The sequence below is a fragment of the Hibiscus syriacus genome, unplaced genomic scaffold (genome assembly GCF_006381635.1).
Source record: "Hibiscus syriacus cultivar Baekdansim isolate YM2019G1 unplaced genomic scaffold, ASM638163v2 tig00003103_pilon, whole genome shotgun sequence".
Taxonomy (NCBI): Eukaryota; Viridiplantae; Streptophyta; class Magnoliopsida; order Malvales; family Malvaceae; genus Hibiscus; species Hibiscus syriacus.
The window spans coordinates 124,888-183,225 of NW_024061962.1; the positions used below are offsets into that span (position 1 = coordinate 124,888).

Below are 58,338 nucleotides of genomic sequence, written 5' to 3' on the forward strand. Positions count from 1 at the left end.
GGGAATTGCAGGTTTGGGTTGGGTGCCCTAAATCGCTTGTTAACAGTAACAACTTTCAAGTCCTCCCCTCTTACTCACCCCAAACCACTTTTTTTTTTATAGTTATACGGGTCTCAACTATATTGAGAACTAATTCAGAGTAGACTATATACTCTGGCATTATCAGTATTTCCCAAGTAAATGAGTGGTTATATTCAAATTTTCTTCGACTTGTTTGTGCATATACCACAAATTACTTGTAATAATTTACCTCACGAGAACATGCAAATTTCAAAGCGTGTCATGTTCCTACGTTCATTGGAGGAAGCAAAATACTAAAAGCTTCAATAACATTGGTAATTCAGAAAAATACTACGTAGAGCAGAATGTATGTGCATGTATAAGCTACAAGTGAGTTGACAACATACGAAATCCAGATTTAGCATAGTGTTGATTTGTATTCATTACCAGATATGTTCTTGTAAACTTAAACTTAAACCTATTTTCTTCTTCAGGTGAACAAGTTCATGTTCTAGCATGCTCAGTATGTTATCAGGAAACAGAAATTATCACCCCACAGAAGAAGAAAAAATTACTTGTATTTCGGTTGAACTATTATGCTTAGTAATATTATACGACGCGCAGAAAGCAAAAGGGATATAATGTGAGGAGATGCCCTGCTGGACTTTTTATCTTTTTGGTTTTACTTTAAAGCTTACGTGAAGTTAAACTCAGTATTATGTTTTAGTAGTAAACTGAATTGGTTTTACCATTCCGCAAAGCTATTAATGTAAAGCAAGGCCTTGTGTAAATGAATAAATGTGATTCTTATAGTTTACAAAGGTACTTTACAACTAGGAAATGCTCGGAGTACAAGAAAGAAGACGGATTGCATTTCCTTGTCACCATTCTCAAACATGTCAATGTCACGTTTTTCGCAGAAAGAGAAACACAAGTGAAAAGTGTTTAGCACGGATTCCCGGGTTTACATTCAAGTGCACCAGAAAAAACAGAGAGTTTAGGCGCCTTACGACCAGGCTCGTAAGGCAGAATCTTATCGCCTCCGAATTTCTTGTTGGCATTTGGATTTCCAGACGGAGTGAAAAAGGCACCATTCACAAATTTATCACCCTCTGATACCCAATCCCAACTCTTCCACACTTCCTGTGGTGCGTTATTCCTCCAAGTCACCTCCTTTGTTATCTTGTCTGATGAAGCTCTATATCGGTTGCCCAGGCTGATAATTGTAGGGTGACTGCAGCCGCTTATGGCAGACATGATCCAATGAGTGTAGTGATTGTTGATAACATGGGCAAAACCAAATCGGCATCTAGGCATCCTCTGTGCCAATCCTTTACCAAAGTGATTTAAAGCAACAGTCACTTGCATCTTCTCATCTTCCACATATTTGTCACTTGCTACTAACACCGTCGCCTACATGCGCACCAAAATATCAATTAATTTGTCACTCGACCATGTTGAAATTCTTTTACCTAACAACAGTAGGAAAAAATTCTAATTACATCATTGTGGTCAGTAAAATGGCAGTTGGAAATAGTAATTGCAGTGGAACCCTGAATAACATCAATGAGACCGTCGAAACATTGGTACATTGAAAGGTGGTCAATCAAAACGTTGGTTGCTCCGAAAAGAGAAATCCCATCACCATCACTTGCTTTTTTTACTCCACAGTGGGATTCAGCATCCCTGATCATGCCACCGTCGCCGGATACAATGTCATGAATACAGAGGTTATGGATGATGATGTTCCTTGCAAAATGAATACTAATACCAGCACCATAAGCAATATGGACCCTGGCTCCCCTACCATCGATGGTTTTGTCATCAGTTGAAATAACGAGCTCCTGTTCTAAAGTGGTATGCTTCGGATCACAGCATGACGTAGAGTTCGAGGTGTGGGATTAAGAACATTATCTGAAGGATCAGTGACCACATAAAACTCTCTGTCCTTTCCACCTGTAGTATCACGGCCAAATCCAAGGACCTCTTCCTATTTCTTTCCCAGTATGGATCGAAGCGCCAGCATTGGTCGATGAGGTTGGTTGCGCGACAGGAAACCCTCTTCTTCTTTCCCTTCAAACCCCAACCCCATCAAGGTCCTCCATGGAATACAATAATTAACACTTCAAAAACAAAGATACAAGATTATTTGAGATACTAAACATCAGCTTTACATTCTTACCTTGAAGCACGCTCGTTGTAATGGTGGGGGACTTCCTCTGGCAGGGGATTATAAGCCTTTTCAAGATTTTCTTTAGCTTTCAACTCGTGTTCCCCCCAGTAATCGTCATATTCTGCGATGTGAGCTTGTGGCTTGGCATTATTGCAACAAAGAACAATAAAAACCCAAGTAAGCTAAAACTATTATTTCTGGGAACAACCATCGTCTTGTTCCCCGGTAATGAAAATGGTTTTCAAGGTCCAATCCACAGGACCTTGATCAGAAACAAGCCGAGCCAACAAATTTAGCTCAAACTTGGTCTGCGTAGAGGAGCAGATCACGATGATATATATGGTAGAATGATTGATCAAAAATTAACTCAGTTGGTAGAGCACAAGGCTTTTAATCTTGTGGTCGTGGGATCGAGTCTCATGGAAGGCATTTCATAATTCGGAGGTCCACCACGGAAGCTTCTCTCAACCTGGTGTTGGGGTTGCCTACTATCATACCTCCCCTTATCCCATTACATATGGAAAAATGGTAAGCTAATTTAATTTTTGATTGATCAAAAATAGCAAGAGACCTTTTCTTAAACTTGGCTACGACTCTACGAGTGTTTCTAGCGGCAAGAAAGTAGGTGTTATGTATGGCTCATAAAAAGTCTCGTTGTGGGATTACAAATTATGTGGGTTGGGGGTGTGGGGGCGCAGCCCCCGCGGTACGGTACAGGGTTGATTTTGTAATTATGTACCAGGGTTTTCTATTATAAATAGAGATGTAACCTAGACCTAAAAGATCATTGAATAAAACTTCTAGCGCCGCCTAGGCACCGAGGACGTAAGCACATTGCCGAACCTCGTAAAATTCTCGTGTTCTTTCGTTTTCTTTACCCGTTTTCGTCAATAATTGGTATCAGATGTCAGGAGCAAAATTCGAAGTCGCGAAATTCGATGGTCAGGGTAACTTCGGATTATGGCAAACGAGGGTGAAGGATCTATTGGCGCAGCAAGGGATCTTGAAGGCTTTGCGACCTACAAAGCCGGCGTCAATGGATGAGGAAGATTGGGAAGAATTGCAGCAGCGAGCGGCAGGAACCATACGATTATGCTTGGCGGACGAGGTCATGTATCACGTCATGCATCTATCGTCTCCAGACGAAATTTGGAGGAAGTTGGAAAGTCAGTTTATGTCCAAATCCTTAACGACAAAACTGTATCTGAAGCAGCGGCTGTATGGGCTGAAGATGCAGGACGATCACGATTTGGCGCAACACGTGAATGTCTTCAATCAAATCGTTTCTGATCTGGCTCGGCTTGATGTGAAAATTGAGGATGAAGACAGAGCGATGATTCTGTTGTGTTCGTTGCCTTCCTCTTACGAACACATGGTGACTACTCTTACATATGGGAAAGAGACTATCAACGTTGAGGAGATTACTGCAGCCTTGTTGGCTCACAACCAGCGGAAACAGAATGCAGGGGAAAGCTCTCAAGCCGATAGCTTATATGTCAAGGGTAATCGAGATCGTGGACGGAAGCCAGAGAAGGCAGGGTCCGGGAAGCGGAATTCCAGATCCAAATCCAGGGATAAGAAGACGATTCACTGTTACAAGTGCAAGGAGGCGGGACATATGAAGCGAGACTGTCCGAAGTTGAAAAAGCAGACCGATGAGAAGCGTGATGGCTCATCCAAGTCTGTGAACGTGGTCGAGGATGATACTTCTGATTGCAGTGAGGGTGATATGCTTTCTATTTCAACGACACAATTGACGGATGCTTGGATTCTTGATTCTGGATGTTCTTATCACATCACGCCAAATAGGGAATGGTTTTCGACATACAGGCCGGTTAATTCTGGTTCGGTTTATTTGGGTGATGATCGATGTTGCAATATTGTTGGTATTGGTGATGTCAGAATTAAGATGCACGATGGCTCCGTTCGGACGTTGAGTGGTGTTCGACATATCCCAGACTTGAAGAAGAATTTGATTTCCTTGGGCACTTTGCACAAGAATGGTTTTATCCCTAAGGCTGACGAGGATAGGGAAACCATTCGGATTGTTAAAGGAGCATTGACTGTGATGAAAGGCAAGATGACTGCAGGGAATATCTACAGATTGTTAGGGAGTACCGTTGCAGGTGGAGTTCACTCTGTTGAGTCCTGTGATGATACGAAAAAATTGTGGCATATGCGTCTTGCTCATCTTAGTGAACGTGGTATGGCAGAATTACACAAGAGAAACTTGTTGCATGGTGTCAAAAGCTGTAAGCTCGATTTTTGCAAGTATTGTGTTCTTGGTAAACAGACTAAAGTCCGTTTCAAGACTGCGAAGCACACAACTCAAGGGATTCTTGATTATGTGCATTCTGATGTATGGGGGCCTTCCACGACATCGTCTTTGGGTGGATCTAGGTACTATGTTACTTTTATTGATGATTTTTCACGGAAAGTTTGGGTGTATTTTTTGAAACAGAAATCTGAAGTTTTTGAGAAGTTCAAGCTGTGGAAAGCTGAGGTAGAAAACCAAACAGGACGAAAAATCAAGTGTTTGCGGTCTGATAATGGTATGGAGTACACAGATTCACGGTTCCTACAATTCTGTAAGGAGCATGGGATTCAGAGGCATTTTACAGTGCGCAAGACACCACAACAGAATGGTGTTGCAGAACGAATGAACAGGTCGTTGAATGAAAGAGCCAGATGTTTGCGGTTGAATGCGGGGCTTCCCAAACACTTCTGGGCTGAGGCTGTTAACATGGCGTGTTACCTTATCAACAGATCGCCAAGGGCATCGCTGGCTGGGAAAGTTGCAGAAGAGGTATGGACTGGTCATGATGTTAGTTTTGATAACTTACGGATTTTTAGTTGTCCTGCTTATGTGCATGTACCTGCTGATGAGAGATCCAAACTTGATGCAAAATCGAAGGAGTGCATTTTTCTGGGTTACAAGAAAGGTGTCAAAGGATTCAAGTTCTGGGATCCAGTTGCGAAGAAAGTTGTGATTAGTAGAGATGTCGTTTTTGATGAACAGTCTATGTTGCAGCAGAAGCAAGACACGACAGTGGTAGATTTCGAGCAGTTTCCAGTTGAGAAACCAGAAACTTCTCAACCGACTTCTGGTGGTTCCACTACGGATGATTTGCAGGATTATAGTCTCGCCAGAGACAGGGTGAGACGGACGAATATAAAGCCTCCGAACAGATTGGGTTTTGAAGACTTGGTATCTTTTGCACTTACTGTTAGCAGTGATGATCCAGTTACTTTTCATGATGCCGTTACTAGTCAGGAAAACGACAAGTGGATGGCAGCCATGGTTGAGGAGATGGAGTCTTTGAATCACAATCGCACATGGGAGTTAGTTCCCCTTCCTGAGGGTAAGAAGCCGATTGGTTGCAAATGGGTGTATAAGAAGAAACCAGCAGTAACAGAAAAAGAGGGGGAGAAGTTCAAGGCTCGTTTGGTAGCGAAGGGTTTTTCACAGTAGAAAGGAGTTGATTATGATGAAATCTTTTCTCCTGTGGTCAGGCACACTTCAATCCGAGCAGTACTTGCATTGGTGGCTAGTTGGGATTTGCATTTAGAGCAGATGGATGTTAAAACTGCTTTTTTGCATGGTGATTTAGAGGAGCAGATCTACATGCGGCAACCTGAAGGTTTCACTCAACCTGGAAACGAGCATTTAGTTTGCAGATTGAAGAAATCTTTGTACGGGTTAAAACAGTCTCCGAGACAGTGGTATAAACGGTTTGACTCTTATATGATCAAGATTGGCTACAACCGATGTGAGTATGATTGTTGTGTCTATGTTAAGAGCCTTGATGATGGTTCTTTTATTTTTCTATTACTGTATGTTGATGATATGTTGATTGCTGCGAAGAACATGGATGATGTTATCGGTTTGAAAACTTTATTGAGTCAGGAATTTGATATGAAAGATTTAGGTGCTGCAAAGAAAATTCTTGGAATGGAAATTTGCAGGGACAGAGACTCAAGGAAACTGCGGCTATCTCAACGGGGTTATGTTGAGAAAATGCTAGAAAGGTTTGCGATGAGCAGCGCGAAACCAGTGAGCACTCCATTGGCGAATCACTTTAAGCTCTCATCAGAACAGTGCCCTAAGACAGATAAGGAAGCTGAAAATATGGCAAAGGTTCCGTATTCTAATGCTGTTGGCTGCTTGATGTATGCGATGGTATGTACTCGTCCTGATTTAGCTCATGCTGTTAGTCAAGTTTGTAAGTACATGTCTAAACCTGGTAAGCAACATTGGGATGCAGTCAAGTGGATCTTTCGGTACTTAAAGGGTACTGTGGGACATGGAATTGTTTTTGGGAGTCAGCGGGATAATCCTTTGGTTGTAGGATATGTGGATTCAGATTATGCAGGTGACTTGGATAATAGAAGATCTACGACAGGGTATGTGTTTACTCTTGGTGGAGGGCCTATTTGCTGGAAGTCTACTGTTCAATCTGTCGTGGCACTATCTACAACTGAAGCTGAATACATGGCAGCGGCTGAAGCTGCAAAAGAAGCTTTATGGCTTACTGGTTTAGTGAAGGAGTTGGGTGTTCAACAAGGTGGAGTTCAGTTGCTTTGTGATAATCAAAGTGCTATTCACTTGGCTAAGAATCAGGTGTATCGTGCTAGAACTAAACATATTGATGTAAGGTTCCACAAGATCAGAGAGTTGGTTGCATCTGGAGAGGTTTTGTTTCAAAAGGTACATACTGATGAGAATGCCGCTGATATGTTCACCAAGCCAGTTACGACAGACAAGTTCAAGCATTGCTTGGACTTGTTGAATGTTTCGAGTTGTTAAAGAAGCAAGGTAACCCAACCCACATTGAAGTTTCCAAGGGGCAGGATATTCGCCAAGGTGGAGATTTGTTATGTATGGCTCATAAAAAGTCTCGTTGTGGGGTTACGAATTATGTGGGTTGGGGGTGTGGGGGCGCAGCCCCCGCGATACGGTACAGGGTTGATTTTGTAATTATGTACCAGGGTTTTCTATTATAAATAGAGATGTAACCTAGACCTAAAAGATCATTGAATAAAACTTCTAGCGCCGCCTAGGCACCGAGGACGTAAGCACATTGCCGAACCTCGTAAAATTCTTGTGTTCTTTTGTTTTCTTTACCCGTTTTCGTCAACAGTAGGGAAACCTCTGGCCTCTGGGATTATTTTTTTAATTTTCTAGAGTTTCCATGAATTTCTTCCTTCTTATTCATTTTCAACTTACCTGCCACTGCCAATGCTAGATTCTATGAAGCTCCCCACAACTGACATCTCCAATAATTTTTCTGAATTTGCTTTTAGTTTACATGAAATGTTTCTTTGATTTGCTTGTCACTTTTGATGCTTAGAGAACCTTGATTTCGTATGTTGTCAACTCAATTGTAGCTTTTACATGCACATACATTCTTCTCTACGTGGCATTTTTCTGAATTACCAATGTTGTTGAAGCTTTTCGTATTTTGCTTCCTCCAATAAACGTAGGAACATGTCATGCTTTGAATAAATTTGCATGTTCTCGTGACGTAAATTATTACAAATAATTTGTGGTATATGCACAAACAAGTAGAAGAAAATTCCTATACATATCATGCAAGAATCTGATGTTGGTGCATATTATCATAAACCATTTTCCTTTTACACATTTTCATGCAAGAATAATGAAAATGTGTAAAAGGAAAATGGTTTATGATAATATGTGATGGCTACATGACTTTCACGCAAAACCTAACACTTGTTTCCAAGCTGAAGCTACAATGAATCAAGTCTAATAAAAAAATTTAAGTTATTTAAATTTACGAGCATTATTTTTTTTCATTCAATTATTATTTAAATTATTTTTTAGTCGAATTAAATTTAATCAAACATATTTGTTTGAATTTTTATTCAATTTTAAATATAATTATTTGTGATATCAATTTACAATTTAAACGATTTTTCAACTATATATATATATATATATATATATATATATATATATATATATATATATATTATTTTTCTCATGTGTACCTGAAACTTATAATGTTATTTAATAAATTAAATAGTATCTAAAGTATACAATATATTTATAACATTATTTTTTTAAAACCAATTTTAAAGATAAAGTATTGATGTGAGTATTGGAGGAGTCAAAAAATTAATAATAATAATAATAAATAATATATAAAGAGTTAAATATTAAAGAATCAAATTAAATAAAAAACAAAATTAAATATTAAATTAAAAAGAGAAAAAATATTGTCAAATAAAAATTAAAATTACGCATATTTTCTACATTAGTAGAAGAACATGTGGTTTGAATTTAATCAATAAAACTTAAAACAAGGAAGAAATTAGAAAAAAAAATAAAGAGAGACAAAATCACAAAACAATCAAATTATTTAGTTAAAAAATTTATAATTTTAATATTAAGTTTTTTAATTATTCAAAATTTATAAATTTAAATTTAAATTAAGAAATTTTTTGAATAAATTTAAATAATTCAAACAGTTAAAATTAAAAAGAAATTTTTTTAAAATAAGTCAATTTTTGTTCACCTTCATTAAGTTTAGATAGATATATCAATTTACTAAACACGAACAAGATTACTTTACTAAAAGGACCAAAATATAATCTTCCACTTAGTGCAGGACTTCTGTAGTACTTTTACCCGCTTTCTTGTGAGATGTTGAGAAGAGAAATCTTTAAGCTTAAGTAGTCATAACATAGCTGGGGATGTCTAGGGAAAGAGAGAAATTGAAGGGGGAAAAAATCCAAGAAAGTAAAGAATGCTGCAACTTCAATTCTTATATTCTCCTCCAGTCTCTGCCCAAACTTTAAATTTCAATACCATCTCCAACCCCAAGCTTTCCTCTTCTTTCTCTTCTCCCAAGTCCCTTCAAAATCACGCCTTTAAATTTAATACCCTGTCTTTTACCTCCAAACCCTCCAAGTTTTCTCTAAAATGCCGTCAATCTGAATACTTCGACCAGAAACAGAAGTTGAATAACTCTTCGTCTACTTCACCTCCTCCATCCTCAGGTTTTAAGAAAACAATGTGTTTAAAGCGCTTTTTAGTGGTTTCCCCCCCAAGTGTTTAAAGTGTTTTATTTCACAGCAGGGTCCCCGCCTAGGTATTACGTGGGTCATTCGATTTACAAAGGGAAAGCTGCTCTTACTGTGGAACCTAGGGCCCCTGAGTTTGTGCCTTTAGATGTATGCTTCATTCGAAGTTCCTCTTTTTTAGGTTATTTTAAAATTTTTGTAACTGTAGTTATAGTTGGAAATGGTGATCCTTTGTTTTGTACAGTCAGGGGCATTTAAAATATCCAGGGAAGGGTTTGTACTGCTACAGTTTGCACCTGCAGCTGGTGTTAGACAATATGATTGGGGCAGGAAGCAGGTGATCTTTCGCTAAATTAGCTTTCAGTTTAATTGTTTTTGATAAATTAACTTGGACATTTTAGATAACGGTGTTTCCAATCTTTGGAGAAATGCATGGTTCACATGCTAGGATGGAGCAAATGGTTTTTTTTTGTCCCAAATCTTGTTTATAACACTTTAAAGATTTGAATGTCTGGAAATTCATGATTTGGTTCTCCACATTCAGATGAATACTGTAAATCAAATGCCAAATCCTTGTGGTAAATACATACAAGAGAAATGATATGCAACCATTGATGATTTGCTTCTCTCCAGGTGTTCTCGTTATCGGTTACAGAAATTGGAACTTTGATTAGCCTCGGCACGAAGGAATCATGTGAATTTTTCCATGACCCTTTTAAAGGGAAAAGGTACAATCCTCCCCCTCCCCTCCCCCCACCTGCAAACACCCCTCTCTATATCGAATGCTAAAATTGGTAATTGAACTATTCCTGGCAACTGCTTAAATATTTTGTATCCCCAGTCCCATATCAGCTTTGCGGTTTCTCATATGTTCATGTGCTACATGAAAAGTAGATGCTTATCGAGGATCAATGATTCCATAAGACAAGCCATGGATATTATTTTTCCAATAGAAAAATTTTCTGCAATAGGGGGAGCAATGTTTCTATATGAAGGATACCATATTTGTCTGTGGACCATTGCCTAAAGTAAGTTGAAGCCTAGAAATTCTTCTAATTCATTATTTCTATTAATCGTGGAAAGGCATAAACTTTTTGGTGGAAGAAGCTACAACCATAGTTGTTGCTAACTGTTAATAATATGCCTGTAAAGATTGAGTTACTTCCTGTACTTATCGACATCAAATTCAGTTTAGATTATTTTTGTAGTGAAATATATTTTGCAGTGGGCTGTCATGTGTAAATGTTGCAGAAAATGCACGTTTGCTCTTAATTGAGATGAATTCTAATGACATTGTATTAACTTTCAGTGATGAGGGGAAGGTTAGGAAGGTCTTGAAGGTGGAGCCACTCCCTGATGGGTCTGGTCACTTTTTTAACCTTGGTAATGCTCACTTCACTTGAATCCTTTCCAGGAATTAAAGTTCTTTAATACATCACATGTAGATCCTTTCCAGTTTTAGGTTTGATGCATTTATCACTCTAGCCTTGGGATATGTCTCATTGTACTGTAATGTCAATGATGTGCTAGAGGAATTTCTGCCCATGCTGTTGTTGGTGGATCAAACCCACTTTGATATATCTTCTAACCAGAACTCACTGAATGGGAAAGATTAACATATATTTATGCACCCCAACACCCTTTTTTCCTCTTTTTCCATTTCATGCTCTTTGTGATTATAATCAATCTGTGACAGATTGAGGCCTAACATTTTAATGGCTTTTGTTGAAGGTGTTCAAAAAAAACTTCTAAACATGGACGAAAGCATTTATATTCCTGTCACGCGAGCAGAGTTCACTGTCCTCAAATCAGCATTCAGCGTATGATACACTGCTCTCTATTTTTCTTCTTTCTAAACATTTTATCTATGGTGTTAGGATGTATGATGTCATACTTTTAAGTCATAAGATGTATAGCTGCGAGTAAATGCTATCTTGGATCGAATCTTCTTCTTTTTTCTCGGGCAAATTTTGTTCAACAAATACTACTTGCACAGCAGCATACATAAATTCCTAAGGGTTGACATGTTTGAATGAGAACTGTTTGGAAATGGTATCCCACACCCCAAACTTGGCTTTCCCCTTAATATTTCTTTTACAAGTGAATAGGGATGATCAACCCTTTGGACATGAGTCCATAAGTTGTTAGTGTCATGACTGTTTTCTAACTTGCTTTGAACAACATATTTTTTTTCTCTGCAGTATATTTTGCCATATCTTTTAGGATGGCATGCCTTCGCGAATTCAACGAAACTGGATGAAGCAAGTCGTGTGAATAATGCCAATCCTAGATACGGAGGAGACTACGAATGGAGCAGATAGTTGGAAATTTTGTCATAGGATGACCTTTCTAGTTTACCTAGTGTTTTCCCAAAATGTTCTAAACTGTATCTAGCTTCGAGATAATTGCTGTTGGATTGTGCTTTAAACTGTTGCTAGCGATTCAACTTAGTTTCGAGTGATTGTTAATTTATTTCTTAAATTTTGTTGCCTTCCGATGGTGCCAAGTTAAAGTTCATGGTGAAGGTTGGATATGCCCCCCACCTCACATCATAATCAATGGAATCAATGTCGGACGTGTTCATTGCAAACTAGTATTACGATGCTGACGAACAATTTGAAGAAATACATGCTGCAAATTACATTTTATACTCTACGATAATCAAACTAGCTACAGAAATGTCGCAAACTGAAATGTAGGCTTTACCCCCACAAAATTTATATTCTCAGATAAGTTCTTTTGCCCATAGCAGAAAGAAGTTGATTATATTGTTCATAGGCATATGTAATCTCTCTTAATTGCCACACAGCAAAATGTTGACTGTGAACAGGATGCCATCAGCTCCTAGCTGAAATGCTTCTGCAAAATATCAAAATCCCAGTAATCAGAACGCATCAAATGTCCATAGGTTCTTAAGTTCTCATGCATCACTTTCCTTATTGAAGCTTATACCTAAAAAACAAAGTAAAAATGACAATCGGATTTACATAAAAACATTGTCCCACAAACAAGTTCTGGACTTGGCACGCTAAGTTAAACTTTAGATGAGCTGATTATGCAAAACTTAACACTATGTTAGAATAAACAATTATAACAAAGAGAGATCAGGTAAGTGATTCATTTTTATTTTGTTTGGATAATTGAAATTTGTTAGGAAAAGAGGACTTTTCCCAATTATATTTACTTTTTTATAAAATAATTATATTAAAAGATTTAAATGATTAAAATATATATTTTACATCTTAAATTTCCTTTTTTCTTTTCCTAGCTTTCCTCCAAATTGGGGTAAATAAGAAAGTCTGTTTCAAGGGAAACCAAGGGATATTCAACTCCTTTTACTTTCCCTTGCTTAAATAATAAAAATGTTACTCAAACAAGGGGTAGATGCTCACTTCTCCTTTCCCTTATTTATTCGAGCATAGGGTAAAGGTTTCAAAAAAATATGAATCAAACTTCTGCAGGCTTCTCGGCTCTTCATCCAAATTATCAATACCGTCTCTTCCTGAATACTTCTTACTTACGGATAAAATATCTGCAACGTTTTTCAGACCCTGAAATAAACAAGTCAAGATTAATATTAGGCATTACAATCAATTAAATAAATGAAAATTTATAGCTCAATGAACACATGATTTGTGGACCCATTGAACTTTAGGCTACCAAACACAAATAATATTGATACCTCGGTCGATGCACACTTTATTTTACCAAACCAGATCTTTCTTTATGTCTTTTACCACAACAGATTGAAGTATAACACATTGATGCATGTGTATTGGCCTAGAGAAAACACAGTTTTGAACTCCATAAACACAGAAAGATACCTTTGGAGTTGGTGTTCCTGATGTAAGCAAAGCACGAGATTTACCGGAAAGTTTAAGTTGCTCCTACAAGAAAATGTAAAGTCAGACTAAAATATTACACTCATAAAATAATCGTTCCCTTTTAGTGCAGCAACACAGATCACATAATCATTTTTAGAGACTAGCAGGGATTTAAGACCAGATTTTGAAAGAAATGATCCACTACGGAAAACCAAACGGATATGACAATGAAAAACTTCACCCCCTCCCTTGTTTTTTCCCCTTCCCCTTTTAGATATGATCTAGTATTTGAACTGAAGATTGTAAACTCAAAGGTTACCAACCTGCAGAGCTTCAGGCATGTTCACTTTCTTGCCACCAACCATATTACAAAGGTACCACACGCCAGCATTGGCAAGATCCTACCACAAAAAGACTGTATAGGTAAATCAGTTTGAATAAACCAATAAAGATGCAAGCAAAGACGAGAAAAAGGAAACACACTGAGATGTAAAGAAAAACTAAAGACCATATTCCTTCTCAGGGCAAAGCAGAAATCCGAATCCAAATATTCAAAAAATATCATTAACAGTTACAACCACATTTTCCTACCATAATTACATATTTGACTTCGTATTCTAAAGTGCAAGAAATTGTAAAAATCTATATACCTGTTTATATTCCAATGAACCAATTTTGCCATCCTGCAAGTGAGCAAATTTGAAGAGAAAAAAAATGAAGCAGAACAGTTCAGATACATGTATATGAATAGATAGAAATTGAAGTCTCATCAATGCTTGTATGAGATTTTAACTCTCGCTAAGAAGAGGAGAATAGAGACATGAAAAGGAGGATGCTCCTCTTCTGTCTTACTAGAAGAACCACTTGACTTCATTAACAAGTTTAACATTGTCAGAAGTGGGTGGGGGTAGAAACTGAAAAAGAGAAATTGCAGCACCATTTAGAAACTGCAACACGTACTAGAAGGAATTAAAAATAATTATCACCAAACCAGAAATCATTCTCTGTAGAGCATCCAAGTCATATTCAATGTTAGAAAGATTCATTCGAGCATCTTCTATCTGTTCCAAAAATATGAGCAGCATCAGGGAATGTAACACATTAATTCACTTGATCTATTGGTGGTATATAACCCCAGAAACCAAGTAGATTAATCCGAAATCAGAACCAAAGAGCAATAAAAAGCATCATAAACCTTATATTCTAACAATCAGTTCAAATGTTTCAAATAAAATTTTGGGACCTACTGATTATCTTTGACACCGTAGCAAATTAATCTCCACATTTAGAAGTATTTGGAACAATCACATTTAATTTTTAACCAGCTGCACTCTTTTAACTCCTTTCTTAGAACTAAAAGCAACTAAAACAACATAAGAATGCAAGAAGAGACAAGGGGGACGGACGATGGGGAAGTGGGCCTTATTGAATAACGTAAGGTAGCCAATGCTATTCTGACTTCAAAGATGGGAAAGCATGTGCACTTACGCTTGCTTGAATGTTCTTCGAGATTTTCTTCAGTCATAACCATTTTTTGGTGGAACAATTATTTATTGTTTAAAAAAACGGTTAAGACTTTTAATTTGGAAAATTTAGTGATCTTGGATTAATTTGAATTAAATTAAAATGAGTCGCCATCGGTCTTTAGATTAGGTAGGTCGAATACCTAAAAACGTCTTTTAAAAATAATTTTAAGAAAAATCATTTTTAAGACAAAAAATTGTCTGCGTTTACCAAAGATTCGATTAAAATGGGTTCGGAAGTCGGTTACAGTCAAGGAATGATTAGCACCCTTGAACTGCCCTGTCGGTACCATTTTAATTTATCGATTGTCTTAATTGAGAAAATTAAAATTAAAATTTAGAGACTTGATTTGAATTACTCGTTTAAAAGAAAATCCTTTTACTCGAAATGAGATCTTGAAAACATTAACTTAAAGGACTAAAATAGCAGAAACATAAACTTAAGTGTCAAAATCAGAAATAAATAAAACAAGAGATATGACATCAATGATTAAATTAAAAATAATTATTCCTAAGTGCAAAAAATGAAATAAATAAAAAATACATAGATTCAGGTACTGGAATGAAAAACATGCCTAAAAGTACAAGGACTAAACAAAAATTAAATAAAAAAATACATAACATACATCAAAAATGGGTAAACTATGAAAACGGTCCCTACAAGCTATTATTTTAAAACATGCCAAACTTAGGGGATTTAAAGTGCAATTTTCCCCTAAAGTTTTCTAAATAACAAACTTTTTTTATTTTCATTTCATTTGTTTTTAAATTATTTTTAGAGAGAAGGTCTCAATTCTCTCTAGAAAACCAGTCAATTGCCAATGAGTTACCTCCGTCGTCGCCGGCCACCGCCGCCGGTAGCTGATGGTCACCAAATTTCACCAGACAGTCCGTCTTGACCTCCCCTTATTGGATATAGGGTTGGTTTTGTATGAATCGGTTTCGTTCGTTGTAAAAAGGCAAAAACCATTCAACTTTCTTTTCTCCGATCCACTGTCGTCTGCCGTCCAATCATCCTGGTTTTTTAGTATGTTGATCGTGTCGGATCGTCGCAGAGATCTCTATTGCCGGTAAAAATCCGACAGGAAGTAAGAAACCTTTTTCTCTTGTATTTTTTTCTATTTCGAACATATAGGATAGAAAAGAAGAAAATAATAATAATAATTATATGCTGCTGGAACGAATGAAATAAAAAAATATGTTGATATATCAATTTTCATTGGAATAATTTTTAGGAGAAAAATACCTTTTTACATTGCTTGGTTCGAATGAACCTAAAAAACAATAGCCTCATTTTTTTATTCAAACTATCCCTTTACATTTTTTCATTCGAATTCCTTTTTTTTCTTCTCCCTCCTTTTTGTTATGTTCGAGAACCCCTTAAATAATTCTTTTCCTTTTGTTTTCAATCATCACCGAATGTCATTGTCCATTTTTTCTGTCTTCTTGCTTGCCTTTCTTTTTTTTCCTTTTGCTTGATTTTATTTTCCACCGAATCCCCTTGATTTATGGTTGATATCAAATGGGGTGTGGGCTCATATTTATGTTTCTTTTTTACTTTTGGGTATTTGATTGCTTTTGGTGGATTTGTGTGGTTTGGGGTAGGTGGCCTGCAAAAGTAAACACTTATTATAAGTAAAAACAAATAATAATAATAATAATAATAATAATAACATAATATATTTAATATTATTTTTTTTGACTCAGACAAAAACGGGTGTCTACAGCTGCCCCTTTTTGCACACTCTTGTGTTAACAAGAATAAGGCAAAGACGAAAAAGACAACCAGTTTTTGTCTGATTCTTTTTTTCTTTAAATTTGATGGTGTTTGTTTTTGGGGGACGACACTGCTCAAACGTGATGAAGAGTTCGGGTCGTCTAAGGGTTGACACGATTCTTACGTGATGAGGACGGTTGGTCGAGGGATGACACAGTTCATACGTGATGAGGACGGTCGGTCGAGGGATGACACAGTTCCTACGTGATGAGGATGTCAGACCATTATTAGGGATGATAACATGATTCCTACGTGATAAGGACAACTTATTATCTAATGTTGACACAGCTCCTACCTGATGAGGAGATCTGGTCGGTGGATAACACGGTTCCTACGTGATGAGGACGACATGCAATCATTAGGGATGATAACACAATTCCTACGTGATAAGGACGGCTGGTTATCTAAGGTTGACACGACTCCTACGTGATGAGGAGATCTGGTTTGTGGATGACAAATTATTGTCACACTAAGTCGATCCATTGGATACGATATCCTTCTTCGTGAAGTTTAAATCGTGGGTGACTTCTTCATTGTAAAGTTGAGATTAACTGTAAAATCTTGAGCATGATATCCTTCGTCATGAAGTTGAAATCGTGGACCTCTTGAGTTCGATAACCCTTGTTGTGACGTTAAACCGAGCTCAAAACATTGGGAAAGAAGCTCTTAGATTGTCTTCTAACCCAATATACTTTGTTGTGAAGCTAAAATTCGACCTGAATGAAATAGGTTTTTCATTGTTGTGTCACAAATGACTCTTTCGTCGTGAAATTGAGTCAATGTTTTGGGTACGATATCCTTTGTCGTGAAGTCGAAATCGTAAATGAATCGGAAAGTGGCTCTTTGCTGACAATCTCGGTCGACCTTGGTCTTCTTCTTGATTTATAGACACGGGTATGAAAAATTTGACCGAAAAGTAGTTGTTTGCTGCTACGTTGCGATTGATATGTCATCGAGTTGAATGGAATTGAACTTGACAACGTTTGTTGACAAATAACTCTTCTCGCCTTGAGCTATGTTGTACTAAGCTGAGAGATTTCCCCAGGTCTTATTCTTTGACTTAAAGACCTCGACTTCAACCAGAAAGTAGTTTCTTGATGCTACCATGTGGTTGATGTGTCATTGAGATGAATGGAATGAAATCGAACCTGACAACTTTTGTTGACAGATAGTTTTTCTCGACTGAAGTTATGCTGTGAATTTGACCTTCCCTTGAGCTGAATGTAATTGAACTCGAAGGTCTTTGATGACAAATAACCCTTCTCGCCTTGAGTTATACTGTAAATTTGATATGTCTTTGAGCTGAGTGTTATCGAACTCGAAGGTCTTGGTTGACGGATAATCCTTCTCGCCTTGAGGTATGATGTACTGTGTGGGGAATGAATCCCTATTGTTGTAGATGACTTTAAGTCAATCCATTAGGCACGATATCCTTCGTTGTGAAGTTGAAATCGTGGATGGCTCATTCGTTGTGAAGTTGAGCTTTGAATTAGATATCCTTCGTCGTGAAAATGAAATCCAAGGGTTGAATTGCTGCTTGTGGACACAATATCCTTCGTCGTGAAGTTGAAATCGTGGATGGCTCCTTCGTTGTGAAGTTGAAATCCAAGAGTTGCATTGCTACTTGTGGGCACAATATCCTTCATCGTGAAGTTGAAATCGTGGATGGCTCATTCGTTGTGAAGTTGAGCTTTAAATTGGATATCCTTCGTCGTGAAGTTGAAATCCAAGCTTGTGTAAGTTGCATTGTTTCGAGTCCAATATCTTTCGATGTGAAGTTGAAATTGACTCTGAATGAAACTGAAAAGTTGTTTGTTGAGTCTAATATCATTCGTTGTGAAGTTGAAATTGACTCTGAATGAAACTGGACAGTTGTTTGTTGAGTCCAATATTCTTGCTTGTGAAGTTGAAATTGACTCTGAATGAAACTGTACAGTTGTTTGTTGAGTCCAATATCCTTCACTGTGAGGTTGGAATTGACTTTGAATGAAACTTGAAAGTCGTTTGTTGAGTCCTATATCATTCGCTGTGAAGTTGAAATTGACTCTGAAATCTGAAAAATCATGTATGCAAAAAAAATGATGAATGTGATGTTCTTAAGTATGTCTAAGATGCATGCAATATGAATTAGCTCTTGTTTTATCTCTTGGTGGAGTCTCGTGCTTTGTTTGTCTATTCCTGCATGTGGAGGAAATGCCTTTAGAAGATCAAATAATTCGTATCAGGATGTTGAATCCCCAAAGATGCCCCAATATTCGATGTTAAATCTCCAAAAATGCCCCAACATTTGATGTTGAATCTTCAAAGATACCCCCATTGTTCCTCACTTCTTACTTTAGCATTGATTCTAAGCATGAGCTTTGTGTCTGAGAGCCGCATGTCATTTACCAAGATCCACTCTAGAGAGATTGTCTTGTTTGAAAAAATATTTTTCTTCTTCTTTTATTTTCGAGATCTGAAAATATCAATTAGAAGAGTTTTGAAAAATGTTTGATCAAAAGTTTTTAAAATAATTCCCCTTTCTCGGTTTCATAATTGAGACGAATCATAAAACTAGAGTTCATTGGATATCAAAGAATTAATTACATTGTTAATCCTTCAATAAATTATAGCTATTTGACAAGTGTCAAGATCAAAGCTATCTTTGGGAAATGGTTAAATAATGAAAGGATAAAAAAGTCTCAGGTTATTGTGTTTGGTCAAAGGTTTGGCATTTTTGTTTATTTGATGCTTAATGGTTTGATTGGGTAGCTTGTATGCTCCTCTACTGGAAGTGTTTTCCGACTCCCAGCTTTCATGGTCACACTCAGATTGTGCGATGCCTTATCAAGGAATTTGTGTGATCGCCTCAGCTGTACAATTTTTATATTCGAGCCACCTTTTTCAGGTTTTCAACTCAAATCCACCTTTGGTCTTAAGACGTCATTCAGAATTTACGTTTGAACCCTCCTTTGTTATTTTTCTCTATCATGCATTAAAGATTTTAGAAAACCTTTTGTAAATAAAGATTAATCCTGATAAGTGGGATGAAATCTGAAGATAGTCTCTTCTGTTTAGAAATTCATGTATGATTAGAAGAGACTTTTAAGGCACGTAATGTAGGCCATGGTTCATGGTTATGAAAGAAAATGATAAATAGACCCAAACAAGTGTTTTAGGGTATTGAACCAAGGATCAATTCATTCTGATGCCCTCAATCTTGTCTTTCTCAATTTGAATATGCTCGTATGTGTTTCTCTTGATTTTCTCTAGATGCTCTATGATCTTCGAGTGAAGTGATTTTGGAATGATTGTGCTTGATCAATCTCATAATTTGAATCCAGAGAATCTTTTCATATGGGTCTTGTCTTATTTTTCCTTTGTTTTTGTTTCTCTTTTTTGTTCTGATTGGATCTTCGCACTTGGCATTTGATTCACCTTTTGGTATCTCCTTGGATTGATTTCTTCACTCATGTGAGCAGATTTCTTCCACCTTTCCCCCTAGTGTGGAGGGTGATCCTTGGTTAGGGTTGAATCGGAAGAAAAATATTATAGGCTCAAAAGGGGACAACAAGGGATATATATATATATATATGGATAAATGAAACAAAGTCGTTCATCATCTCATACACAAAAGTCCTCGCAGAAGAGGTGTCCCCAAGGGGATAGATTTTCAGCTTTAATTTTATTCACATGAAAACAGTGTAATTAGTGCATGATAGAAGTATTTTGAATGAATTATTCTTTCTACTTCTTGCTCCCAACATGTCTCAATGTTCAGGCTCCCAGGCAGATAGATTTTCAGGATTAATTTTATTCACATGAAAACAGTGTAATTAATGCATGATAGAATTATTTCAAATGGATTCTTCTTTCTACTTCTTGCTCTCAACATGTCTCAATGTTCAGGCTCCCTGCGAAATACCCCGAGTTAGAAGAATACTCATGTTCAAATGAACAACTCAATGCCTTAGGTTTTAATGGTATACAAAAGTCAATTTTGAGTCTAAAAAGACAATGGTGTGACTTTATTGACTCAAAGAAAGGTTCAAAAGGGTGGTAATGTCAAAATATGGTTTTTTGGTAATGACCATGAGTTATTTTAGGTAAAGAATCAACGTATTTTATTTTGGGGTTTAAGACAAGATAAGAAAGGTCTAATCTTGTCATATGTAAAAAATCTATAATTCTTGAAGAATTAAAAGAATATTTAATTCATTTAATATTCTAAGAACTAAATATTAAAACTCGTTCAATTATTCCACCTTAGAAGTAGTATAATTTCAGTCGTTTAAAAGATTAAGCAAACATGAAAGATAAAAAACGTGTTCAAACAAAATAATGCTCTCAGTGCAGATAGTAGATGCAATGCCCCCTTCTTTGATTGTCCATGCCCCTGAATCCATCTGGTTTTTGATCTTGCGCTTCTGTGCCTTACAGTTCTCAGAGGAATATATGGAGCTTCTTATGTGGTAACTGCACACAGCTTCAACATCATAAACCGTAGGGAATGAGAACTATTCTCTTAGATCATCCTAGAAGGCTCAATCCTACAACCTGTTGAACAAACTTCCACCGTACTGATTTCAGTTTTTTCTTTAATTGTTCAAATCTTGCTTCCATGTAATGTCATGTGATCAAGACCACTTCATCAAATCCTCCATGACTTTATTTCATGTTTATGAAAATGCTTAAAAATGAAATGTAAATGCTAAATGTAAAAATGCATGAAATGCTCGAAGCATTGATCCGAAAACATGTATGTTATTATAAATAATCTTTATTGGGACAAAAGTGTTATTTTTGAAGAGACAAAAAACTACTAAGTCTTCTAGACCCCGAACAACTTCTAACAGGTTGACTCATCTTCTGTTTTCTTCTGTCACCGGTTGAATACCCTGTCCAACCGCCTCAGATTCTTTAGCTAAACTGTGCAAGTGACAAGTTGTTTTTTGTTCTTTTTCCTGAAGTATCAAATGACTGCACCTTTGTTGAAACTGTTCCCTAACAGAAATGCCATTGGATCCTTCCATTGATAGGAGTTATTCGAAGTTTATTTGCTTGTTTCATGAATTTGTCAATAATGCCCTCCAATTGCAGCTATCGTTTTGCTCTTGTTGTCTTTGAAATGACTCTCCAGGTCAGTAACCTTTTTCTCATCTTGCCCCTGCAACCTTTGCCAACCTATGTTTGGAAAGTTGACTTTTGATGTACTTGATTGTGGGCACCACGTCTTGAATGTGACACATAATTGTCTTGCAGATTGTCCTCTTTTTCCTTCTGAGTCTTTTCTGACCATAGTCAAATTTTTGCGTTTTTCATCTCTTGTATTACAACCCCTTTGTCCATTAATGCAAACTATTTACATTTAACTAACACATTTTTGTGGATCAACACCTCTTTTGAATGATGTAAATGATAAAAATGAAATGAAAAAGGACAAAATGGAAGGAAAAAAAGTTAGTGAGATAAATATAATATAAAAAATAAGGAAAATAAAAAGTTCTACCCCACATGTTTATTATTCATTACCCGGACATGATCTCTATCCCGCAAGTTGGTTTTGAATAAGTCCTAACCACATAAATTTCTAGTTCACATGCTTTGAACAGAAAATAAAGCAGGAAATAATCTCAAAACAGCCTAGGGTTTGAAGTGAGGTTTTAGGGTGGGCTCTAATTCCCTTTAGTCTCCTGATTTAGGTTCTAAAAAGGTACTCAAGTTCTCCTTGCTGGTGCCCCTTGGGCTTGCCAGACCTTTAGTCCTAAGCCCATTACAAGCTCACGTGGACTAAGTTAAACTCGAGAGGAAATATTCTCTTATGCTCGTATAGTGAATAAATTCACACGAAGACATAAGGTATATGAATCCTGAAGGTTACTTGTTAGGCCAGCACGGAGAATAAATTCTCACGAAGGCGTCGCTTTCACCGCTACTTAAAAAAGGTTTGGAGCTCGGGTATAGAGCCTGAGATGAAAATTTTGAAAATCTGAAATCATTGAAAAAAGTCAGTACAATTATTTATTTGAAAAAATAATCAAAAGTAAACAATAAGAATCGAATAAATAAATTAAAATTTAAACTTGTAATTTTCGCTCAAAAAGACAACCGGAAATTAATTTTGGCCTGACTCACTTACATGTCCCTAGTGAGGTCGCCAAGCTGTCATAACCATTTTTAGGTGGAACAATTATTTATTGTTTAAAAAAACGGTTAAGACTTTGGATTTGGAAAATTTAGTGATCTTGGATTAATTTGAATTAAATTGAAATGAGTCGTCATCGGCTTTTGGGTTAGATAGGTTGAATACCTAAAACGTCTTTTAAAATCAATTTTAAGAAAAATCAATTTTAAGATAAAAATTGGTCTGCGTTTACCAAAGATTCGATTAAACGGTTCGGGAGTCGGCTACAGTAAATGAATGATTAGCACCCTTAAACTGCCCAGTCTGTACCATTTTAATTTATCGATTGTCTTAATTACGAAAATTAAAATTTAAAGACTTGATTTGAATTACTCGTTTAAAAGAAAGTCCTTTTACTCGAAATGAGATCTTGAAAGCATTAACTTAAAGGACTAAAATAGCAGAAACAGAAACTTAAGTGATTAAAATAAAATAACAGAAACGTAAGTGTCAAAATCAGAAATAAATAAAACAAGAGATATGACATCAATGATTAAATTAAAAATAATTAATCCTAAGTTCCAAAAATGAAATAAATAAAAATGCATAGATTCAGGTATTATAATGAAAAACATGCCTAAAAGTACATGGACTAAACAAAAATCAAATCAAAAATACATAATATACATCATAAATGGATAAACTACAAAAACGATCCCTGCAGGTGATTATTTTAAAACACGTCAAACTTAGGGGATTTAAAGTGCAATTTTCCCCTAAAGATTTCTATAAATAACAAATTTTTTTTTATTTTCATTTCATTTCCTTTTAAATTATTTTCTCTCTAAAAAATCGATCAATTGTTAGTGAGTTACCTCTATCGGTCGCCCGCTCCGTCGTCGTTGGCCACAGCCGCTGGTGGCTGATGGTAACCAAATTTCACCAGACGGTCCGTCTTGACCTCCCCATCTTGGATCTAGGGTTGGTTTTGCATGAATCGGTTTCGTTCGTCGTAAAAAGGCAAAAAACCATTCATCTTTCTTTTCTCCGATCCATCGTCGTCCGCCGTTTGATCGTCCTGATTTTTTTGTATGTTGTTCGTGTTGTCCTTACGCATCATTTCACCGTTTGGATCGTCGATTGGAGATCTCTATCACCGGCGAAAATCTGGAAGGATGTAAGAACCCTTTTTCTCTTGTATTTTTTCTATTTCGAACATATAGGAAAGAAAAGAAGAAAAAAATAATATGCTGCTGGAACAAATGAAATAAAAAAACAATCTGTTAATGTATCAATTTTCATTGGAAGAATTTTCGGGAGAAAAATCCCTTTTTACATTGCTTGGTTCGAATGAACCTCGAAAACGATAGCCTCATTTTTTTTGTTCAGACTCTCCCTTTACATTTTTTCATTCGAATTCCCTTTTTTTTTTCTCCCTCCTTTTTCGTTATGTTCGAGACCCTCCTTAAATAATTTTTTCCTTTTGTTTTCAATCATCACCGAATGTCATTGTCCATTTTTTCTTTATCTTCTTGCTTGCTTTTTTTTTTTTTTCCTTTTGCTTGATTTCATTTTTCACCGAATCCCCTTAATTTATGGTTGATATCAAATGGGGTGTGGGCTCAGATTTATGTTTCTTTTTGACTTTGGTCTTTGGGGTATTTGATTGTTTTCGGTGGATTTGTGTGGTTTGGGGTAGGTAGCCTGCAAAAATAAATACTTATTATAAGTAAAAAACAAATAATAATAATAATAACATAATGTATTTAATATTATTTTTTCGACTCGAACAAAAACAGGTATCTACACCTTCTATGTTTCCATTTTATCATCTAGGTTCTGAATGCGTTGTGTCAAATGCTTCTTCGCAGCCTGCCCACAAAGGTTTTGTAAACCTATCAGAGGCTCTACGGATATTATAATATTACATAGCATGTCATTTTAAAATCAAAACTGATTTCAAAACTAATTAGGACAATGTATACTGGAAGATGCATATTCCTTGAGAAAACTTCATCAAATAATAAATTTAGTGAACACACACAAAAAAGAAGAATCACTAGACGAGTACGCAAAAAAGAAATCTTTTACTTCTTTTAGAAAGTCTATGCCCAAAGTTTTTGGTCCCTACTACATCTCACCAAATATGGCACTAATTAAAAGGCAATTTTCCATTAACATGGATCACAATTACTTTGACCGGCCAAATCCTATTTTAATGAAATAAAGGAACTTCAAGGCATGTAATACATTTTGGTTGCAGAAAACTGCACCAGTGAAGCATTTAAGCCGAAACCATGGTAAGAAAAAGCATTGAAGAGAGCATAAACTTACAGACAGAACATCTGAGAGAGAATCCAGATGTTTCGTTCAGTTCTCCACAGCCATCGCCATAATGCGTTTCGTGACCCAGAAAAGATCAGAGAATGAAATTCTCTAGTAATTAGGGGGAAAGAAGTGTGAAAAGTAGTCAAATTACACATCATACATCAGAACTGAAGAGAAATAGAGCTAATTGTAGAAAAAGTTAATATCAATATGCAAACTAGTCAAATTACAACTCATACATCATAAATGATGAAATCGCCATATTATTTGAAAGACTTTAATGATGTGGATGCAAAAAAATCATAATGGCCAAGTCCGACTTTGGGGACTTTATTTTGGACAACACAATATAACTAAAGGTTTGTTTGTTTCACGTAAAACGTTTTTCAAAAAACGTTTTAGTCATTTTTCAGTATTTGGTTAGAGGAAAATTGGTTGGTCAATGTAAAACATTTTCTTGATCAACAAAATTTTCTCTGTGTTTTCTGGAAAATGACTAACGGTCTGATTTTTCGTAAGTAATTTTTCAAACTTTTTACTTCAAATAATAAATACTCAAAATAATTTTATTTTATGAATTTAATATTAATAAAATATTTTAATATCATTTTAATAAAAATATTAATTATTAAAATGTTTAAAATATATTTATTAATATTTCTAATAATATACTATTATATTTTTAATATTATAATAAAATAATCAATTATATTATAATAATATAAGATATTATATTTTTATTTTAATAATATATAATAAATTAGTAATATTTTTAAAATATAATATAACACTATTACTTTAATAAATAATTAATATAATTTATAATATTTTTATTGCAATAAAATATACCAATATTGATATTTTTATTAATAAAATTATAAAAATATTATTTTAATAATATAAATTATTTTAATATTTTAAAAATAATAATATTAAGTTTTACGATAAATAATATTATTTATTGTATTTAATATTTATAATAAATAATTTTTTAAAAATTCATCAACTAGTGTAAAAAGAGTTTAAAAACATCTTCTAAACATCGTAAAACGTTTTCCAAAAAATATTTTTTTAAAAAAATTTATTCATTTTACGGAAAATATTTTCCGAAAAATGTTTACTATGAAATAAACGGACTTAAGATGGTTGACCATGAAGATGGCCCTTGGGTTCCTGAGAAGATATTGGTTGCTGTTAAGCAATATTGTGTTGTAGGTGGAAACTCAACAACTGCACAGTGATCAGCCGAGGAGAGCAGACTTGGAAACCTTTTGCTCTCTGTTACACGAAGTTCGTGACATGGATGGATCTGATTGGTTTCGTGGCTGAAAATTTTTGCTGCACGGTTTTAGGGAAGGCAATTTCGGTAACAAACTATGGATCGATATCGATCACTGTGGGTTCATTTGTATTAAATTATGAATAGTCAGCTTTAAAAGCGTATAAGTTTGATTATATTTTTAGTTTTGGTCTTATTTGCAAAATGTTAGATCCAGAAGAGTTAATGCACGATTCCCTTTCTGTCGATGAGTTGTCAAGTTGTTTTCTTCTCTAGTTGGTTATCCATTATCGAATTCATTGCAAAAGAAGAAAAGGCATAGTCGTGAGCTCCAAATTTGTGGAAAAAATGAAGTTTTGGTGAAGGCAATAGCAAGCATGTGGTCCTACGTAATTAAACATGTATCTTTGCAGATGTTGTAAGCCTACAAATAGTTGTTAAGCCAAGCTGCCTGGTCTTAACTCAGAAACTCTCTTCTTTCTATAACTCAGATTCAGCCTTGGGATGGGAACTTGTAAATTTGTTTTGTACGGTTCATCATCACTTTTAAATATTCCTTCCCCTACTCCCAGGTTTTGCCTTTTTTATCAGGTCATTTTCTGTCAGCTCAATGGCTACGGTTACATTTACATCAAACCTGTCACGAACATCAGCCTTGTTGAAAAACAATGGCGAAGATGGAGAAATTGGAGTGTTCGGAGCTGAAAAATATTTTCAATGGAGCAATAGATGTTGATGCTGGTGGTCCAATAACAACCAAAAAAGATTCAAACAAGTTGGAAAGCACGAAACATCACGTGATGAAGCCATTGGCACATCAGGCAGCTCCAAGTATGCGTTCAGAATCAAGCTGGAATAGCCAAAATCCATTACTTGATAACATTGTTATCCAAAAACCTCGGCCAAAACCCAGTAAGCCTGTGAATGCAAAGTCTTTCTTTACTTCTCTTGCCGCCTGTAATTGCAACTGCTTCGATAGAAACTCCATTGATATCGACGTGAGTGAAATCAGTTTCAAAAGACCCAACGGTGAGTTATTATTTCAACGAAAGCAAAATAAAACAACAGCCGCTATAAAGGAAGACCCTTTCACATTCCGCACCATGGATTCAACCGTGGCTATTCGGCCTATTAAAGTGCCATCGCAAGGAGATGTCGATGAAATCGGAAGGAAATCGTTGGAGGTATTCGGCTTTCCCGTAATCGGGATTGGGAGGCGAAACAAGTCCTTGAATCTCGAGAGGAGGCGTAAAATGTTATCATGGGATCATGCAATTCCCAAGGTAGGAGAAACTGAGAATAACAATAATTCTAAAGGTAATTGTAAGTGATGCGAGTTCGGATTTGTTCAAGATCGAGAGCTTAACAGGGAAACCGAATCATTGTTACGCACCGAGCGGGGCCAGTATAGAGTGGAGTGTGGTCACTGCAAGTGCGGCTGAATACGATGAACGAAGGCCGCCCACAAGTTTATCGAGTCCGATAAAAACATTTCCAACCGCCACCGACTCAAAGACGAAAATCAACGTCCAGAGGCCACGTTCTAGTGGTCTATTGGGGTGTAATAGCTCGAAAGCAGTAAAGATAGATGGTGATGCGCATAAAACGAATCAAAAGGCAGGTTTAGACCCAAGAATGAGGCATGTGTCGGACTCGTACATGCCCGTGACGAGACTTGGAGCCGACAGTAAACTCGTTGATGCGGGTGCTTTTGAACGTAGGCTGATACTCGCCACACGCTCCCTTCCCGTTCCTCCTTCACATTCACCATCACAAGCTTCTCCTCTGTTGTATATTCAGTAGTTTGGAATTACGTACATGGAGCTGGAGTTTATCTTAGTTTATGTAAAATTTTGTTCTACTTGTCATGAGACAAAGATTACTAGTTTTATATTTCATTAATGATCCGAGTTAAATTTGGGAATTCAACTTGATATGTTTAAACTTAAATTTATTCTACTTTGATTTATTATAAACTAATTCAACCTCAAGTGTAGAACCAAATAAGACTAGTATAGAACCAAAGAAATGATTTCACTGACCTTGTGCCCCTAACAGGCCATGTGCTTGAGGAAATTGGAAGGGTAAAGGTAGATATTGCAACACATCACCACTATGGAACAACATAGTTATGAAAGGAACATATTTTGTGGGAATGTAAATGATGTTTGGTTAGATGTCTATTTGCACTGAAACTGAATATAATTCAATTGGACCATTAAAAACAAGACGTATTTATGGATCCAACTAAACTGTTATTTGAATTGGATGAAAAACTGGACCCATAAAAGGGAATTTTATTTCAATGAAAGAAATGACTGTACCATAACACAAAGAGGGATGTTGGTTGGTTATTTAATGAAAAAGATGAAAACGACAAAATGGTCCCTCGTTTTTGCCTCACATTATGGACCGACAGCGGCCAAAAGAACACTTTATTTGAAATTAAGTGTTTGGGATTTGGCATACTATTGATGACCAACCATGCCCTCTGTTTTCGAGTGGTAGTATACATATTGCTTGTAATTTGCAAGGTGGTCGTTTCTAAAGAGAAGAAAAAGATGCAAGTCGGCCGGCGATGGATAATGCCCCCTAGGCATATGGAACACAATTTTAGAGCACCCAAAATCAAGCAATGCAGATTTCAAACTTCAATATTCAATAATTATATTATATTTAAAATCAAACTAAATATGATTCCTAAATGAAGGATAAGCTAGGCCAACATTATTTTCTTCTTCATTAAAACTTGAATTTCAATGTCATATACAAAATTGGCATTAGCTAGTATCTTAGCTGTGGCACTTAAACCCATTTCTAGATATCTTCCTTTCTATTATGAACATCAACCGTATGAGCTCAAACAACAAAACGGTGGGTAAAACAATTAATTATTCACACTATTGGTATCAATATGTTTTCATGTACCATTTGGAGTATTTTAATTGTTATATATTAATATTTTTAATTTCTTAAGAGCGTCTTATAGGTAAGTAAATATACCTTAGTTATATCAATATAAGAAAAACTTGTATAATTGATAAGTTCAACAACTTAATTAATTGATGCTTGGTGGTGCCGAAAAGACACCTTATCCAAGTATTTATTCATTCAGAATTAATTGATGCTTTGTGGTACCGAAAAGAAACCTTATCCAAGTATTTATTCACTCATAGAAGCCTAAAAGGCTGGCTGTACAGGTACTAAAGATACGGGGCCAGTCCTTAGGGGTTAAGCAGTGCAATATAATTGGAAAAGCATAAAGCAACAGATACATATTCATTAAATGTTCAAACAAATGGAGCTTGCTCAGTATGTAAAAACAAATTTTAACTTTGCCAACTGGGGTACAATTTCATATCTATTGAAGCCCTATCTTTAGGCTAAATACCGATACAATTTCCTATCATTGCCGTCCCTTTCCAAGAATTCCCGCTCGATAAGAGACTCAATTCGTTTCTTGATCTCCGTTGGGTTCGCCAGGAACCGTGACTGCAACTGCTTTGTAACCTCAGCTATGATATTGTTATGATCCAGGACCTTCCTTGATTTCATGATCCTAACAATTGCAGCTTCGATCTGCGGCTTCCTGTCCTCCTCCACTCTTTGTCGCGTCTCGAGCTTTTCGGGTTCTGATTCCTTTTGTGCAACCACAGTTCCAATCTTCACTTTGTAGAATTTGCTTGTGAACTTATCATTGAAGAAAAATGTATCATCTGTACCAATATCTCTACTCATAGGTTCTTTCCTAAGAACATTCTTTCCCCTCACGCATGCCATCGATTGCAAGCACCTTTTCAAGTCTGAAGCAGGGATCTCAGTGGCTTGTTCGATCTCCTTGTAGCTAAGCCTATCAGCGTTATTGAAAAGCATCAATACACACAATTGGTACGTTGAAACATTCAACTCATGCTTTTGAACCTTCCCAAAAGTGGCTTTTACATCTGCTGTCCCCATGTTAGTTTGCCAAGACAACCTCCGACCAGTATGGGTTCCAAGATAATATGACCGAAACTTCTCACACAGTGCTGCCATTTCACTGGGCAGATTGCAAGTAATAGTAGGCTGAGTGGGCCAAGACCCTGTCGTTAGAACCTGAACAACTAGGGTAGGGCCTTCTGCTAGCTCAGGATAGCTGGCATAAAACCCTAGCATTGTGTCCTGGGAGGTCTTCATGTCTGTAAACATGCCTTCTAATTTTGAAGTATACTGATATCCACATTCTGTCTTAAGCTTGATTATCAGACTTCTCTCTGCATCATCAGATACAGTTTTTCCTGACAAAAGCCGCTTAGCTAAGTGCTGTTTGTAGTACTTTTCAAACACATCCTTCTCCTGCAGGTAGCGGAACAGCATCATAACTTTGTCAAGAATGATCTCCACATCCTCCTCACTGAATCCTTTCAATCCTTTGCGCAGCTTGTCATCCACAAACAAGGAAATGAACTCTGGAGAACGAGAATTCAAGTTAATGAAATACTCAAAAGAGGAGTTCAGGGCATTCTGGAATGTCTTGGCATTGCTAAATGCTTGACAAATGATTTTATCGTATTTGTCCCTTTCACCCAAGAGCCGCTGGACAAATTCCACAGGATCTTTCGAACTTTCTGCATCAGTAACCAGTTGTTTACCAGTTTCTCTGAGGTGAGAAGTCATCACATCTCGTATCATTGAGAGACCGTTAGTAACTCGTTTAAATAAATTGTACATTCTACCCAAGTCTTCATACTTGTCATCAAGAAGCATATTTACCAAGCCAGAGTTCTCCATGTGGACCAGTCTCGTCATGTGGTTAGCAATCATCTCCTTCTCCACCACATTAGTTATCTTGGCTTCACTCTTGGCATCCAAATGGTGGGTAACTCTTTCAATTTCTTCATTTAGACGTATCTCTGCCTTTTTTAGATAATCCCCACAATCACAGCACTCAATAAATTTTTGAGATTCAACCTTATAAAACTCTGCAGAAACCTCAAGAAATGGATTCTCAAAATCCTCCTGATAAACAGAAGAACCCAAATCCATAAGCATCTTGATTATATTCCTCATCAAACCCCGGTCTATAACTTCACCAGTTCGTTCTCTGTGCACTAGTGAAAGAAGCATGCTCAGAAGCCTTGACTGTATTTTCCCAGAATGTATGATATTATCCCTCCACAAGTTGAGCCCCAGCTCATGAACAGGGGTTTTACGAGAATTTGGAATATAAGTCCGGTCCATGTACATCAATATGTCTCGAATCATTTGCAGTGCCTTGTTGTAGTCATTCCATTTCCTGTTCAGCTCTTCAAGAAACAAATCACCTTGAGCAGCCTCTATAGATTTCGATATTTCTTTGAGGTGTGCAGTCATAGTTGTAACAAGTCCAGAGTAAAGCTTCTCACCAAATTTGTGCAAAACCATGTTGTACGCATTCCTGAACTCGTATCAAAAAAGCCAACATCATAAAGAAAAGATCCAATATTTAATCAGCTCATGTGAAAGTCAATTAAGATAGGTTCCAGAGCGAGCACTCTTGCAAGCATAAAACAGAAGTTTAGCACAGATGCAAAATTCCTCTCTGAACAACTATGGGAAATTACAGTGCAAATATCAAAACTGACCCTAAACTAGAGTTGAATTACAGCTTGGCAAAATATATTAGCATGACACATGTTAAAAGCTAAATGTAATTGTCCTAAAGCAAACAAAAGAAGAGTCCGTTGCTACTCTAAACTCCATATCAATAGTTGCTTGCTAGCAAAGACAAGGGAAACAAAGAAAGAAGCATAAATCCACAAGGAAAGCCAGTTACTGCTCAAAATTTCATATCAATAGTGAGTTTATATATATATTTAAAGAAAACAGTTCATTCTTTCACCACAAGCAGTATAAGAATCTTTCTTCACCTTCTCCCATCTAATTAAATCCCTACTTGAAAAAAAAATCATGCTTTCACTACTCAAAACCCCATGTTTTTTTTTTCTTATCATTTTTTTTGGGGGGGGGGAGGGTGGAATTTCAGAGACAATATCATCCGAGAATTGAAAATCCAATGGTTCCCAAAATGGCAGTAACTAAAACAACACCTAGAACAACTTAATTAAATCCCTAGACGCCGGTTACCTTCATAGGCATCTCTAAAAAGTACTTTCAACAACTTCGTAACCTAAATCAATATATAACATAATCTATCTGATGAGAAACTCTTCACAGTTTCAACAAATTTATGAAATGTTTTTCGACTTAAACGCAAAATTACATATATATTTCTGCACCAAACTCATATAAATAACAGACCAAATAGAAACATTAAATCACATAATTTAAACAAGAAGAAGAAGAAACCTGTAAAGCTCTTCGAAACTGAGGCCACTAGCATTATGATTGTAAATCTCATGGATTGCGTGTTCGAGAATTTTCCAGGTCTTTTCAGCATATTTCGGATCCACCACGACCCGGTGCTTGAACGCTTCTATCTGGAAATTCCTTTTCTTTTGATTACTCATTTCCTTCCTATCTTCCTTTTTCGCTTCAAATCCCAAAATTGATCCGAACGAAAACCTTCCGAAATAAATCGATTCAACCCCCAATAAAAACAGATGGCCAATTAAAAAGGGATCTACAAAACGTCCGATTAAAAAGAAGAAGAAGAAGCTATTGAACGATAAATTTCGCTTCCGGACGGTAGCGCCAGGTTAGCTTAGCTAATTAGTGTTTGTAAATGAAAAGATTATTTTCAATTACAATTGACATAAATATATAAATATATGAAAAGATACAGATTTGAACAGTATGCCCTAAAATAAATGAAACTAACATGCTTTCCTAACAACGAAAACAGATAATTATAGTTATAATTGAAAACTATTTAGTATTTGTTTGCGATGCAAAGATGAAAAATACAGATATAGAGAGAGATAGAGGGAAAGATAAAGAAAACTTCACCTTCTTCTGTTGGGTTTTGGATACTGTTTGGGAAGAGAGGATGAAACAGATGAGACGCGTCATATTAAAATAAACACTTTTTTATATAATTATAATCTTCGAATAAATATTTTATCTATAAAAACAAAAATTATTGGAATTTCTATTTGATGATTTCTTATACAAATGAGAAAGGAATATGATTTATACTTTAGATAATAAGTATTAATGCCATCTAATCACTTTAACTAAATTAAAATTAATCATTCTTGCACGCTCATATATACTTCTAGGTTTGTAGTTTAATAATAATTTCTTTTAATTATTTAACCATTTAAAAGATTAAAGAAGAGGGTTAATAAAAAATAGATTAAAGAAGGCCAATGAAGCTTTGCTTTATGAGGGTGGGAGAATTTTGAAATTTGGACTTTCTATATATTTATACTGATGCAGTTATAAATTGTTATTCAAATAGAAAAACAAATTAAAAGGACGGTTGATATATTTTTATAGTTCGAACTCATCTTATTATATCTGATTTACTCTTATTTAAATTAATATTTTATAGAATGAATAATTATTTTATTTTTTTTAGATATTTAATACTCTCGTCTATTTTATATATTTATTTTGATCATTTAATTATTTTTTTGACAACATTATATTTTTCTTTTGTTCATTGATTATTAAATTTAACCGTTGACTTAATAGAAATGATATCGTGATATAATATAATAACAGTTTTAGTCTTTGGAGCTTCTATAATTTATTAAGTCAATCTTAATTTACAATAGTTTAATAAACATTTAATATTTTAAAAACATATAATTTAATTTTTATTTTATTTTAAAATAACTAAATAATTTAATAAAGTTTAAGGTCGATTTGTATTGAACTTTGACAAAACATATAATTTATGTGCAATTATATCAAAAGGTCGATACCCCATCGTTGGCAGCTTCAATCCCTCGTCATCAAACTAATATCATATCTCACCCATTTGATCCCAACCATCAGTGCTAGATAGTAGCCAACCCTACCACTAATTGAACGCCGTCTCTCATACTCGTGCTACATCAAATGCCATTGCACTATATCACTATTTGAAAACCCCCAAATTAACCCTGTGTCCTTTCCTCTACCACCCTAAATGTAAAATTGCGCATTTCACGGCTACCGTTTGTCAATTGTTGTACCATCTTATCAAACTTCATATCAAATTAAAATAAGATCAAACTAATATTTTTAAAATATTAAGAATTTATTTAATTGTTTTAATTAAGATTGATAAATTTTATAAATTTTAAGATTTAAAATTAACTATCAATAACCAAAATAGAAAAAAAAACATTAGGTATGATTTTGTCAAAAAAATACTTAGATGATCAAAATAGAAACACAAGAGTAAATAAGATACTAAATAAACAATTTACAAAAATTCATCCAACTATTTGATATTTTCATACTCCAATCCCTTTTGAAGATCAAAAATCATAGTTGGAAAATTATTTATAGAGACTAAAATAATATGTAAACTAAAATTTAATATCTACAAATTAATCATTTTAAAATTTAATGATAAAATTAATACATAAACTAAAATTTGTAGAAAAGAAAATTAAAACATCTTTCATGATTTAATAACTTAATATTTATACTAAAACTGAAACCAAAATCAAATATTTTAAGGTGTAACCCGCCTAAAAACAATACTTATACGAGAGAAGGGACGAGTCTGAATCTACTGTTGAAACTAAGAAGAACCGTTCAACTCTCCAAATACTCCATGAAAACAAGCTCAAGGAAGCTCTCGAAGAGGCATCTGAAGAAGGGTTTTTGTTCAAGGCATCCGAAGAGGTATCGAAATGTAAATCCTACGTGGCTGGATAAAATATTAAAATAAGTTATGTCATCAAACTGTAACTGAGAAAACGGTAGAGTGACTAAAAAATTAATGTATAAAGTTTAATGAGCAAATTAAAAAAATTGAAGATAGGATAATAAAGTTTAATTACTAAGCGTGTAATTTACCCTTCAACTAAATAAAATTCTTTTAACTTGGTTTATTTGAATAACTTATTAGGGTAAACTACAGAGTTTATCATTTTTATTTTATTTTTATAAACGTATGGTCACTCGATTCAAAAAATATAATTTATAATCACTTTCGTTTTGTTTAATTAAGATGTAGTCACTTATACATTTACTTTCGTTAATTTAATGATGTGACATATTTGTAAAAGGGTTTAAATTTTTACTCTAACCGTGAGCTTTAGATAAAATTCTAATAATGGACCCTTTATAAATTGAAAGAAATTTGGGGATAAAATTTTAATTTACCGTTTCTAATATACTTGTCTTCCCCAACCCATCTTCTTGCGCCGCAGACCTTGAGCTTGAACCAACACTGCCATGTCCATGATTACAGCAAGCTCAAGGTTCAAGCTTATGGTCAAGGATTACTAACCGTTCTAATTGTATCAGGTTGCAAACATATCCTGTTTCCATATCAAGTCCTCATTTTTCATCTTGTGTGAAACATTAGTATTTATTCAGGTTGGACATTCTTACTCCGGGCGGCCATAGACATGTTCATAAATTGCTCCCTGTGCTTTATTAATTTAGTTATTTGTGTTCATTGGCAGTATATTGATGCAAAACTTGCTGTAGATACTCGATTTGTCCGGGGCTAAGTTAGAGCAGACCCGAAGCAGAGCAGTTGGAGGCCCAATTCAACGATCTAGCTTCTAGCCCACGTGAATACTCTCTGGAAAACTAAAAGTAGTTATCGGGAGTTAACAAAACAAGGGCTTCAGTTTTCTTAATCTATCAGGGGGAAACACAGAAAAGGGGGGCAGTTTTTTTAGGGGGATTTTAACTACTGAAAACCACTAATAACGGAGGTTTTTAACACATGAAAAGGGAGGTTACGAAGAAAGGAAAAAAAGAGGAAACAATAGAGAGATATTAACAATAGAAAAAGCCAGAGACTAGAGTTTTTTGGTTTTGTTTTTTTTACATAGCAGAACAAGAGGAAAGAAACAGTGTAAACAACATTTCCATTTTCAAAGATCAAGCAGTGTAACAGGGGTCTTCCCTATCTCTTTCGAAAGTAATATAAGCAATTCAAAAGTAGGTTACTTTCGTTATTTTCTTTATTTTCTGAAATACATAGCAATTTTATATGTGGCTTGTTGTTTTTTCTTTCAAAGCATAAAAAAATAACAGAAAAAGGAATTAGAAAATTACCTTAGTTGTGGATAACGATAGAGTCTTGGTGGTTCTATTCTAGCGTTTGGGGTTCAATTGATGAAAATAGGGACTGGGGTTAGTGTTATAAAACCAACTAGGTCTGAAATTAGAACAATGAACAGTAAAATAAAATAGAAGAGGAGTGGTTGTTTACTTTTGAAAAGAATAGTCATCGTCGTTAGGAGAGGTTCCCCAGAGCTTTCGGTCGTGCCGTTGAGGTTAGGTGGTCATGGTAGGGATTCGGTTTAGGTTCAGAAGTCTTATTTTTTTTAGAGTCTAAGACCGAGGAGGGAACGTAACAATGGGTTATCCATTTTTGAGTAAGTGAAGCAAGTATAAAACAAAAATTCAAAAAGCATTTCATCATTTAGAAATCATTGCCGTGTTTCATTGTAACAAAAGAGAAATTGAAAGTATGAGGGGTTTGATTCATTACCTGAGCAGTGGAGAGAGCACCATTCGTAAGGAGATAAGAATAGAAAGTGAAGAGCTCGGGCGGCTCTGCTTGAAGATTAGGCTAGTTTAGTAGTTTACTTACGTTATATATATTAATAGTTTCAGGTAAATTAGAATTTAGGCCCTCATAATTCATGCTCTCTTTTGCAAAGCAGTCCCTTTCTTATATTAATTTTCTTGTTTCGTTTCAAATGTGCATGTACTATTTATGTTATTTTGCATATTATCTTAATTTAAATCGAATAGAATAAATTGTATATAAGACCCTCTAGATTCATGTGCACTTTTGTTTAAGTAGCTAGTTTATTTCCAATTTTATATGTTTACTTTTACGTACATTTAAATTGGGTCATTTTTTATATGTATGTACATATTTTGTTTTAAAATTTTGTAGTTTAACATATCATGTTTTTATTTTTTTTATTTTTGATTCACATTTGTACATTATATGTTAATATGCATGGTTAATGATTTTTAGTTAAAATACATGTATATAATTTTTTTGTATGTCACGTTGTATGATATTTTTAATTTTGTTTAATTAATTTTGGCATGACATCCTTTTTTGCACAATTTGTATGATATCCTCATGTGCATAACTTGACATATTACATAATTGGATTAAGGGTAATACACTTTTAATTTAAAATTATTTTAAGTGGGTTGTCATAACGCATTTGAGGTTCGCTTTTAATGATTTTAAAATAAAAGTGTATTCCATTAATGACACCTAAAAATTAATCCATCACTTTAAAATTTGGGAATGGAAGAAAAAGAAATGTTTGGCTATTTAAATTTATCGAGAAAAGGTTGTTATAGCTTTTAAGATTTGGTCTCGATATTTGTAAATAATCGAACATTCTTTATCTTTCTAAAATGACTTGGTAATTTTAATTTAATTTATTTGAGTGCTTTTGCATATTATTGAATTCACATCTTTGTTTTATGGGATCATAAACCAAATTAAGTTCGAATTTGTCAAGTTCAATGCAAATACATTAATTAATCGATTAGGTGTCGTTTTAAGGCGTTGTGGGGGTGCTAATCCTTCCCCGCACGTAACCGACTCCTGAACTCAGATTTTGGTAACGCAGACCTTAATTTGTTGTTTTAATTAAATTTAATTTTTATTTAAAATAACAAACAATTTTGGGTGCCCAATCACACCCTAACCAAAGATTGGTGGCGACTCTTTGAATTATATATTTTTTTCGATCGTAAAGGAAATCCAAAAAAAAATTCGAAACGAGTGGTCTTTTAAATCGCATTTGTTTTTAAATTAAAAATCAATTGAAAGATGTAAATAAAAATTAATGTGGTTTTTAAAATCTCACATTTTCACTTTAAGAAAAAAATCGTTTCGATAGCTTGGCGACTCCGCTGGGAATTTGTTTTTAGAGAGTCATGCCGATAGTCAATTAATTAATTGTTTTTGCAATTGAAAATTATAAATTCGTTTTAATTTGGTTTTCGATCCCTTGTTTGATTTTTAATAAGTTTTGTTTGTATTTTGATTTTTTTGATTTAATTCGATTAACAATTAAATAGTTATACTAATTTGTTTGCTAATGATTTTAGACTAATTGTGTGAATTTAGGAAATTTGAGTGTTTTTATTGTGTGCTTTTTTGCTTTTCCTCACACACTGCACAGTTGCATTTTCATGACATGAGCTAAAACCCCGCTCCGTCCTATATAAGTAGGAGTGAGAGACTATGCCCTCGTGTGGTTTTCACCTCCGCATTTGATAGTAGATCGCTTCTGGAGCTCACGCCTTATGGTCTTTGTGATGGTAATCACCTCCGCATGGACATAAGGAGGTGTGTTCCCTCGAAATTGAACTCGATCCCCTAAAGCCTGTGATGGGCCAGGATTAAGGGTTTGACAGCCCAAGAGGGTACCGACAAGGACAATTCGAGAACCTATTACTTTAGAATCGAACCCAGCATATAGTGAACATAGAGCCTAAACTTAGATTGAGCCAACCCCGAGCCTTAAGAATCCCGTGAGGAGGGTACACAAGAAAAAGTTTTTTTTGAGTCATTTATTTTCGTTTTTCGAATAAATGCATGTGAACTAGATATCATGCGGTTAGGTTTATTTTTCGAACAAGCATGCGAATTAGATATCATGCGGTTAGGATTTCTTTTTGTGAACAACAAAGCATGGGGGTAGATATCATGTTGGGTAGGATCTGATAAAGCATGATTGGGTAGCCAGCATGTGGGTAGGATTCTTTAACAAATTATTATCCCGACTTAATTGCTTTATATTTACTAACCGATCTTTTGTTGTCTTTACCTTGTTTCTTTTCTGTTTTGCATTGCACTATCCTTTACATGGTGTTGATTTGGGATTGATGTCCATATAGAAGGCCAGTAATATGGAACGAATGATTCAGAAAGAGGTTGAGGACAATGCAGATGTTCTGAGGTGGTTGGAACAGTCCCAACTGACCAACGGGGACAGTGTGATGCCTGGATACATGTCGGAGTTATTTGGTTACACTCACATCAATGTACGTCAGAATGATCTGAGTGAGATAAGAGAGGTATGGGGAAGATGGGAAGCAGCCGATAAGAAGATGTTTTATCAGTTGTACGGCGATATTCCTTATCTTCTGGATGTTCCTATTAATCGAAATCTGTTTAGAGCATTGGCGCAGTTCTGAAATCTGGCTTATAGTTGTTTCACATTTGGTAGGGTGGATCTGACACCAACAATAGAGGAGTATCAAGCTTTGGTCTGTTGTCCGAGGTCCCAAATGGATATAGTATATACCAAGCTACCAGTCACTCCTTCATTTAAGAAGAAATTACTATTGATGACCAGAATAAGTGAAGATTGGGTAGTTAGAAACATTAAGAAGAAGGGAGACAGTGAGTGCATCTCTTGGGTTGCTTTGAAAAAAGTAATTGCTCATCATCCTGATAAGAGAAAGAAGCTTGAGTTGTTTGCTTTAGGGATTTATGGGCTCGTTATTTTTCCAAAGGTACTAGGATATGTAGACGTATCAGTCGTTGACCTGTTTGAAAGATTAGACAAGTGCATGGATCATGTTCTAGCCATTCTAGCTGAGACATTCCGGTCTTGGAGTTCTTGTAGGCGCGAGGGAGAATGACGCTTTATAGGGTGTGTGCCATTGTTGCTAGTGTGGATTCTAAGTCATTTTAAACATGTTGAAAGGGCACCAGGACGAGTGTTTCTAGATGGGTTTTCACTTTTGAAGAATTTTTTTCTAAAGAATGGCCTGGGGGTTTCACCGAAGAAAAATGGATGGTCATCTTTAAGGATATCAAGGATGGTGATATTTTGTGGCGAGCTTCGTGGAATGTCTCTTCGGATATACTTTACAGATGTGGAGAGTGAGATTGGGTTCTTTTGCCAGGTATATGGGGTTCTGTCGGGTATGCACCTCTACTAATTTCTAGACAGTATGGGTCAAGACAGTTCATTCCAGCCACATGGGACTTGGTACGGTCAGATTTTCCATTCAAAGGAGATCAGTATAAGGGTAAAGTTAAAGGGGTTACTGAGGCCTGGAAGCAAACTCGTCGTGTGAATCTATTCACCTATGATCTCGAGTTATCTCAAGAGTACAAGCAGTGGAGAAGCGGTCGAGTAAATGATAACATCACGATGGTGAATCTTAAAAACATTCAGCCTGTGGAAGAACAGTTGAGAATGGTGTCATCTCCATTAGAGTTAGCTAATCACGATTTCGAAGCAGAACAGAGATAATGGATAATGACTTTGCAGAAGCTAGAAGATGAAGTGTATCAAAAGGGATTGGAGATTGACATTCAGAAGAGTATAGTAGATCGAATTGAAAAAGTGGAGAAGCAACTTTGGCTAGACTTTGACGATCTTCGGTCAACTTATCAGCGAATGGTAAAAGCTCAGACAGGTTCTAGCTCAAGTAAGTCATCTGTCGAATGGAGACAAGAAATGGCGAGCCTCAATAGAGTAGCCGGAGAGAGTCAAGAAGAGCTCAAACAAAGCAGGCACCAAGTAAAGATTTGATCGAAAAAAAGGATTCTTTAGAGCAGCGGTTAAAAGAGAGTCAGACTCATAATGAGAAGTTGAAGGGGAATATTTCCAGTTAAAAGACTGTATTACGACAATACCGAAGTAGGGAAGGTAGCTCGAGCCATGGGGAGGTTGAGAGTCTGAAAAAACAAGTGAGTGAGCTTGAAGCCATGGTTCATGATTTTCAGAGGCGAGCAAGTGAGCTATCGATAATTCTTTATGAGGGGATGTACAATGGCGTTTTCAATAGAAGCGAGCTCTGGTGAGAGTTAACCAAAGAGATGACCTTATTGCTTGTTACCTAGGATAAACGCGGGGAATAGCTCAATATTTGGTCATTCTATCTGAGGAAGTTGCTTATGTGATTGAAGAACCGGATCCCGAGGCTGAAAAAAACTAGAAGATTATGGAGTTGCTAGCACATGTACAACAAATAGGAGAGATGGTGCAGATTTATTTGTGATATGTTCCAACTTTGTAATTGAACGTCATTCTAATATAAAAAGTTGTTCTAAGGAGTCGTTCCAGGATCAACACCCTGCATTTTGCATATACATTTTTTAATGCATTTAAATTTTTACATCGCATTTTATTCATTCATAATCATATATTTCAAATTCATTAATAAACATCAACATTAATAAAAAGACTGTGTGACAGAGTAATACTGGGAACTTCCAAGCATCCCTATAATACCCTGAAGAAGGTCATGGATGATAAAATTGCTCAACTTGAGAAAACTCAACTGGAGTTACAAGAGAATATGAAGAAAATACAAGAAGATATGATGAATGCCCAGAATGAGATGTTTGCCAAGTTTGCGAGTCTGTTGGAAGGAATAAATCTGAAACTTGGGAAAATCCCTGTGCCAGGAGTGGTAACTTAGGACCCACTTTATCCTCCAGGGTTCACCCCAGAACAATCTCAGAACATTCAAGTGACTCCCTTTCATGTCGAGAAGATGCACATTAATCCAGTCGGTGCTTCTGTTAATGTACAGCCTGGATCTAGTTCGTATCAAGAAGAACATAAATATCATCAAGTTCTGGACCTTGATGAAGAAGCCAAGAAGAACCAAAACAATCTACTAGAAGAGAAATGGAAACAGTTAGAAAGAGAAGTCAGAGCTATGAAGGAATATACAAGTGTCTATGGATTCGACGCAATGGAATTAAGTCTAGTTCCTGATTTGGTTTTGCCTCTAAAGTTCAAGGTTCCTGACTTTGAGAAGTTTGATGGTACCATATGTCCCTCTACGTATATCATGATGTTTTATAGGAAGATGACCGGATACATAGGGGACGATCAATTATTGATACACTGCTTTCAGGAAAGCTTAACTGGTTCGGCAATCCGGTGGTATAACCAGCTGAGTAGAGCTAATATTAAATCGTGGAAAGACTTAGCTAAGTCCTTTCTTGAGCAATACAAACATGTAAAAGATGTTAGGCCCAACAGGATGATGTTGCAAGGAATGGAAAAGAAGTCTAACGAGAGTTTTAGACAATATGCTCAAAGATGGAGAGATGTAGCGGTGCAAGTCTATCCACCATTGGAAAAGAAGGAAACAAATATACTTTTTGTCAATACCTTAAGGGCTCCTTTTTTCTCGCATCTTATCGATAATCCTTATCGAAGTTTTACTGATGTAGTTACGATGGGAGAAATGATTGAAATAGCGGTTAAGAGTGGAAAGCTCGAGGGGGGAGAGTATAGTAAGAGGCCACCAACGAGGAAAAAGGAAAACAAAGTCAGTAACGTGAGGCAATATGATTATAATAATATCACTATTTCATGTCCTCAAAGAGTATGGTCCTCAACACAAAATGACAATAGACAAGGGGCAAGGGACCAGAGGAGAGAGAGGCCTCAATTTGACCCCATCCCGATGACTTATAAAGAATTGTTTCAGATTTTGTATAATCAACATGTGGTTTTGTCGTATCACGTAACACCAATGCAACCTTCTTTTCCCAAATGGTATGATACTAGTGCTCAGTGTGAGTACCATGCGGGGAATCCCGGGCATTCCATTGAGAATTATACTGCGTTTAAGAAGGTTGTCCAAGCTTTGAGAACGAGGAATGTCATCAACTTTGGTGACAGTGAACAACCGAATATAGCTCAGAATCCGTTGTCAAGCCATGCAGGGGAAGGAGTTAACGCAATTACTGAAGAAAAAATAAAGAGAATTATAAGGAAGGTTAGTGAGGTGGTATCACCCATGAGTTGGGTGTGGTGTCAGATAGTTAAGGTAGGATTGTTGAAGCCCAGTTTGATGGATGAACAATTTAACAGTGGAGAGGTATGCCAGTATCATAACAGTGAAGGACATAGTATTCAGCAATGTCCTGACTTCCTATATTTGGTACAAGACATGATGGACAATAAAGAAATTGAGTTCTTTAAAGAGATTGTTGAAGAAGAGGAAGCGGAAGTTTGCACTTCAGAAGGATCGTCTAAAGGGGTATACAATGCTAGTTGTCCCCTAATCATTACTCCCAAGAATCGATTGCCTAAAAAGGTAGCTCCGAAAGTGGTTATTACACCTCCATATCTATTCTCATATCGGGATAATAAACAAGTGCCTTGGAAATATGATTGCCAGATGGGAAATGTAACAAAAGAGAATGAGGAAGTAGATGAGGTGGGACAATTTACCAGAAGTGGTAGGTGTTATTCTTTTAATCCATCTAAAGAGTCTGAGAAGAAGGTTGCGGTTGATAAGGGGAAAAATGTTGATGTGCAGATAGAAGAAGATAAGCCTGTTATCAACGAACCTGTAACTGAGAGTGAAGCAATGGAATTTTTGAAGTTTTTAAAGCATAATGAGTACAGTGTTGTTAAACAGTTACACAAGTTGCCTGCTTGTATTTCTGTTTTATCATTACTTTTGAGTTCAGAGGCCCATAGGAATGCTCTGTTAAAGGTTTTGAACCAGAATTTTGTTCTGAAAGAGTTGCCCATTGAAAAGTTGGACCGGTTAGTTTCCAATATACAAGATGATAATTTTTTTATCTTTTTCTGAGGATGAGATCCCTTTTGGGATGATTGGTAGTCAGAAGGCTTTGCATATCACAGTTAAGTGTAAAGGGCATGTATTGTTCCGGGTTTTGGTTGATAATGGTTTGGCTTTGAATGTGATGCCTTTAGTGACTCTGAAGAAGCTTCCATTAGATAGTACACTTATGAGAACCTGCCAAAGTGTGGTTCGAGCTTTCGATGGGACTAAAAGAGAAGTGTTGGGCAAGATTGATGTTCTTCTGACTATTAGTCCAACAACTTATGAAGTGGAATTTCTCGTAATGGACATTATACCTACGTACAATTGTTTGTTGGGAAGGCCTTGGATTCATCAGGCCGGTGCAGTTCCATCCACATTGCACCAGAGACTGAAATTTGTGATTCATCGAAGGTTAGTATGTATTCATGCTGAAGAGAACATTATTGCTTATATTTCTACTACTGCTCCGTATATTGAAGTTGATGAGCAAGCAGTCGAGTGTTCTTTCAGATCGTTGGAGTTTGTCAATGCCACGTTTGTGGCTGAAGGCAGGAAGATACCAAAGCCTCGATTGTCAAACTGTACCAAGATGTGGCTTAAATTGACTCTTAGAAGAGGAGCGAAAGTTGAAAAGGGGTTAGGTCGACAGTTGCAAAGATCGGTGAATCCAATATGCCCTATTACTAAAAGAGATCGATTTGGTTTGGGGTATCAGCCAACTTCAAGTGATAAGCTAAGGGGAATTAAGAAGGGTTAGGAAATGAGAAAGGCCAGATTGGCTGGTGAAGACCTTAGTTGGGAACACATGACCTTCCCGCCGTTGAGCAGCATTTTCATATCTGGGGGGCATATGTTTCAAGGGAATTCAAGGAACACTGAGGTGATGGTTGAGAATGCCTTAGAAGATTTAGGCATTAATGTTACAACTGATGGTGAGTTTGAGGAAATGAGAGCTATGGGCATTTATCCTGCACCGTCGGGATTCGTGTTAAACAATTGGACCGCGGAAAAACTGCCTGTAGTTTACAAATCTTTTACAGAGTAATGCACTAGAACTTTCTCCCTGTTGTTCATACCCTGGGGCAATAGGTGATTTTTTGTAAAGGGTTAAGTTGTTTGTTTTTGCTCGCTTTCAATAAAAGATGCATTCTGTTAGTTCCAAATGGCAAACATTCTCTCATGCATTTTTTTATTCATTCTTTGTTGTATATATGTATGTATTTATTCATTTCTATTTATTTATATGGGAAAATATCCTCCCAAATATATATATATATATATATATATATATATATATATCTTCTCTTTTGTTTTTCTTTCAGGAACTCAGATATCAATAATATGAATGCTAATGAATCTGACCCGTATATTTATTTAGAGAAGTCTATATATCAAGGGGAAATCGAGGAATGTGATGATGATGAGGGATGTGAAATACCTTCTGAATTGTTGAAAATGGTGGAGAATGAAGATAAGCAGATTCTGCCTCATAAAGAGTCTACTGAGATTTTGAATTTGGGGACAAATGATGATAAGAGAGAAGTAAAGATTGGTACCACTTTGTCAGTTGGAGGTTGACAAGATTTGATAGAATTGCTTCGAGAATACAATGATGTGTTTGCTTGGTCATACGAAAATATGCCAGGTTTAGATACAGAGTTGGTTGTCCATAAACTGTCAATAAAGCTTGAATGTAAGCCGGTACAACAAAAACTGAGAAGAATGAGACCTGAGATGCTACTCAAGATTAAAGAGGAAGTGAAGAAATAATTTGATGCCGGGTTTCTTAAAGTGGCTAAATATCCTGAGTGGGTGGCGAATATTGTCCCAGTACCGAAGAATAATGGGAAAGTTCGAATGTGTGTCGACTATAGAGATCTCAACCGAGCTAGTCCAAAGGATAATTTTCCTTTGCCACATATAGACACTCTAGTGGATAATACTGCTGGAAATTCTTTGTTCTCTTTTATGGATGGTTTCTCTGGCTACAATCAAATTAAGATGAACCTCGAAGATATGGAAAAAACGACGTTCATTACCATGTGGGGAACGTTTTGTTATAAAGTAATGTCGTTTGAATTGAAGAACACAGGGGCAACATATCAAAGGGCCATGGTGACGTTATTTCATGACATGATGCATAAAGAAATAGAAGTTTATATTGATGATATGATTGTCAAAGCTAAGATAGAGGAAGAACATATTGGGAATTTGAGAAAACTTTTTAAAAGACTAAGAAGATGCCAGCTAAAACTCAACCCAAATAAATGTACTTTAGGGGTGACATTTGGGAAGCTGTTGGGATTCGTAGTAGGCCAAAAAGGAATTAAAATAGACCCAGATAAAGTAAAAGCTATTCAAGACTTGCCAGCCCCATGAACACAAAAAGAAGTCAGAGGATTTTTGTGGAGATTGAATTATATAGCTCGGTTTATTTCACAGCTGACGGAAAAGTGTGATCCCATATTTCACCTTCTTCGCAAGAATAACTCAGGGGAATGGAGTGAGGATTGTCAAAGTGCTTTTGAAGAAGTGAAAAGTTATTTGTCGAGTACTCCAATCTTGGCGCCACATATCTCAGGCAAACCATTGATTATGTATTTGTCGGTTTATAAAAATTCGATGGGGTGTCTGTTGGGGCAACGTGACCAAACTGAGAAGAAAGAAAGGGTTATCTATTATCTTAGCAAGAAGTTCACTGAATGTGAGACTAGATACTCACCCATTGAAAAGTTGTGATGCGCTTTAGTATGAGCTACCCGAAGGCTTAGGCAATATATGTTGTATCATACTACTTGGCTTATATCCAAGCTTGATCCCTTGAAATATCTAATGGGTGTGCCTGCATTATCTGGAAGATTAGCTCATTGGCAGATCCTATTGTCCGAATTTGACATCCAGTATGTAAACCAGACGGCAATTAAAGGAAGTACTATAGCGGAATTCATTACAAGCAGGGCTTCGAAAGAATGTGAGACGTTGAGCTTTGATTTCCCAGATGAGGATTTAATGTCTATTTCGGTAGATGAAGCAGTGGCATCCACTAGTAAATATTGGAAGTTGAACTTTGATGGTGCTTCAAATGCCTTGAGACATGAAATCGAGGTAATTTTGGTCTCACCAGAGGGAGAACATTATCCTTTCACCAGTCGGCTTAATTTTGAGTGTACAAATAATATGGTCGAGTATGAAGCTTGTGTTCTGGGTCTTAGAGCTGCCGTTGAACGCAAAGTAAAAATGCTCAAAGTGTATGGGGATTCAGCTTTGGTAATTTACCAACTCAGGGGAGAATGGGAGATAAAAGATCCTAAGCTTGTAGAATATCGTAAGTTGGTTATGGAATTTGTTGAAGAATTTGAAGAAGTAACTTTCAATTATCTCCCCAGAGAAGTGAATCAAATGGCAGATGCCTTGGCCACACTGGCAGCGGCATTTAAGATGAACGAGCATTCAAATATGATACCCATTGAAATGAAAGCTTATGAGTATCCAGCCCATTGTTTTAATATTAAAGAGGAAGAAGATGGAAACCCTTGGTATTATGATATCTTTGCAATATATAGGGTATTAGAGTTATCCGAAACAAGCCACTGAGAATGATAAAAGAACCATTAGAAGAATGGCATCAGGGTATGTGCTTGATGGTGAGACTCTATACAAGAAAAGTCTGGATCAGGTCTTGTTAAGGTGTGTTGACACAAAAGAAGCCAAGTTGATTCTTGAAGAAGTGCATGAGGGAATATGTGGTACCCATGCTAATGGACATGCTATGGCTAGGCAGATTATGAGATTTGGGTATTATTGGTCAACTATGGAAACAAACTGTATCAATTATGTCCGAAAATGTCATAAATGTCAGATTTATGGAGATAAGATATATACTCATCCTCATCCGTTGTATGTAATGACAGATCCGTGGTCATTCTCAATGTGGGGGCATGGATGTTATTGGACAAATTTCGCCCAAAGCTTCAAATGGTCATCGCTTCATCCTGGTGGCCATAGATTACTTCACCAAGTGGGTAGAAGCAGCTTCTTATGCAAATATTACCCAGTTGACAATATGCAAATTCTTAAAGAAAGAGATTATTTATAGATATGGTTTGCCATAGAGGATTATCTCCGATAATGCATTGAATTTAAACAATAAGATGATGGATTCGATCTGTAAGCAGTTCAAAATAAAGCATCATAATTCCACCACTTATCGCCCAAAGATGAATAGGGCAGTAGAGGCGGCTAATAAGAACATCAAAAGGCTCATATAGAAGATGACTGAGACCTATAAGGATTGGCATGAGAAGTTGTCATTTGCTATGTTTACATATCGAACTGCAGTACGGACGTCAACTGGGGCAACTCCATTTTTTGTGGTATATGGAATAGAAGTTGTCTTACCTATTGAGGTGGAAATTCCCTCACTTAGGATTTTGTCAGACGTAAAGCTCAATGAGGCAGAATGGGTACAGGCTAGGTATGACCAGTTGAACTTGATTGAAGAAAAGAGATTGAAAGCTAGTTGTCACGGTCAGATATACCAAAAACGTATGATACGGGCACATGGTAAGAAAGTTCGCCTTTGAGAATTCCATGAGGGAGATTTGGTGCTTAAAAGGATGTTGCCTACTCAAAAAGATTTTCGAGAAAAGTGGATGCCCAACTGGGAAGGACTGTATGTTGTCAAGAAAGCCTTTTCTGGGGAGTTCTAGTCTTAACCGAAATGGACGGATCAGAATTACCCTATCCAGTGAATTCTGACACTGTTAAAAGATATTTCACTTGAAGAATAAATGAAATAAATGAAATAAAAAATAAAAAAAAGGAAAAAGGAAAAAGTAAAAAGGAAAAATGAGAAAAAAAATGAAAAATAGTGAAAATGAAAAATGAAAAAATGAAAAAAGAAGAAAGAGAATAATGAAAAATGAAAAAATAGAGAAAAATAAAAGAGGGGTCAAGATGAAAACCCAAAAAGGGCATCTTGAAACCAAAGGAGGTCTCAAGTTGAAAACCCGAAAAGGGCGACTTGAGTTTTGTTTAAATTCAGAATTCGTGCATGGTGGAGGTTCTGAATTGATTTTGGAAGTGGAAAGAGCTCCTGATATGGATAGTAATAATGACAGTTGGTGATCAGGTTGAGACTAAAGATTAATGAGTCTCGATTGAAACAACCAAGAGAGAAATTGAATGCACATGAGATTCAATATTGGTTTAGAGCATCCAATGATGGAGATTTGGGAGCTTAGAAGTAGCTTCACACTCTTAAGCATCATCACAATTTTGGAGATCATTTCGACAGAAGCTACACTCGAGTCATTCTAACGGCGTTCCAGTTCAAAAGCATTTGCATTATTGATATTTGAATATGCCTACTCTTTTGTTCTTTTGCTTTTCCCAGTTAAAAGTTTGCCATGTAGTTACCTAAAAATTCTCTGCATTATATATATAAAGAGATGTATTTTCTTGTTAATTTCCCTTTTGCAAACATCTTATTTTGAAAAGTTAAAACATATAGCTTAACTTGAAGTACATAAGATAATTTTGTATTATTGTGCAAAAGGTTTTGTAAAATACAGGTATTCTGAAGCTAACAATGGTTTAAACATGTAAGCTTGTGTGGCTACGGGAAACTAAAACCTTGGAGTTCATAGAAAACCTCGGCCATTAAAAGATAACCCAAGGAGATTGTCATTTATCAAGAAGTTGGTCATGGGTACTAGTGGGTTTCAAGAAAGAAAGAAGTCAAGGTCCTGTTAAACCGAAGGATATGGTATTGAGATTGTCAACTGGGGTGAACTGGTCAAATGTTCTGTGCCCAAAACGAATCCGAGTTCTATCGAGATCAAAATGAGATAGTGTTCTTTCGAAGAAGAAAATACATTAAATTGCATAATTGCATACATTTTAGGCATGAATATAGGATCATGGCATTCATAATTTCATGATGATTTAAGCATTTATAGGTGAGCCAAAGCAGATTCACGTATCCAATGGCTTCCAGACAAGTTTTCACGATGGAGATGAATTTTTAGAAATTTTCTCAAATTCTAAATTTTTTAATATAATATTTTCAAGCATATGTTCATGATTGATAATGTTTGATTTCAGGTTTGACCTTCGAAACAATTTAATCTTAATCCTTCACGGAAAAGTAGTGAAGCAAATCATAAGGAATATAGAGCGGACCTGTTTGTTGAAGATTGTTTGAGTTCTATACTCTCTGATAGAATAGGGAGCGGACCCGTTTGTTGAAGATTGTTCGAGTTCTATACTCTCTGAAGGAATAGAGAGCAGACCCGTTTTATGAAGATTGTTCGAGTTCTATACTCTCTGAAGGAATAGAGAGCGGACCCGTTTGTTGAAGATTGTTCGAGTTATATACTCTCTGAAGGAATAGAGAGTGGACCCATTTGTTGAATATTGTTCGAGTTCTATACTCTCTAAAGGAATAGAGAGCGGGCCCGTTTTATGAAGATTGTTTGAGTTCTATACTCTCTGAAGGAATAAAGAGCGGACATGTTTGTTGAAGATTGTTCGAGTTCTATACTCTCTGAAGGAATATAGAGCGGACCCGTTTTATAAAGATTTTTCGAGTTCTATACTCTCTGAATGAATATGGAGCGGACCCGTTTGTTGAAGATTGTTCGAGTTCTATACTCCCTGAACGAATAGGGAGTGGACCCGTTTATTGAAGATCGTTTGAGTCTTATACTCTGTTGAGTTAATCAATTGACGAATATGGCCAAGAGGGGGGTGAATTAGCAATTAAAATTTTTGGTGGAAGCTTTTGCAGAAAATTGAAAATAATTGCACAGCGATTTAGAGTGGTTCGACTTTATCAACCAAAGTCTACGTCCACTACCTTAGCTATCCACACTAAGGATTTTCCAACAAATTCACTAATTTGTTCTTTCTTTTGAGGACAAAGAGTAACCTTACAGCTCCCTCGAGAATTATACCCCAAATTCTTGAGCACACTCTTTTTCAAAGAGAAATACACAAATTTGCAAACTTACAAGGAAAACCTCACAAGGTAAGATGTTTGCACAATTCTAGAACAAGAAAGGAACACTCACAAATAATTACAAATGAGCACAAATGGTGTTCTTTGAAAGCAAAATGAATATTGAAAGGAAAATTGGCTTGATTTACACAAACTTGGTGTTTGATGCTTTCTCTCTTGTTTCTCTATAATTTCTTGTTGATCAAAGGCTTCAGAACTTGTTTAAATACACCTTGAATCACTTCTGAACGTTGGGGATGATTAGTGAAGATCATATAGCCGTTTTAGTGTGAAAACAATTAATAAAACAGCTTGGAGCGTGGGGGGAATCGGTACCCCCTATGGGAATCCCTCCGAGTTCATCCTCTGAATTCTCGGAGCCAAACCATTCAGGGGGGAATCGGTACCCCCTTAGGGGGAATCGGTTCCCTCTGAGCACTCTGGAATAAATGGTTCGAAATACTTTGTAAATTATTTTGAAATTGTTTTAAGATTAAAACTTTATTTTACACTTTGAGTAAGGATTAAAAATGATCTTGAAAGATTTGGAGTAATGTTTGATATTCGATAATTCTATCGAATATACTTAGAAAATCATTTGGAAAATCTAAATTCATTAACTTAATTTGTTATATCGAAATATCAAAATGTTTTCAACAATCTCCCCCTTTTTGATATAACAAAACATTTTAGTAATTTTAAGATTTTTGAAATCAAGTTTTGAAATTACTCCCCCTTACTTTAACACTTCTCCCATTTAGCATTTAGAAAACGTATTTAACACCATTTAACACTTCTCCCCCTTTTTGTTAAATCAAAAAGACATTTTAAAGAATTTAAACAAGTTTTTGAAGTCATTTAGCCAATTGATTATATATAACATAAGCTGCTAAGATCACAAGCAAGAGAAACGTTAGCCATTAGTTTCATAATCAATATTCATAATTAATGTGAAATGGCAAAATTAGTCATATATCTAATCATGAAGTAAATGATGCAATAATGAATAAATTTAATCACACCAAATAGATAATTTGTTGAGTTAATCGATCGACGGAATAGGCCAAGAGGGGGGGGTGAATTGGCAATTAAAAATTTCGTGGAAGCTTTTGCAGAAAAATTGAAAGTAATTGCACAGCGATTTACAGTGGTTCGACTTTCTCAAACAAAGTCTACGTCCACTACCTTAGCTATCCACACTAAGGATTTTCCAACAAATTCACTAATTTGTTCTTTCTTTTGAGGCCAAAGAGATAACCTTACAAAATCCCTCAAGAGTATACCCCAACTCTTGAGAACACTCTTTTTCCCAAAGAGAAGGTTACAAATTTGCAAACTTACAAGAAAACCTCACAAGGTAAGATGTTTGCACAATTCTAGAACAAGAAAAGAACACTCAAAGATAATTACAAATGAGCACAAATGGTGTTCTTGAAAGCAAAATGAATATTGAAAGGAAAATTGGCTTGATTTGCACAAACTTGGTGTTTGATGCTTTCTCTCTTGTTTCTCTATGATTTCTTGTTGATCAAGGGCTTAAAAACTTGTTTAAATACACCTTAAATCTCTTCTGAACGTTGGGGATGATTAGTGAAGATCATATAGCCGTTTTAGTGTGAAAACAATTAATAAAACAGTTTGGAGCGTGGGAGGAATCGGTACCCCCTATGGGGAATCGGTTCCCTAAGTGTAAAATTCAAATATCTCGACCGTTAAACAGGGGGAATCGGTACCCCTATGGGGGAATCGGTTCCCTCCGAGCATTCTGGAAATCTCGGAGCCAAACCATTCAGGGGGAATCGGTACCCCCTTGGGGGGGAATCGGTTCCCTCTGAGCAATCTGGAATTTTTGGCTTTGAAATGGTTCGAAATACTTTGAAAGATTATTTTGAAATTGTTTTAAGATTAAAACTTAATTTTACACTTAAGTAAGGATTAAAAATGATTTTTGAAATATTTTGAGTAATGTTTTGATATTCGAATAATTATATCGAATATACTTAGAAAATCATTTTGGAAAATCTTAAAATTCATTTAACTTAATTTGTAATATCGAAATATCAAAATATTTTCAACAATCTCCCCCTTTTTGATATAACAAAACATTTAGTAATTTTAAGATTTTGAAATCAAGTTTTGAAATTACTCCCCCTTACTTTAACATTCTCCCATTATCATTTTAAAAACACACTTAAAACACACTTCTCCCCCTTTTGTTAAATCAAAAAGATTCAAATAAACGTGAAAAATATTAAGCCAATTGATTAGGTATATGTATGCATAAGCTGCTAAGATCACAATTAAGAGAAACGTTAGCCATTAGTTCCGTAATCAATATTCATAAATAATGTGATATGGCAAAATTGGTCATATTGCTAATAATGATGTAAATGATGCAATAATAAATAAATCACACCAAACATATAAGTTCAAACCATCCATAAATCCAAACAAATTCACAATCCTCAAATTCAAACATCCCAAAATATTCAAAATGTTAAAACAATAAGTTTGGAAAACAAAGTAAAACATTTAATCATATATCCGGATTAGGAGGAGGAAAACGAGCTTGCATGGCAGCCATTTCGTTAGTGAGGTCATTAATACGTGCGTTGGTTGCTTCATTATTTGCACGCATTTCCCGAAGAATTTCTAATTGTTGAGCTCCCATTGTGGATAAATGGGACTCTATAGAAATAAAGCGCGAATCCATGGTCGCATATCGGTAATCAAATGTCTCCATAAAAGATTGAAAATATGGAGGCATTTGAGTCGATTGTTGTGCTTGCTCTTCGGGCTGCTCCTCGGCCTGCTCAGGTTCAGCTTCAGCTTCATCGATGTCTCGCATTAGTTGCTCAAGCTCGAGATCTTCGTCAGCTTCGGGTGGAGCTTGTGAAGAACTAGCTCCCGGAGTAGTTGCAGAAGTTCGAACCCATTCCCCGGTTTCCTTATCCTTAATCTATCCCGCTCTCGTTAAGGAAAGAAGGTTAATTTGTTTCTTAAGAGGAAAAACGGCATCTAGACCGACTCTAAGCCCAGCTTTGGAAAACAGATTACTCAAAATACAACCGTAAATAAGAGATGAACAAAGTTTTTTATTAGGAACAAGATTTACGGTTTCAACAATTTCAGCAAAAATAATCTGAGATAGGTTGATTTTAATATTGTTTTCGAAACAATGTAACCACCAAAGATCTAAGGCTCTAAGAGTAGAATAACGACCTCCAGATGGTCGAAACCACCAAGAAATCATTAGATGAAGAAAACGTTCATGAAGGTCTAGGACACTTGCACTATCCCTTCTTTTATAACGAGATCCTAAAACCTGTTTTTCATTTGAAATCCCTTCATTATCTAATCCGAATGTATTGGCTATGTAAGTCGAGTCAATATATAAGAATTGTCCTAGAAGGTAGGAACGAATTCCTATGGTTTCGGTTTCAGTTTGGTCTTTAACACAAACGGCATTAGAATAGAAAATACGAACAAGTTGATGGTAAACGATGAGTTCAAGGTCAAAGAGTTTATCAAATTTCCACTCTTGTAAAAGAGGAAGATATTTAAAATTGATAGCTAACATAGCTTGACGAGAAGGAATACGTTCTTCCCGGATTTTGTAAGAGTCAAAATATTGATAATACCAAAAACGATGATTTCTAGGACCAGGATGATTGAAACACGAATTTTGGATAGTCAAATTAGGATCAATAGGATTAGGATTAGAAATTGGAATAGGTGGAGGATTTGGAGGTGGATTTGGTTGTCGGTGTGAACGACTAGATGAAGACCTAGCACGTTTAGGATTAGACATGGTGAAGGAAATCGGAATAGATTGGATAACCTGCAATTTTAAAAACAAATGTATGCAATTTAATTAATCCCAAAACTCAATTGAGTCCTCAATATTTCAAGGTTCTCTAAATCAATCCTAATGGGCAAATTTTTTTAAAAACTTTTTAAAAAATATGGTTTTGAGAAACAATATATGTATAGTTTTCATAACAATAACATAATTTAATCAAAACACAATGATTTGAAAAAAAAACAATATTTTTTTTTATTTCGAAAATTTAAAATTTTTGGAAAATTTTTGTGTTTTTGATGAAATTAGTTGTAACATCTAGTTTCTAATCACTAAACAATCAATGCCCGATCACTATTTCAACCTAGAACTAATTAAAACTAATCCTATGTTCAAAATCAATGAAATAGAGAGTTTAGAAAAATTTACATTGAAAAATGAAGATTGAGGGGATTTAGATGTTGTTTGCACGATTTTAATGATGATTGCAAGTTTAGGAGATGATTTTTGAAGTGATTTTCGATTAAAATCAATGATTTGAGGCAAGAATGGAGATTTGAGAGATTTAGAGATGAAGAACGGCGGAAGAAGAAGAAAATGAGGGTTTTTGCGTGTTTTGAAGGGTTCTGCCCGATTTTAACAGAACCCCAAGGGGGTATCGATTCCCCTGTGGGGGTGAATCGGTTCCCCTTCAAAGGGGGAATCGGTTCCCTAAAGGGGGGATCGATTCCCTCTGCACCAAAATGCTAAAATCCGACTTTTAAGCACATAAAATGCTAAATTAATCTTCTCTAGTGGTATAGGCAACTCATATATTGAAAAATAATTATGTTCAAACCATTAAATTAATCTTTAAACATTATTTGAACATAAAATTAATTTTCACTAAGAATCATAAACTCCCCCTAACTAATAGCAAGAATGCAATCAAAAATTATTATTATAAGCATTTTTCAGTATTTATTAAAAGTGCTAAATTATTTTAAACACTAAGTGAAGATAGGTTAGTTAAACCTAATTCTCTTCTAAGTGTCCAAAACCTTTCCTTGTCTAAGGGATTTGTAAAGATATCCGCTAATTGATGCAAAGTATCAACATATTCTAGAACTACATCTTCCTTAGTGACATGGTCTCTAATGAAGTGATGTCTTATTTCAATGTGCTTAGTTCTAGAGTGTTGGATGGGATTTTTAGTGAGACAAATAGCACTAGTATTGTCACACTTGATAGGAATGGCACCTACTTCAATTCCATAATCAAAAAGTTTTTGTTTCATCCATAAAACTTGTGCACAACAACTACCGGCTGAAATGTATTCCGCTTCAGTGGTAGATAATGCAACACAATTTTGTTTCTTTGAAAACCAAGAAATCTAATTTGCATCCTCCATAATCCACATCAGAAAAGGCATGCAAGCTAAAGCTAGAGTCTCTAGGATACCAAAGTCCTAAACTAGGAGTGTCCTTAAGGTATCTAAAGATTCTCTTAACAGCTAGTAAATGTGATTCTTTAGGACATGATTGAAACCTAGCACACAAGCAAACACTAAACATAATATCCGGTCTACTTGCGGTTAGATAAAGCAAAGAGCCAATCATTGACCTATATAATTTAACATCTACACATTTACCTCCTTCATCTAAGTCAAGCTTTGTTGAAGAGCTCATTGGAGTGTTATGAGGTTTCCCATTTTCCAGTCCAAACTTCTTGAGCATATCTTTGACGTACTTAGCTTGATTAATGAAGATGTCATCTTTTCTTTGCTTTATTTGGAGTCCCAAGAAAAATGAGAGCTCCCCCATCATGCTCATCTCAAACTCACTTTGCATTAGCTTAGAAAATTCTTGGCAAAGAACATCATTAGTAGAACCAAATATTATATCATCAACATAAATTTGAACTACTAATAAATCTTTACCTTTTCTCTTTAAAAACAATGTAGCGTCAACCTTTCCTTTTAAAAAACCTTTTTCAATTAAAAAATTTGACAATCTTTCATACCAAGCTCTAGGAGCTTGTTTTAAACCATAAAGAGCTTTTGTCAATTTTAAAACATGATCCGGAAAATTTGAATCTTCAAAACCTGGAGGTTGTTCCACGTACACTTCTTCTTTTATAAAACCATTTAAAAATGCACTTTTAACATCCATTTGATATAATTTAAATTCATTGAAACATGCAAATGCTAATAACATTCTAATTGCTTCCATCCTAGCTACGGGAGCGTATGTTTCATCATAGTCTATGCCTTCTTCTTGAGTATAGCCTTGAGCAACAAGTCTAGCCTTGTTCCTCACTATATTACCACTTTCATCAAGTTTATTTCTAAAAACCCATCTAGTACCTACAGTAGATTTATTACTAGGCCTTTCAACTAATGTCCATACTTTACTTCTCTCAAATTGATTTAATTCTTCTTGCATAGCTATAATCCAATGTTCATCTTTTAATGCTTCTTTGATGTTCTTAGGCTCTATGCGTGAAATAAATGCAACATAATTACAGATATTTCTAAGAGAAGATCGAGTAGTTACCCCTTTTGATGGATCACCTATAATTTCACCATCCTTGACATAGTTGTACTCTCTTGGAAAAGATACTTCCCTTTCTTCACTGGTTGGATTCTCGAGGGGATCATGAGTTTCCTCATCTTTTGTTTCTTCCTTTGATGATGATTCTTCAACGTCATGTCTAACGTCATTTGCTTGTACAATACCTACATCATCATTAACAGAAGAATCCTTCCTCGGAAGGGGATTATCATCGAAAACAACATGTATAGACTCTTCTACAACTAAAGTTCTTTTATTAAATACACGATAAGCTTTAGAATTTAAGGAATAACCCAGAAAAATTCCTTCATCACTTTTAGCATCAAATTTGCCAAGGTTTTCTTTACCGTTGTTTAAAACAGAACATTTACATCCAAAAGGATGAAAATAGCTAATGTTAGGCTTTTTATTTTTGAGAATTTCATATGGAATTTTCTTTAAAATTGGCCTAATCATTACTCGATTTACAACATAACAAGCGGTATTTGTGGCTTCCGCCCAAAAAATATTTTGGCAAATTATTTTCACAAAGCATGGTTCTAGCCATTAAGTTCGATTTTTCCTCTCAACAACTCCATTTTGTTGAGGGGTTCTAGGTGTTGAAAAATTATGGCTAATACCATTAGAATTACAAAACTCAATAAATCCAAGATTTTCAAATTCAGTTCCATGATCACTTCTAACACTAGTGATAGAGTAACCTTTTTCATTTTGGATTATTTTTTGAAAATGTGATGAAATTTTCTAATGCTTCATCTTTAGTACTTAAGAATAGAACCCAAGTGTATCTAGAATAGTCATCTACCAAGACAAATGCATATTGTTTTCCTCCCAAGCTAGTAGTTCTAGTTGGCCCAAAAAGATCTAAATGGATCAGTTGTAATACTCTACTAGTTGATACATCATTAATAGATTTAAAAGAAACTCGCTTTTGTTTTCCTTTAGCACATGCATCACAGATTTTATCATTATCAAATTTAAGCTTAGGCAACCCTCTTACCAAGTCTCCTTGAATTAACCGTTGCAAAACACTCATACTAGCATGACCTAGTCTCCTATGCCATAACCAACTATCATGCTCATCCTTAGCAACTAGGCATAAATTAGTCATATCAATATAATCTAAATGCACCATGTAAATGTTTCTTATTCTATGACCAACAAGCATAATCCGATTAGATGCAATGCCAATGACTTTACAACCATTAATTTCAAATAAGACATTGAATCTTTTATCGCATAATTGACTAATACTCAATAGATTATGCTTTAATCCATTCACAT

At 35.6% G+C, this 58,338-nt stretch overlaps 4 protein-coding genes and 1 pseudogene across 6 annotated transcripts; 2 read left to right on the forward strand and 3 right to left on the reverse strand.

Moving 5' to 3' along the window:
* Nucleotides 1–945: 945 nt before the first annotated feature.
* Nucleotides 946–7,447, reverse strand: LOC120174607 (annotated as a pseudogene).
* A 1,448-nt stretch (nucleotides 7,448–8,895) lies between these two features.
* On the forward strand, nucleotides 8,896–11,666 carry LOC120174673 (single-stranded DNA-binding protein WHY1, chloroplastic-like). The gene is made up of 7 exons (XM_039181451.1): nucleotides 8,896–9,196; nucleotides 9,276–9,370; nucleotides 9,465–9,557; nucleotides 9,854–9,948; nucleotides 10,530–10,603; nucleotides 10,952–11,040; nucleotides 11,422–11,666. The coding sequence occupies exons 1-7, from the start codon at nucleotides 8,944–8,946 to the stop codon at nucleotides 11,539–11,541; spliced, it is 819 nt and encodes a 272-aa protein (XP_039037382.1). The 5' UTR covers nucleotides 8,896–8,943; the 3' UTR covers nucleotides 11,542–11,666.
* A 952-nt stretch (nucleotides 11,667–12,618) lies between these two features.
* LOC120174514 lies at nucleotides 12,619–14,144 on the reverse strand. 2 transcript variants are annotated; one of them, XM_039181335.1, is made up of 5 exons: nucleotides 14,031–14,144; nucleotides 13,695–13,727; nucleotides 13,368–13,445; nucleotides 13,045–13,107; nucleotides 12,619–12,771 (listed from the first exon to the last, which is right to left on the reverse strand). In XM_039181335.1, the coding sequence occupies exons 1-5, from the start codon at nucleotides 14,127–14,129 to the stop codon at nucleotides 12,625–12,627; spliced, it is 420 nt and encodes a 139-aa protein (XP_039037266.1). In that variant the 5' UTR covers nucleotides 14,130–14,144; the 3' UTR covers nucleotides 12,619–12,624. The 2 variants fall into 2 exon arrangements, with proteins under 2 accessions (XP_039037266.1, XP_039037270.1); XM_039181339.1 differs by lacking the exon at nucleotides 14,031–14,144 and adding an exon at nucleotides 13,781–13,798 and having other exon boundaries at nucleotides 13,695–13,748.
* A 12,578-nt stretch (nucleotides 14,145–26,722) lies between these two features.
* Nucleotides 26,723–27,857, forward strand: LOC120174616 (protein PHYTOCHROME KINASE SUBSTRATE 1-like). Its single transcript, XM_039181423.1, has 2 exons — nucleotides 26,723–27,238; nucleotides 27,342–27,857. Exons 1-2 carry the CDS (start codon nucleotides 26,723–26,725, stop codon nucleotides 27,855–27,857), a joined length of 1,032 nt encoding a protein of 343 aa, XP_039037354.1.
* A 1,335-nt stretch (nucleotides 27,858–29,192) lies between these two features.
* On the reverse strand, nucleotides 29,193–33,034 carry LOC120174684 (cullin-3A-like). Of its 2 annotated transcripts, XM_039181456.1 has the most exons (4): nucleotides 32,982–33,034; nucleotides 32,382–32,597; nucleotides 29,406–31,470; nucleotides 29,193–29,203 (listed from the first exon to the last, which is right to left on the reverse strand). In XM_039181456.1, exons 2-3 carry the CDS (start codon nucleotides 32,540–32,542, stop codon nucleotides 29,433–29,435), a joined length of 2,199 nt encoding a protein of 732 aa, XP_039037387.1. In that variant the 5' UTR covers nucleotides 32,543–32,597; nucleotides 32,982–33,034; the 3' UTR covers nucleotides 29,193–29,203; nucleotides 29,406–29,432. The 2 variants fall into 2 exon arrangements, with proteins under 2 accessions (XP_039037387.1, XP_039037392.1); XM_039181461.1 differs by lacking the exon at nucleotides 29,193–29,203 and having other exon boundaries at nucleotides 29,304–31,470.
* Nucleotides 33,035–58,338: the final 25,304 nt, after the last annotated feature.

Coding starts and splice junctions, on each gene's coding strand:
- LOC120174673 (XM_039181451.1), top strand. CDS start 8,944: ATGCTGCAACTTCAATTCTTATATTCTCCTCCAGTCTCTGCCCAAACT. Junction 9,371..9,464: donor CTGAGTTTGTGCCTTTAGAT/GTATGCTTCATT, acceptor TGTTTTGTACAG/TCAGGGGCATTTAAAATATC. Junction 10,604..10,951: donor TGGTCACTTTTTTAACCTTG/GTAATGCTCACT, acceptor CTTTTGTTGAAG/GTGTTCAAAAAAAACTTCTA.
- LOC120174514 (XM_039181335.1), bottom strand. CDS start 14,129: ATGCTGCTCATATTTTTGGAACAGATAGAAGATGCTCGAATGAATCTT. Junction 13,446..13,694: donor GTTCATTGGAATATAAACAG/GTATATAGATTT, acceptor TTTTTGTGGTAG/GATCTTGCCAATGCTGGCGT. Junction 13,108..13,367: donor ACATGCCTGAAGCTCTGCAG/GTTGGTAACCTT, acceptor ATTTTCTTGTAG/GAGCAACTTAAACTTTCCGG.
- LOC120174616 (XM_039181423.1), top strand. CDS start 26,723: ATGGCGAAGATGGAGAAATTGGAGTGTTCGGAGCTGAAAAATATTTTC. Junction 27,239..27,341: donor TCGGAAGGAAATCGTTGGAG/GTATTCGGCTTT, acceptor TTCCCAAGGTAG/GAGAAACTGAGAATAACAAT.
- LOC120174684 (XM_039181456.1), bottom strand. CDS start 32,542: ATGAGTAATCAAAAGAAAAGGAATTTCCAGATAGAAGCGTTCAAGCAC. Junction 31,471..32,381: donor AGTTTCGAAGAGCTTTACAG/GTTTCTTCTTCT, acceptor ATACGAGTTCAG/GAATGCGTACAACATGGTTT.